The sequence below is a fragment of the Vicia villosa genome, unplaced genomic scaffold (assembly GCF_029867415.1).
Source record: "Vicia villosa cultivar HV-30 ecotype Madison, WI unplaced genomic scaffold, Vvil1.0 ctg.000481F_1_1, whole genome shotgun sequence".
Classification (NCBI taxonomy): Eukaryota; Viridiplantae; Streptophyta; class Magnoliopsida; order Fabales; family Fabaceae; genus Vicia; species Vicia villosa.
Window position 1 is genome coordinate 194,592 of NW_026705234.1, and position 72,089 is coordinate 266,680.

Consider the following 72,089-nt stretch of genomic DNA (forward strand, 5'->3'; position numbering starts at 1 on the left):
GAGTATGCTACAAGCAACCTTTGGGATACCTTTCGTCAGGATTTTCTGGTTAAGGCTACAGACACTCAGAGAAGGATCATGTCTGAAGCTCCTGGTATTCGTGGTTTTCGGTTGGAAGTTGGTGAAAGCAGCTATCACCATCTCATCAGGAACAGAAGTGTTCTTGAGAAGAAGATACCTGCAGATGAGTTGGAAGAAGAAAATCTCTGCAGAGACATCGTGGTGTGGAAACCATGGTTTCCTGTGCTGACTGGAGATTTTCAGTGGCTGTTTAACTGGTTCAGAATGAACCCGTCTAAAAAAGCACCTCACATGGTCTTTCCAGTAGTGGTTTATCCTGCTGAAGTTGCTGGTCCTACTCCTCCAACAAACCTTGCAGCTATTCTTCAAGCGTTGGAAGATGGAACTTCTGAGCTGCCTGAACCAGAATATGCTAAGGCTACTTCTGAGTCAGACTCAGATGAGGAAATGGAAGATGCACAAGCTGGAGATCTCCCAGAAGATCACCCTGTTGAGATTGCTGTCTCTTTTGGCAGAAATTCAGGTGCCTCTTCTTCTGGTGAAACCTCAGCTCTGATGGAGACCTTGGAAGCCCTTCATCAGAATCAAGCTATGCTGGCTTCTCGTTTGGACGCGCAAGAAGTAGCCAATGCTGAGTTTCGCTCCTTCATGGCAAGGCAAGCTACAAGCACCGACGGGATTCATGATGTTCTGGCGCGGATTTTGCGTAGGCTAGGATCTTAGTCCTTTGGTCTTTGTAGTTTTCTTTCCTTGTTGCATCTGTTTTCCTGCATTCCTCTCTTGTAATCCTTTTTGATTATAAATGAAAAGTTTCCTTGTTTTACATTTCATGGATTTTTATTTGTCGTCTTACTCATCTGAATCTTTTGAAATATTCTTTTTGATGTTATGACAAAAAGGGGGAGAAATATGTGATAAATGATTTGATTTAATCAGTTGCTTTTTCTAACAAGAACTGCAAGTTCTATATGGTTTAAGTGTTTTGCAGGATGTAGAGATGCTCCGATGATGCTCTGGTACATTCAACAATGTTCTGATACAAATCTAGCATGAAGTGATGTTGGTAGAAATTCAAGCTCTGAAGCTATCCGAGGGAAGCAGAAATCAGAAGCTGTGAATGTTCTAAAGATCCAGAAAACTCAAGTTCTGAAGCTGTCCTAAATGGAAGCAGAAATCAGAAGCAGTGAATGTTCTGAAGATCAAAGAAATTCAAGTTCTGAAGCTGTCCTAAATGGAAGCAGAAATCAGAAGCTGTGAATGTTCTGAAGATCAAAGAAATTCAAGTTCTGAAGTTGTCCTAGATGGAAGCAGGAATCAGAAGCTGTGAGTGTTCTAGGGATCTAAAGAAATTCTAGTTCTGAAGCTGTCCAATGGAAGCAGAAGTCAGAAGCTATGAATTCTCTGAAGACAGAAGCTTATGTGATCGTCTCTACCGAAATAATCAGGGAAGTCTTTTATTAAAGTTCTTCGAGTATTTATTTCAGGGGGAGATTGTTAATCTCAGGGGGAGACATATTCATATGCTTATGCTATAGCTGTGTAATTTGTCTTTTGCCGTCTGCTCTTTCTGATCGCAAATTCATATCATTTATATATGTTTTTGTCATCATCAAAAAGGGGGAGATTGTTAGAACAAGATTTGTTCTGATCAATTATCTTAGTTTTGATGATAACAATAATATGAATTTTGCTTAAGATAATATGGTACTCTAATCCAATGCAATTTCCTTTTCAGGAAATATATAAAGAGAACGCATAATTCAGCGCTCAGAAGCTTTGTCTCAAGGGTTCAGCATGCAACATCAGAACATGGTCTGGCAAGACATCAGAAGATGGTCGAAGCAGAATCAGAACATGGGTCTATGGAAGCATCAGAAGAACATGAGATCAGAAGCACTGAAGTTCTGATGGTATCACGCTCAGAAGCACTTCAAGGTCAGAAGATCAGAAGATGCTTTGCACCAAGCTGTTTGACTCTGATGATATTCAAACGTTGTATTCACAAACATCAGATCAGAAGGAAGTACAAGTGGCAAGCTACGCTGACTGACAAAAGGAACGTTAAAAGCTATTATAGGCAACGTCAGTAGACACAGCGTGAACAAGGCTCGAGGTAGTTGACAAAAGCGTATAACATTAAATGCGATGCTGTACGGAACACGCAAAGCATTAAATGCACTCAACGGTCATCTTCTCCAACGCCTATAAATATGAAGTTCTGATGAGAAGCAAGGTTAACGATTCTGAACAAAACAACTCCTATTAACTTGCTGAAACTCTGTTCTACTCAAAACTCAGAATCTTCATCTTCATCAAAGCTCACTACATTGCTGTTGTAATATATTAGTGAGATTAAGCTTAAACGTTAAGAGAAATATCACAGTTTGTGATTATAGCTTTTAAGAAGCAATTGTAATACTCTTAGAATTGATTACATTAAGTTGTAAGGAACTAGAGTGATCGTGTGGATCAGAATACTCTAGGAAGTCTTAGAGGTTATCTAAGCAGGTTGTAACTAGAGTGATCGTGTGGATCAGTATACTCTAGAAAGTCTTAGAGGGTATCTAAGCAGTTGTTCCTGGAGTGATCAGTGTGTGATCAGAAGACTCTGGAAGACTTAGTTGCTGACTAAGTGGAGAACCATTGTAATCCGTGCGATTAGTGGATTAAATCCTCAGTTGAGGTAAATCATCTCTGCGGGGGTGGACTGGAGTAGTTTAGTTAACAACGAACCAGGATAAAAATAACTGTGCAATTTATTTTTATCTGTCAAGTTTTTAAAGCTACACTTATTCAAACCCCCCCTTTCTAAGTGTTTTTCTATCCTTCACTTTTACCAATATCAACTATGAATTCTTGTTTGTTATAAGAATGAGTCACCTAAAATTTTTCTTCCATAGTCAAAGTTGGTAACCAATGACCACTCATAGCTACCTCAGTATCTAGTCTTTTTCTTGGAATCAACATAACTTTGTGTGGCCACTTTTCAAGTTTCAAAGCAGAATTACTACACCTATTCATCAGATATTTCCTAATCCATTCACACATTGTCAATATAGATTTATCTCTAGCAATTAGAATTGTGGCATTAAAAGACTCAGCAATTTTGTTCATGAGTACATCACACCTAGGATAAAAACTAAATGCATGCTTACACCAAAATTTTAGAGGAACTCCCATTAGCCAAGACCAAGCCTTTGGATCTACTGCCTTCAATTCATTCATCTTCTGCATCCATGATTCATGGTATGTTGCCTTGGATTCTCCCATCATTATATCTCTTATGAGTGATCTACCACCAAACTTCTTCGTAAAATTTGCATACAGGTGCCTCGAGCATAGCCTGTGCTCAATTCTGTCAAACATTTCTTCAAATACTGCAACCAAACCCTAATACAATGATAAAAGTTAGATAAATTTTCACTCAAAGCACAAAGGCAACCACAAGTGAAGAAAAAGTTTTTAGTGAGAGAAGGAGAAGAATTAGACAGATAAATTCCAAACAAATATGAAAACATTGGAATGTGGCATGATTTCAAGTGGGGGAGACATCCCTTTATGTAGTAGTTGGAATCACCAGAAAAGGAAACGATCCATGGTTTGCATTGAATGTTTAATCGATTAGATGCTTCAAATATAAAAGATTATAATGCCCAAAAAGGAAGGCTTGTATATGGATTCGTTACATATCTTCTTGTCTAATATATACTGCAATCACCTTATGTAGACGAGAATCCACTGACTCACCGTTTAGTTTCACTAACCCTTTCAATTTTCCTTTTACAATTTTGTTTGCCAGTGCGTCTATCAAAGTTGATTTCCCAACACAACCACTTACCAAAATTCTCCTCACAAATAAAATTTCACACAAAAGCACTAAGGCAACTTAAAGTGAAGAAAGAAAATTTCTAGAGAGAGAAGGAGAGATCTTAGAGAGATAAATTCCAAACAAATATATAAATGTTGGAAAGTGGCGTGATTTCAAGTGAGGGAGGCCTCCCTTGATATAGTAGTTGGAATCACCAGGAATGAAAAGAATCCATGGGAATCATTAACTATTTAATTTATTGATCTTATAAATTAAATGTAATGATATGAGTGTTATGATTCTCAAAATGGAAGGTTGTGATTTATGTCAGTTGCCAAATCATTTAGGTGCTGTAAAAATGTCTTGGGGCGTAAGTTTGATCTATTCTAATTGATTAGGCTAATCAATTAATTTAGACAAAATTTCCCTTCTAGTAATTTCTAGAGCTCCTAAGTTATTTGACACGAGTTTCAATATATTTTTAAAAGTTTTTCTTTTAAGAATAATGGTTCTAGTGTGTGTGTGAGAGAGTTGTCTTAGTAATTTTAAGCTACTATTTTATTTTTATAGCACTCAGTTCACTCAGACAGACTGACAAGACTTAGCAAGCTTTCACATCTTTAATTTTGAAAAGACTTTTGGGACTTATGTTGTGTTATTAATTGACTTTGAGTTTTCTATGTTTATTGACATTTGAATTTGATTAATTCATGTTTGTTGAAATTTTACTTTGAGTACTTAATATTTGTTGATAGTTGACTTTGAGTACTTCATGTTTGTTAACAGTTGACTTTGAGTACTTCATATTTTGTAATTGTGTTGTTGTCATCAAAACCTGACTGTTACCTACAAGCACATAGACCCACAACTACAACTTTCAAATAGTTGGTTGGCTTGCTGAGATATCTATGCAATTCCAGGAGAGATATTTGTTATGCAGCTGAAATGGTTAGGAGGTTTATAAGTAAACCAAAGTGCTCATATTACCAAGCTGATGTCAGGATATTAAGGTATGTGAAAGGGACTTTGAAGCATGGCATTTTGTGTCCATCTGGAGTGTCAGATGTTGCTGAGCTGATTTGCTACTCAGACTCAGACTCGTGTGGATATAGAGTTGACAAAAAAGAACTACAAATTACATGTTTAAGTATCTAGGTGCTCCTATTTCTTGGTGTTCCAAGAAGCAACCAGTGTTTGCATTATGAACCTGGGAAGTTGAATACAAAGCTAGTATTTTGTCAGCTTATCAAGATGTTGGCTAATGAATTTACTGCAGAAATTGAAGTTCAAGGAGTAAACCAGTCAAGCTAATGACTGACAACAAGTCAACAATCAACCTTACCAAGAACCCAGTGCTGCATGGAAGAAGCGAGCATATAGATACTAAGTATCATTATCTGCAAAACCAAGTTCAAAATGGAGTACTAGAAGTTGATCACTATAGTACACAAAAGCAACTTGCAGATGTGTTGACCAAAGCAATCAAGACTAAACACTTCATCAACTTGAGAGATGAAATCTGTGTTGTAGGTTTTTAACTTGAATATGAATTAAGAGATGGTGTTAGTTGTAAGGGAAAAGATATTTATACATCTTTTTCTAACATTTACACCATAATAGTATATAAAAAGTCTACAAACTATATTTTTTAAATAATTTATCCAACTTTGATTCTTGTGCAACAACATTTTGTTTTATAATTACATATGGTGTATGCTACGGTGTAACCAAATTCGGTGTCAAAATAGCAATGCTGTAGTTGTAATTCAAATTCAACGTGTTAAGCTGCATTTAGTGTGCATTTGAGTTTAACTTGCATTTACGATTAATTTGGTTGACATTTGTATTTATGATTTTAGTATATAAACTGAAGTAGTTTTCCGTTTTCACTGTAACCACTTTTAGAGTTTGAGAAAGTTAGTTTGAAGGTTTGTTTCTCTCTCTCTCTATTCTTTCATCTTCTTCATCTTGTGCTATGGAGGTGTGAACTCCGACACACAGTGCAAGAGAACTCTGGGAGAAGGCATAAGGAGTACCAAAACCAGAATCAAACCAATTAGAACAAAGAAAAGCAGCTAGCTAAAAACAACCCCGCCCAAGCTCAAAACGAAACTACAAAATAAAATTAACCATAAAAACCATCATTAGACAAGGTTAGAACTATCCAATACAAAGAAATCTGAATGAACACCAAAACCATAGAGGAAACCAACATTAACACTTCCAATGGAATTCGAAATCGCTCACCCCATATTGGTTTAGAAACATGGTAGGATTTTCCAGCCAAGTCGAGAAGACACAAGAGTTTTCCACTAACCCCAAAATACCATTTCCAAGCCAAGAAGATGCTCATGTCTTCCATGTCTTTTGGTGTTACCAAAGATTAAAAAAAAAACTATATCATTTCGATATTTCCAAATCAACCAAATCATGGCATGCTAAACCACCCTCAACCTCCCTCTAGTCCTAAATACTCCTGCCGAAATCAAGACATCATTAGATAGATAACTTATCAATGAAAAAGTCTTATATACTTGTATTAATCCGATCTTTATTTAAAGGTATTAAAGTTGAGACTGAGCTTACAGAAAAAGTAGCATTTGTACATGGTGTATAAAGGTTGCAAAACCCAAGCAATTCATATACAAAGAAACATTTTCAGTTCAAGTACTTGCAAAAATAATATCACTTTCACCCATTGCTATTTGACAGCAGTGGGTCATCAGTTAAAAGGTCTTATATACTTGAAGTAATCCGATCAATATTTAAAGGTATTACTATTAACAATAGTTCATGTGAATGTGAGTCGGCTATAAAAATGTCCACAATAGAAATAAACAGTTAAAATATGAATCTTACTAAACTTTATTTAAATAAATATATTCAGAATATTAAATAGATAAACTTCATCATGCTTTTATTCACTGATGAAAGGTTATCTTAACCTTGAGGCCATGTTTCATGAGAACTACAATTGAAAGGTTAAGAGTGATACAATTATTCTCAACAACATGGACACAATAGTTCCACAAAATAGAAGCAGTAACCATCTTAATTTGAATAAAAGCCAAGTCTCTTCCCAAACAAGTTCTAGGTCCGGCATTAAAACTAAAGAACTTGTAAGAAGGCACGTAACTAATGCCTCCTCGGTCTGAAATCCACCTCTTTGGCTTGAATTCCAAACAATCTTTTCCCCATACATCTTCCGACCTTCCCATCGCGTATAAAGAAAACAATATCATTGTATTTGGATCAACATGATGACCGCTTGGGAGTATATCAGATTTAATTGCTTCCTTTCTCTCATTAGGTACTGGTGGAAAAAGCCTTAACGCCTCACATATAGCAGCATGGAGATAAACAAACTTTGCTGTGAATGACTTTCACTTGATAAGCTTCAAAGCTCTTTTGGTTGAAAACATTGTTTTAAATTGTGGTTGCGGCTGCGGAAGCGGTTGCGGCCACTACGGTTGTGGATATTGCGGCTACTGCGATGCAGATTGCGGTCGTTGCGGTGTGAATTTAATATTTAGAGCTTAAAATATTATTTATTATTATTTAGTTTATATTTCATACATATCTCATTAATAGTTTGCCATCACTTTGAAAATCCCTAATCCGTTCAAAACATACCTTAAATCTAGGATAAAAATAGAAAGGAAGATGGATTAAGTGATTTTTGCTAGCAATGTATAATCTATGGCGGGCTGATGCGGCCGTTGCGATGTTACGATGCGGTCGTTGCGCCGTTATGATGTGTTTTTAATGTGATTTATGATCACACCGCAACTGCGGCCTGATGCGAATGCGTACACTACCGCAACTGCAATATTGCGGCCGCATCAGGTGATGCGGTCCGCAATTTAAAACCATGACTTGAAAAGATACTGGAGAAGATTCCTACTGTATTTCCATTCATGTGAATCAGTAGTGAAAATACCTAAACCAATAAGACTCACTCTCTTCCAGGATATAGGAGACTTCCTAGAAATTTTATGTGAACTAGACCACAAATAGGACCTATAAATAGCTTCAACATCCTTGATAATTTTCTTTGGGATAGGTATACACTTCATCCAGTAAAAGGCAATGACGAAAATAACACTTTTTATAAGCTGAGCTTTACCAGCAAAGCTAAGGAGTCTAGAACTCAAATGCTTAGTTCTAGAGACAATTTTATCAATCAGCATCATACATTCATTAAGACTCAACTTTTAGCTAGAGAGGGGAATGCCTAAGTATCTAAAAGGCGAAACCCTTATAGAGAAACTAGTCAACATTTTTATTACCTGCTGATGTTCAGTCTTCACATTGCCAAAGAAAATTTTGCATTTGTTTTGATTCACTTCAAGACCAATATATTTAGAGAACTTAGAAAAAGTATTCACCACCAACTCTATGGATATAGGATCACCCCTGGAAAATATGATTAAGTCACCGACAAAGCTTAAGTTGATCACCTTCAACTTTTCACATTTAGAATATAAGTTAAAATTGTGATTGTATTGTAGAGTTTGCATCAACCTATGTAAGTACTTCGTTACAATGACAAATAACAAGGGGAAAGTGGATCCCCTTGTATCAAGCTTCTCTTGGCCTTGGTAATTTTGGTATGCTCCTAATTGATCTTATATATGTACGACACTATAGTGACTGATAACATGATCCACCTGATAAACTGTTGAGGAAAACTCAATTTTCTGAGGATAGCTTCAAGGGCATACCATTCAAGCGTATCATAGGCCTTTTGAAGGTCCATTTGCAGTATACATTTGGGAGGCCCATTTTTTGTATTATAACCTTTGATCAGCTCATATGCAAGGAGAATATGGTCATGGATGTGAAGCCCTGGAATAAAAGCAGCCTGGATGACATCTATTATACTTATAAGCATATAATCTTTGATATTTTCTTATAGATAATTGAGCAACAAGACATTGGTCTGAACTCTTTCACCATTGTTGCATTTGTAACTTTGGGATTGACAGTGACTATGGTGTAATTAACAACTTGATACAATTTCCCCTTCTAAAAAAACTCTCTCACTGCACTGATTATGTCCTATTGAATAATTCCTAAGATGCATATCACTGATGTTGTTCATGGCAGTTTTAATCTCTTTGGAATTTATAGGAGCAGTCAGGAAGTTACTAAGTTACTCTGTCCCTTAGTGATTTGGTTTCCTTGCCTCATAGCCACAATGTTGATCCCTTTAAGCTTTTCAATTTTCAAGCCCACAATCTTCTCATAGAAATTCAGGATTTCATCTTCAAACTCCTCTTGCTTAGTGAGAGTAGTCCCATTCTCTCTAGCCATGGATACAATGTTGATTTTTTTTTTTTGTTTGATTTTGAGAGAAGCATAAAAGTATCTATTGTTTCCATCCCTTAGTTTAAGCCAATCCACTTTAGCTCTTTGCTTCAAAAGTTGTTCCTCAATATTGCTTAACCTCATAACTTCAACAGAATATTCTTTGGTTTTCTCAATAAGATTTGTGTTCATTCTGTCCAGATTCAACTCTTCTTGGGCTTTTATCAAGGTCTCTCTGGCTTTGTCAAGTTGGGATTTTATGCCTTTGAAAGGCTTACTTATCTCCTTGATCACATTTTGCAATCTATGCAGCTTCCTCCACACTGCAAACATGGTTGTCTCCAATTTTGGTTCATAGCCTCTAGGAAACCATTAGTATTTGTCACAATGTTTTGAAACATGAAATATCTTCTTCTAGGCATATTCAAGGTCGGGTCTTCTTAACAAAGTAAAGCATGGTCTGAGACACATGCTTCCATGATTTTGAGCCCCATGTTTAAGTTATTTGTATGCTAAGAAAGGTTACCTAAAACTCTGTCAATCCTGGAATAAATAAGGTCTTTGAAGTGTTTGTTGAACTAGGTAAAATGGTTTCTAACACCGTCTTTTTCCATCAAATATGTTTTCTCCATCATTTTACAAGGTTTATGAACTCTCCTTCCTTAATAGGTTTCCCTCCTAATCTGTCTTGGGCTTGGAAAACATTGTTGAAATCTTTCCAATATCCTTCCAAAGTTTCCTCATTTTATCCAAAGTATTCATAGCATAGACAGTTGTACACCAAAAAAAGAAATCTCCATTTGGATGGTAAAGCTTCTTGCACCCTAATTTCCCCCCTAAATTTTTCATTCATTCATTTACATTGTTGCATCATAGCCATGTCTTTGAGATGTGATGGTGGGTGTTTTACTCTTAATTATGCTCTTGTGGGAGGATGGTCAGTATTATTGGTAGAAGGGGTGTATTTGTGGTTATTGGTTGTGTTTCCTCAATGATGAAAGGTGTGATTTTGTTATTATCACAAGTGGATGTTGGGATGGTTGTATCAAGAGGTTGTGCAAGAGGTGTTGAAGTAGTAGAATTTGACTTGTTATGCAAGTCACTAAAATATTCCCAATTATGAGGGACAACTGGTGAATGATCATGATGTGGGAGAATATGTTCGTGAAATTTTACATTTCTTGAAATGAATATTTCAATTGAGTTGAGGTATAATAGAACAAATCCTTTGAAAACCAAGGGCATAACCTAGAAATAATGACTTTCTTGCTTTGCAAGAAAGTTTAGTTTGGTAGTTTTGTAGGGTTGAACTTTGAAGCATAACAAAGAGAGCCAAATACTTTGATTTGGTTCATGTCAGGTAGGGAATTGTGGGGAATATCGTAAGATGCTTTTTTATTTAGCAAAGTAGTGTTGATCCCATTGATGATGATGTAGGTAGCATATGAAACTGCATATGACCAAAAATGTTGAAGAAATTTTGAATTATAAAGCAAAGCTCTACCTACATTAAGGAGGTGGTGGTGTTTTCTCTCAACTCTTCCATTTTATTGATGAGACTATACCCAAGATCTTTGGTGTATCATGCCTTTGGAACATAGAAATTTGGGATCAAAAATTATGGGCCATTATTTATTCTTACTAATTTGGGACAGGTTTTGAACTGGTTTTCAATGTGGGTGACAAAGTTTTGGATATCTGCTGAACTCATCAAGGAAAGTCCAGAAGTATCTATGGCCATGAATTGAATTAACTACTAAAGGTCCCCAAATCATTTGATGCACCTCAAATATTAATTCAATTGGTTTGAACTTCACCAATCATTTGGAGGTTGGTCTAATGCATTATATAGTGCAAGCAACCGTCCCTTGTAATTAATTATAGTCGCATTCCATGGTCACATGATTTATGGGTTATTTATAGAAAATCATGACAGATACTAGTGGTTGGGTTATCCTTTAATGTGTACTATTATTAATGATGTTGTTGAAGTATTGCATCAACCAAGTTATTCGGAATCTAATATTGGAATCTAGTAATTTACTCATTTGAGCCAAAACTAGGTTGTAGAAAATGACAACAAACTACCATAATCAATGCTATATAATAGATTTTAATCATTATACACCAATATTATATTACACCCATATTAATGCATAACTTTATTTCTTCAGTCATTAGCACAGCACACATGGTTCTAACCAAATACCCTAATACTATAATAATATTTTTAAGCATGAACTAGTACAAACACACTTTGTTCCGACAAAATAACACAATACTATGATAATATCTTTAAACATAAACTACCACATCACACATGGTTTTAGCCAAATAACACAATACTATAATAATATTTTAAAACTTATCCAACCAATCAAACTATATCTTTCTGGATGATGATTTCAATTGATCTTCATCGTACTGAAATCTAATCTCACAAACCCATGACAGTCATCATGAATCCAATTAAATGTTTCTTTGAAAGAATTATTCTGTAGAGGGTAACTTTCAATTGAATCAGCCCAAACATTGGTATCAGATAAATCTTTCATCTTAGAGCATCTTCGGAACCAGACCTTCCAAATTTAATCTTAGAGCTTGTCCAGCAAATTTAACAAGACTTTTAGTTAGTCTGGCTCCTTCGATGCCTTCTTCATCTTCCATGCGAATACAGCAGCAACTATATGCTTCATCAGTGCTATAGTATGTCCTCTCCATCGTTTCAAGTTTCAAGAAAGCTTTCTTTTTCAATCTTTTCAGCATCATGGTCCTGTCTTTGCCATTGTACCTGTGGGCACCGATCTGTTGGGTGCTAACAACAACTCCCAAGGAATTTTCGTGTGTTTTGAAAAGCTGCTGCACTAGATCAACAGCTAAAAGACTCGCACTACAACCCATTCCAGAAAGATTGAAAACTTTCACATCTTCTCTCATTTTGTATCTGTTTATGATTCTACCTTTGATTGAAGGAATTGGTGAAAACAATCGTGTTATATATATAGAGAGAGAGAGACACGCAGGGGCACTTGAAAAAATCACAAATACTCGTCCCCTTAAAAAAAACTTTCCAAGTCATGAAATATCTCCTGAAGATCTTATGTCTTCTTTCTTTCTCTATTCCATTTTAAAACTTTCCAAATCATGTTACGTATTAGCCTACTACGGCTGTTTCAAACCAAGTGAAGAAGCAAAACTGAATACTAATATATTTGCGAGAAGGGTTAAATATGTTTTTAGTCCCTATAAATATGCGACCCTGCATTTTTAGTCCCTATAAAATTTTTCTTTAATGAATGGTCCTTATAAAATTATTATGCACCTAGTTTCAGTCCCTACTGTCAAATCAATGTGTATTTTAGAATGATTGTTTTACAGACATGTTCATAACGTTTTAAAAAGTTCCTGGAAAAAAAAGAAATTCAAAATTTAATTTCTAAGTTGAGATTTTCATTACTTTTATCATTATTTTTTGAAATTTGAAAAATTCATATTTAATTCTTCTCGTTTTAAAAAATTCTAAAACTTGATAAATAAATATTTTACAGTATTCTAAACATATATAAAAAAATTTATTAAAAAATTTAAAAATTAAAGGGTAATTAAACAGTTTTTAAAATTTTAGAAAATAGTAGAGACTGAAATTGCATGCATTAAAATTTTATAAGGACCATTCATTGAAGGAAAATTTTATAAGGACTAAAAATGCAGGGTCGCATATTTATAGGGACTAAAAACGTATTTAACCCTTGCGAGAATTATCTTTACCAAGCCAAACCTTGGACTTGAGGAATTAAGGTTTCTCACAAAAACCATGGTTATTAGGTCAGGAATTGGTGAAAACACTTACATTACCAAAAGCAAAACTTTTGCGTCTTCACTTGGTTTGAAACAGTCGTAGGCTAATACGGAACATGATTGGTTTCTACGCTTAAGAATCAACTTGACAAGTTTTAAAATGGAATAGAGTGAAGAAAAAGACATAAGATCTTCAGGAGATATTCCATGAGTTGTAAAGTTTTTTTAAGGGGAAGAGTATTTGTGATTTTTTCAAGTGCCCCTGCGTGTCTCTCTCTATATATATAACACGAATTGGATCCTCGGCAAATGTTTTAAATTTAATTTTCTTATTTCATAACTTTAAAAATTAATAATAATAATAACAATAATAATAATAATAATAATAATAATAATAATAATAATAATAAAATTGGAATTATTATTCAAACAATTGACATAATTTTATATCTTAGTTTTATATTTATTAATTATTAGAAGTTTAAATTGTATTTTAGTATTTGTTAAATTTATTTTTGCATGTTCTCAAAATATATCTATTTTTATTTTTAATTTATTTAAAATCATTTAAATGTCAATTCCTTTAAGTTTTTATGTTAACAATTTCTATATATATATATATATATACTAGCAGCCAATACACTAGCGTGGCCATTGGGTTATTGATTCATTGGAATGGATTGGAAATTCTAGTTTAAGAAAATAAAATCAATTGCAATAGTTATTCTTAAATTCAATGTTGATAACGCGCAGGTAATCCAGAGTGAAGGTTGTGTACCTTCAGTAGTTCGAATCTGGTGTTGGCCGTTCTGATACGTAACACTCCGGAGATGAATGCATGTTGCTTTATTGTTGATTTTATTTCTGTTGCTGAATTTTAAGTTGAATTTTATTAAATACATTGTTGTTTTGGAGTCGTTTATGTTGAACAACGACGTTATGTTTTCGAGTTGAAATTTATGAATCCGCTGCGTGGTAATTTAAAAGTTATTTTATTTTGAAGATTAAAAGTTGTTGTTATTGGTTCATCTAAGTTTTAATGTGTTATGTATCTGTAACGTATGCGATTATTATACGTTGACGTTTTAAGTTAAAAAATGTGGCATCATATTTGTGTTGTGACTCTGATTTTAATATTATTCGCGGGTAGAAATGGGGTGTTATAATACGTGCGTCTAAAGAGCCATCAGTTCATATTGGTGGAGCCTTTCTAAAAGGACCTACTGACAGGTCCATGCTCACAGGGTAAGCTAACCATGTCGCATTCCAAATATGGCAAGGCGAGGTATATATGTTATATTTTTTATTGAAAATTATTTGTTATGGCTCGATTGACTATCTGAAAGTTTATTGATTCTTTTTTTAACTTTGTTTCTTACAGGAGCGTCCAATGCTAAAGGTCACATCCCATGGCTCGAAGTTGGAGAACTTACCAGAGGGGCCGATGCCTGGGCAGGTTACGCGTATTGTTAATGAGTTTAGCCTGTTGGAGTTCTCCGAGTGCTCACTTGCCATGCTCGACGCCTCCCTCCTGTCAGCTTTTGTTGAGCGATGGCACCCTGAGACATCGTCCTTTCATATTCTATTTGGGGAGATGACTATCACATATGATGATGTTTCCTCGTTGTTTCATCTTCTCGTCGCTGGTACATTCTTCACAAGTCCTCATATTAACCAAGTGTTGGCGTTGACATAGGTTGTATAGGATCTGGAGGTTGATGAGGATGTGGTGCTTGATGATTTTGTATTTAATAGAGGCTTGCACCTTTGCATGTCTTGGCAGGAGGAGCACATTCAGGCCCAGAGATACGAGGTTGCCGCAAGAGCGCATATGCTACTTCTAATGGCATGTACTCTCTTTGCAGACAAGTCAGATGTTTATATAGATGCTCGCAACCTTTAGCTGTTCAGTAGCCTAGACATTCCAAATCGGGCTTGGGGAGTGGCGGTGTTGGCTATGCTCTACACGACACTTAGAGTTGCTTTTCAGCATGCGACCAAGCAGCTAGCTGATTATTTGAGCCAATTACAAGTATACTAATATTTCTTTTTTTATTTTTACTTTGTAATTTGAGTCTATTAGTTATTTGTTGGATGTGGTATTAATCATTTTTTATTTATTTAGTGTTGGATATATGAGCATTTCCCCACATCTGTGATACGAGACAGCAATGAGTCTCATCGAGTACTCCACTAACAAGGAGATGGAAAGCTAATCAGGCGGTTCATAGTGGTGTTATAAAGTGCATTAGGAGGCTTGATGCTCAGACAATGGATGATGTCGTCTGGACACCACAGTTCGAGGATTGTTACTTTGAGTGGTATCACAGTATATCACACTCTCGCCTCATACCACTAACTGCATGGTCTTCTGATGTTCCAGGGCCTTCTGGTGCTAGGGTATAGGCTGGAGACATGTCACCACCACCACCTCCACCTCCCGTAGGGGACCAGGATATCAGCCTCTAGTTGATTGACGTTCTTGCAGATAACCTCACGGATTTGGTAAACCCGAATGGTGAGGTTTTTATATGATTATCTAGGATAGCCGACATAGCCCGTGGGAGACCTATATATGTGTATTATATTTTTCCTGTGTATATGTATATTTTTTGATAGAGACTTCTTATCACTGTACTTATTTATTGCATAATATATTTTGGGAATTACATGATTCAAAGATGAACACGACATAAAACAGTGCAACAAACATAAATTAAAAAACACTAAACATGAAAACCTATGTATTACCAGATCGATGGTTCTGGATGTTTCAACATCTTTATTATGTCGTCGACGAATCTTATTATATGCGCATCCAACTCGATTGAACCTTTAGTTATCCTACGGCGAAATGATTTCCACATCGTCTTAACATCTTCGTCGGTCTTCAACTCAATCAAGTTGCATTTCACTCTTCCATTACTATCAATACAATCTTCACGAAACTCGATCTTTCTCACTCTTATGTTATCAATATCAGACAGTAATTCATTTAACTTGTATGTCAAATTGGCGAGAGATGTGGCGCCCTCTGGAAGCTTGAATTCAACATGAGGGTTGTTTCCGTTGATATACACTTCCACCTTAATCAGAAATTGAGGAAGAGACATTTTTTTAGATGTATTTTTCTATAACATATGCCCCTAATTATTCAAATAGCAATTCATTCTAGACCACACAAATTTGTCAGTGCAATCAAAACTCTCCAAATATGTCGTCAAAATCCTGATCGTTGGAAAATTATGAATGAGTACACTATCGAAAATTCCATTATACCACTAAATTTCCAGTACAAAATGGTAAATTTAAAATTTTTGATAAAAATTTAACCATACCAAAAATTTCAAATGCACTACCGAACATTTATATAAACTACCAAAAATTTAGTCTGTATCAAAAATTTGGTTTTCAATAAAGAATATTTCGTTCGAAAAATTGTTTCTATTCTATCGATGACATTTTTGAAATAATGAAAAATGGAGGGAGTCAGGTAAAATTTTGGGGTGGCATTTAAAATTCTCCCATATTACATATTACATGGACAGAGGTCCAATAATAGCAAAGAGCAGTATATATTTGCTATTGAGCTATTATTAAAATCCAGTATTACAAGCTACTAAAATAAATGCTATCAAATGCCTAGAACCATATCCTAATTTATAATGCAAGTTTCCTATAATTTTAAATTACAAATGAATAGGAATTTCCTTATGCCCCTAAAATTTCAAACGTTTATGAAAATAAAGTACAACTCATTAATTAGGTTATTAGTGTATTTAAATTTTAAGTAAACAAAATTCAAAAGTTAGAACTCAAAACACTTTTAAAATTACATCCATGTGAATATAAATTTTGTGGTAGTATTTTTAATCAACAGGAAACGTGACACTTGATAAGTCCTTATTTTTTCTTGCCTTCTAAGGCAAATAGCTAAAGGAGTCAATTTATTAGAGACAGCATTGGGTGATATAAAAAACAAATTAGATGACCAAAAGAAAATGGCTCCATGTGACTTCAGACAGCATTGGGTGATAAAAACAAATTAGATGACCAAAAGAAAATGGCTCCATGTGACTTCAGTTTTTCCTAAAGTGTTTATGACTATGATGTCTATGTCACTTACTTCCATCTATTGTGCATGTTAGACAAATATGTTTCACATAAACATCAAATATAGGATCTAATATAGGTTAAAATTGATATTGATAGAGAGAAGTGGGTGTTGAATTTACGTTTGCCATAAAAATTTTATATTTCTTTAGTAAGACAGACTTTGAAAATATGTTGAAATATGGAGTAATGGAGGATGTTGAACATTTATTTTGGACTGATATGCTTTGATTATGTAGTGACTTGTAAGGGATAAAAAGCAAATTTGAAAATTCTAAATATCAAAATTTCTCATTTTGTTTTGGTTAGTTTAAAAAAAATGTACTTATTTAGCAGTAGTCTCTTATAACATGAAAAATATATATATATATATATATATATATATATATATATATATATATATATATATATATATATATATATATATATATATATATATATATATATATATATATATATACACATTTGTTACAAAGTTGAATTTCTAAGAAATACAGTAATAAAAAAATAATAAAACAAAACCAAAATTTTGACATCATTTATAAAAATACATAAATCAGTAGTATATTTTTTCTTATATAAAAATAATATTGTTTATAAATATAATTTGAATTAATCATAGTTTGTTTTCCCGTATTTTGACATTATTTATAAAAATAGTTCAATCAACAATACATTTTTTTTCTCATATACCAATAAAAATTTAATTCAATAACATTTTTAAAGCACATAACATTGTCAAATCAAATGACAAAATATCAATATAATTTAAAGCACGTAACTTTTTTTTCTTATTAACGTTAATTTGTCTTAATATTGAGAATTAAAAAAATAGACACATTTGTACACAATAAAAATATAATAATATGATATGTACATTGAGTATACATAATACTTATCCAATCAACTTTATGTAAATGATGAAGTTTTCTCAAAGTTGAGGAAAAGACTTTAAGAAAAACCATGTAACATGTAAAACAAAATAAATATACGCTTCTTTATGCAAGTTTTGCCCAGGGCTGATTTTGGGCCCGTGCAACAGGCCCGTCGCACAGGGCCTCTGAAATATGGGGCCTCATTTTTTTTATGAATAAAAAACATTTAAGTATTGTATATATATCTGTCGTATGAAATATATAACAAACTTTGTTCTGTGCGTAGCGGAAATGAGCTGAAATTTTTAACAATGGGATGGGATGGTGGTTCGATCCCTGGTAATATTTTTTCAGACTTCGGAGATGTATCTCCGAAAAAATTCCAAAAATTGGGATTTTGATGCATCTCCGAAAAAACCTCCCAAAATTAAAAATTTTGGGATATTAATTAATTCACATATCATAAATTTAATATAATATAATATAATTTATGAGTTATGAATAATAATAATTATATATTTTGCTATAATTTAACAGTTATGATTAATAATAATTATATATTTCTATTTTAATTCATATTTTAAAATTTATCATTTAGTTTTACTAAATTGATATTAAATTTATATAAATCCATTAATGATATATTATTGGCTAAGACATGTACTAAAAGCAAAAAACATGTCTTTTTAATATTAAAGAGTTTTGCTTTATTATATCCTTAAATAGTATATTCGTATAAGTTAGATGATGCTATTTATTGCAATTGATTCATATTAATATCAATTAACTAAATTCTAATATTATTTAGAATATAATTATTTGAGTTAAGATTGTGGAGTTAAGAAATATTTTGTTAAAAACAAAATTTTTGGAATTATATAATATACTGATATTGATATGTTCCTTTTTAATTTGCTTGAAATATATTTTAATGTGGGGGCATATAATAATATATTATATTAGAAGAATTTAATTTGATGTGTGCATATAAGTATGAATAAAATGATTTGAGATATTTTATTTTAATATAAGATATTATTATTTTATTGGTAACAAATTAAGTAATTATCGAAAATACGCATATAATATGAATGAGAGAAATACGTGAAATAGAAATTTGATTATTTAAAACTAATTTTACCTTATTTATTTAATGAAAAAAAAGATTTTTATTTAGTTTAAAAATATTTTGTTTAACGAAATTAAAAAAAGATTTTACCTTATTTAAAAATATTTAACGAAAATACCAATAATATAATTTTTCATTTAGTTTAAAAAAACGTAAAAAATATTTTGTCTAAATTTTATTTAATGTAAATTTTATATTTAATTTTATATAATTCAAATTTTACTTATGAAATTAGAATGTTTTTAATTTATATAAGTTAGTAAAATAACTTTTAACTTTAAAATTGTTTAGGAAATTTTGATTCACCATGATTTTATTGATTCACCTTATTTTATTGATTCATCTTGATTTTATACCCAATTAATTGTATTGATTCACCTTGATTTCAATTTTTAAATAATTATTGTATTTTTTCGGAAGTGTATATCTGAAACATTCCAAGACCAAAAATTGGAATATTTCGGATACGCATCTCCGAAGACACCCCTCAAGGGGTGTTTTCAGAAGTGCATCTCCGAAAACACCTTTTTTTCGTGTTTTCGGAAGTGCATCTCCGAAAACACCTTTTTTTCTTGTTTTCGGAAGTACATTTCCGAAATCACATTTTTTCTCATAAAATAAATGATTTCGGAAATGCATTTCTGAAACAGCGGGCATTTTGGGAATTTCGTCAGAGGTGATCAAGAAAGTAGGGAGGTGGGTAAAGAAATTTCCTTAAATCATATCTAACACTGTATCAACAACATCCAATTATATTATTTTCCAGGTATAATAAATATAATAGCATCAACCTATCAATCCATAATTCCCCTATCATTTTTTTTTAAAATTTGTTTTAGAATTATCATCAAAACAATTATGATGAAATATAATATACTATTATATATTGTTTAATCTATTAGTTTTTTATAGATTGATATATTGTTAAATTTCAATTTTTAAATAATATTTTAAAATTTGAAATACAATGTAAATTCTAATGAAATATTAAAACTCATAAGGCAATGTAAATTTTAAGGTGTCATAATTTTAAAAATAGTTTTAAAATAATTTTTTTTAAATATTTATTTTATCAATATGAATTGACACAAGATTATAATTAATCTAATGATTGTAAGATATGAAAGGGATGAAACATATTCTCATATTTTATAATTTTAATTTTTTGTCATTTATAAATTAAAATACTTTTCTATTAATATTGTGATAACCATTCAATGAACTAGTTCTCTTAACAAACAAACTTCACAAGTTCACATGAAAAATACAAAAATATTTTTAATAAATTAAATTTTATTTAAAATATTTATACAATTTTTTCCGGAATATTAATATTATTTATCATTTTAATAAAATAAGACTTTTTTTATTTATTTACATTATTATGGCCAATTTTTAAAATTAGAACAGAGCCTCCAAATAGTTTGAGACAGCCCTGGTTTTGTCTTCCATATCCAATAAGAGAGGACAAAAACACTATCCAATTAGTTTATGTATTAAAGTGGAAGAGGATCCTGTAAACAATATATCATCCATATAGACTAAGGTATACATGATAATGCCATGATGTGAGTATACGAATAAAGAATGATCCCACTTATTATGCAAGAGACCGGATTTGAGAAGAGCATAGGTCAATTTTTCATATCAGGCACGCTCGGCTTTCTTGAGGCCATAGAAGACTTTGTGAAGTTTGCATACAAGTTTTACATCATAATGCTTGAAGCAAAGTGGTTAATGTCGGGTGAGAATATTGACACAAAGAGATCTAGAAGGGGGTTGAATTGCCCCTTTCACTTTAAAACTATTTCAAAAACATTTTAGGTCCCATATACGAAATCAAAGATTTTAAGAAGTGCGGAAGAAAATCACAAAAACAAGAGAGCTTGAAAGCATCTGAATGAATTGAACCAACTGAAATAATATGTGATGTTACTAAGTATTTGATTGTTTCTAATGAAATTCAATCACAAGACAACCAAGGCCGCTTTAAACAGAGAGATTAAAAACTCTTTACATAGATGATCTATCAAGACATAATTGACTTTATAATAATTCAGTAAGATTAATACACCACAGGCCTAAGCTTATACGTTAAATGTCTATAAGCAAAGTGTAACTTATATGTCATACACTCAATGCAATAATGCACTAATGCAATAGCAAATATTATGAATGCTATAAAACTAAATGGAGATAAGGGAAAAAGAAAAGATACACAGAGTATATAGTGGTTCAGTGTTCGCCCTACCTTTGCCTACTCCACTTCAATGGTGTTAGCAACCAATGGAAAATAATCACGGTCTTCCACTATGATGATAAGTTTGATACAATTATTTTGGTTACAACGAACTATCAAACGATAATTTTCTCTGTTAAAGAAGACACTCAAACTAATTTCATTTGTTGAAGCAAACACTCTAAAACACAAGGTGTTAGTCAAGGGATTACATGAATGTGAATGAATAATAATAACACACACTGACACACATGGTTCTCTCAATTTTTTGGATAAATATAGGGCCGACCCTGGGTCAGGGCAACCATACCTACAGCCCAGGGTCTCAAAAAATATGGGCCTCAAAAATTTAGATTATGGGTTTTAGTAATTTGATTATATATATATATATATATATATATATATATATATATATATATATATATATATATATATATATATATATATTATTTGTTCAATGTTAGTAAGGTATTGCAGTATTGTCCTAGCGAAAACACTTTGGCGCTAACCAATTTGTAGGTTATAAGCTCGATACTTGAAGAAGGCAAGTATTATTTTAATTTTTTATTACAAAAGAAAATTAACAAAATAAAGATATTAAGCCAACGAGAAGTGAACCCTTGCCATATGGAAATTCAAAGCACAGCCCACTCGGCCACTGATTTTAATTGCAAAATAATTAATGGTGTAACTGGTTCATGATGGTGCAGGGACGTGCAGTGAGACTCGTCGTAGTGTTAGTTATTGATGTTGCGGGATCGTATTTTTTACTTGACATCTGCTGTGGTTTTTTTGTCATTCTGTGACTGCCTTTGTAGCAGGTTTTGCTTCAGCCTGGGGGGTGGGTTCAAAATTGGGAGATTAAAAAATTAAGTTGTGGTCATGTGTTGGTTGTGTCATGAGGCTGGCTAATGTCTTAGATTTTCTTGTAACATTGATTGGTGTCTCTGCGGTGCTGTGGGAGTGTGGATATTACTACTGTTCTGGTGTAATTTTTCTCTCAGCATATCTTATGCTGCTCTTTTAATAGATTTGTTTTTGGCCTTTCAAAAAAAATTAATGGTGTAACTATCCACTAACATCATTCTTTTATTCTTTTATATTAATGTTACTACAATACAATTTCAAGTGAAAAATAATTAATGGTGTAACTATCCACTAACATCATTCTTTTAAATCCACTTTTTTAACACAAATTCTATCATAAAAATTTATTAAAAAAAAACATTTTTTTAATATTATTTACATTTTGAATGAAATATCTCTTTTTAAATTCTTTGCACTCTATTTTTTTAGGGATTAATTTTTAAAATTAGAATCGAGCTTCTAAAATGTATAAGACGGTCATGTCTTTAATGTAAAGTTTAAATAATTTTGTTTTCATAAAACATTTAAAAACTTATTATATGACCAAAATTCAAGATTAATTTTTAAATTTTTTATTAGGGGTCTATTTTTGTTTTCATAATTAAACATTTAAAAACTTATTATATGAACAAAATTCAAGTTTTATTTTTGATTTTGTATTAGGGGCCTATTTTTATTACTAGCCCCGGGCCTCTAAAAAGTAAGGACCGGCCCTGGGTAAATAGATATTGGTTCTTGATTCTTATCATAAGCTTAAATAATCATGAAAAACACAACAAGATTAATCAACTCACTCTCTCTAATTTATTCAACAGACTAACAAATTGCACAAGAACAAGATGTAACAAAAATAGAAAATGAATTTGACATGAATTCACATTCAGGAAGTTATTCTTGAGAAGAAGATAAAGATTAAAGGTGCTAAGAGTATACACACTTAAGAAGAGAAGACAAACTGTGATTTTGTCTCAACAATAAGTTTCACCATTTTATCACAACTATTTAAATCTAAGATGGAAAATGGGTTTTGTGAAGTCATGATTCGAGTCAAGAGGAAGTCGTTATTCAAATCACAAGATATCACAATTCAAATCAAGTTAAGTTACTGATTCTAATCAAGAAGAGTATAGCCCAAATATGACTTCACTGAGACACATTATTCGACTCATGGTTAGCACTTGATACAAGTCACAAGAGTTTTTTATTCGAATAAAGTTTAATTTATGATTTGAATCAAGCACTCTAGTTGCAAATCCCATTTTTTTCACAAGTTTATGATTTGAATCACATTTTGAACATGATTGTCAGGCCCACCAAACAAGTCGATAAGGGGAAAGGTTGGGAAATTGCCAGCCCCAAACCTATTGTTCATGCATTGAACCCCGATGGAGGTATAATAAAGGTGGGTAAATTTCTTCTATTGCGGTAAGATCGGACACTGGGAGAAACTTTACCCAAAGTATTTGGAAAATAAGAAGAATGGAGTAGAGACTTCAACTTCAGGTATTTTTGTTATAGATATAAATTTGTCTACTTCTTCATCGTGGGTATTGGATATTGTATGTGGTTCTCACATTGGTACTAATGTGAAGGGGCTAAAAAGGAGTATAGAATTAGAAAAAAGGTCAAGTTTATCTACGAGTTGGCAATGGAGTAAAGGTTGTTGCTTTAACTGTATGTACTTATGTATTGACTTTTACTAGTGGTTTAATAATTCAGTTAAAGAACCATTATTATGTACCTGGAATTATCATGAATATTATTTTTGTTTCTTGTTTGGACAAGTTTGATTTTTCATTCATAATAAAGAACAATTGTTGCTTTATTTATTTGAATGATGTATTTTATGCTGGCGCACAAATGAACAATTAAATGTATGTCCTTGATCTTGAAATGTCATTTTATAACACTAATACTAAAAGGATAAAACATAACGAGTTAAATCCAACTTACCTTTGGCGTTGTCTCTTAAGCCACATAAATGAGAAACACATTTCCAAACTCCATAAAGATGTACTATTGGACTCTTTTGATTATGAATCATATAAGATGTGCAAATATTGTTTAAATGGAAAAATGATAAAGTCTCCATTCACAAGAAAAGGTGAAAGGGCTATTAATCTTTTGGTTCTCATACATACTGATGTATGTTGTACATTTAACACACCATTCAGAGGAGTTTTTTAGTACTTCATCACATTTACAAATGATTATAGTAGGTATGGTTATGTGTATCTAATGAAACATAAATCTAAATCTCTTGAAAATTTACAAGAGTTCAAAAATGAAAAACCAACTAGCCAAGAATATCAAAAACCTTCGACTAGATTGAGGTGGTGAATATTTAAGCTTATAGTTTGATGACCATTTGAAAGAGTGTGGAATTCTATATCAACTAACTCTTCCTATAACATCATAATGGAATGGTGTATCTGAGAGATGAAACAGAACCTTGTTAAACACGGTTGGATCCAAGATGAGTCACTATGATCTTCAAACTACTTTTGTGGGCATGTTTTATCAACAGCAGCTTACACACCTAGTTGTGTTCCATCTAAAAAGGTTGAGAAGACACCATAAGAGATATGGAATGGTAAGAAACCACATATGTCTTACATGAACATTTATGGTTGCGAAGTTTATGTGAAAAGACAAATTTTAAATAAGCGTAAGCTCAGTCTGACAAATGCGTATTTGTGGGGTATCCTAAAGAAACGAGAGGGTATTACTTCTACAATCCTTTTTAGGGCAAATTTTTTGTCGCTCGAATTGGAGTTTTGTTATAAAATGACTTTATTTCCAAAGGACTGTGGGAGGAAATTTAAGCTTGAGGAAATTCAAGAATCATAAATCATTGACACACTTATGTAGGAACTATAATACTAAACACAAGCAGTTGTTGAAGAGAAACTTGCTCAAGTAGAACAAGACCAACATAGGTCAAGCATGATATGTCACCAACCTGGTAGATATGGATATCTCATAACTGGTCAAGATGGTGTATAGCTCATGGATCAAGATGAGATTGTGACCTACAAAAGGCTATTACTTGTCATGGGTTAGAGAACTGGCTAAAAGCCATGAAATTTGAAATAGATTCCATGTACAAAAACCAAATTTGGAATTTGGTAGAACCTATTGTAGGAGTTAATCTTATAGGATGCAAGTGGGTCTTCAAACGGAAGACTAACATAGATGGTTAGGTACATACCTATAAGGTAAGACTGGTTGCTAAGGGCTATAAGAAAATTCATGGGGCATTGTGATGAAACCTTTTCACTCGTTTCACTGCTTAAATATTTTTTGGATTTTACGTGCTATTGCTACATATCATGATTATGAAATATGGAAGATGGATGTAAAGACTGCTTTCCTTGATGGGAGTATTCATGGTGATGTGTAAATAACACAACCTAAAGGATTTAACATACCAAAAGAAGCCCAAAAGATATGCAAGTTACAGTTATCAAACAATGGGTTGAAGCAAGCTTCCAGAAGTTGAAATCTTTGTCTTGATGATACAGTAAAACAATATAGATTCATCAAAAATGAAGATGAGCCTTATGTCTGCAAGAAGGTTAGTAGGAACAAGATATCTCTTATGAAGCAAATATAGGAAAAACATATATGGGTTGATTATATTGTTGCCTCAAATGTAGTAAAGGAAGTTATATGGATCAAGAAGTTCATTATTGAACTTGGCATAGTCACTTTCATTATGGATTCCATTGATATCAAATGTGATAACAATGGTGCTATCGCACAAGCTAAGGAGCCTAGATCTCACCAATGATCCATACATATACTTAGGTGATATCACCTCATTCTAGAGATAATAGATAGAGGAGATGTGAAGATATATAGAGTAACAACATTTGACAATGTTGTTGACCCACATACAAAGTCTCCTGCATAGCAATATCATGACAACCATACTAGATCTATGGGTATTAGGTGCATGCCTGGTTGGCTCTAGTGCTAGTGGGAAATTATTTTTCTAAGCCCTAGACGCCAATAGTTTTACTAGAATTTGATACTCGTATTGAATTTCTAAATTAAAAGGCTTTTCTTTATTAAGTTTGCTTTTCAAAATAATAATGTCCCTAGAATGGATAGTCTATTTAACGAAACATTAAATGTGACATAATCATGAGATCCTAGTAAACACAACGAATTTATTCTTAAAGTATTTATAGTCGAGTTTATTGTAAAGTGGGATGATAAATCATTGAGACTATTATATGGATAGACTGATGATCACATCTTATAGATCATGGATAAAAAGTTATAAAATCTTTGCACATGTATGAATATTAGGAGTAATATTTATACTATATTGATCCTCTATGTGAATACTACATAAAATTTTATGCAAAGTGTCAAAAGTTATTCTTAGGGTGATAGTGGTATATACTATCCTTCAATCTGAAACCACCATGGACCCTAGATGTGGGATCGAGTACTTTACAAATAATCAAACATCGTTTGTAACAGGATGGCCACAAAATTTTGTTCTTGAGGGGACAAATATATTTTGATACAAAAGGTTTAAGACAAATAACAAATTTAGGGAGCAGATGTCATACACGATGTTAGGGACATTGTACACCAGAAAACTAATTATACTACCAAATTATAACATCTTAACCTATACAAAATGATGAAGCATAAAATAAATAAAGAACATATGAAATTGGTAAACCATTTTGGTGAAACCACGTCTACTCTAGAGGGCACTCTACCCAAGAATGGAAATTCACTACTTTGAATTAGTACAATTAGTATTTTATGAACACCAACCCCATGTTGTACATTGCCTCTTCCTAATCCTAGTGACTTTTATTTAGGACTCTCCATAAGAATGTAATTCCTCTCACTTTCTCTTAGACACTAATCCCAAGTGATCAACTTAGTCATTAACACAACTATTGTTGAATTTACAACTCCACTAAGACAAACCAACACCTATGCCAAGTTACTAAAGCATTTGTGTGGTGTACACAAACTCTTGGTTCTTAAGATTATATAATTATTTTCGTGGAACAAAGTCTTATAACTCAACTAACAAATCAAACTCGATGCCTTAAGATATGAAAGGAGACACTAGAGTGGTGCACAAAGAAAGACTCAAAAGATAAACACTAACACAGGGAATCTTAAAAATATGAACACCTCAAACGTGAGGTTTGTGTCTTCTTAAATAGCATTGCAATTCTGGGCTTTTCTCGTTTTGATTTTTGATTTAATTTCTTCTAGAAACTAGCAGATATTGTTGGATTTAATTTTCTCCATACAAATATCCAACAAAATATATGATTTATTATCTTCCAAATTCAAATTTAAATCTTCATTTAAATTTGATTTAATCTTCAGTAACTGTCAAATAAATCACACAAACATTGTTAAACAACCTACAAAAATTTTGTTTTACATGTTTGAAAAATCCTTCTATTCACTTCAAAATTGACAAGGGCAACTTTTTCATTCTTCCTCGGAGGTCACCAACATGTCATACCTATTCTCTAGCACATCCTGGTTGACATCTTCATTACCATATTTGATGACATATTTGAGTATTTGGTTACACCACAACAGTTGGGTGCAACTACTTCCAACATGTATACCTTGGATATCAAATGTATGGCCCTTCATTTTATTTACTTGAAGATAGGGAAAGTAGGTAACATCTCTTACCATGTTCATCTCATCATTAGACTGAATTTAATGAATAACATGATTCTCTATCTTGTCATCAACATACATATGATATTTCTTAAGATTCTCATTGTTGTTCACAATGGCATCCGCCAACAGTTGAACATCTTCTTCACATGTCAAAACTTCTTTTGAAAGTTTCCCTTCTAGTAAAAAAAACTTCCACTTCAGCAATCTTTCCTCATAATGGAAAGACACATTGTACAAGGAAGGAATATAAACATTTATGGAAATATTATTCCCATCACCCATTTTCCTTTACTTCTTGTCAAACCTTTTCCAAAGAAAACATCTTTAGTAACACCTTCATGGACTAGTACCTATCGTATACTTCATTATTCATAGGGATAGAACCCTCATCAGCACTGACAGAATCATCAATGTTGTCACTCATATTAATCAGTACATGCTCCTTTTCTTAAGCGGCCTTATCATGGGGCTTGGTTAAATTCTCCGTGATTTCCTTCATTATGTTGGCAAAAGTTAGGCCTTCAATTTCCACATACTCACCCTTCTTAATGACACAATCGTTGTCAGTGGCATAATTACTGACATTCTGATTGACTTCAACATTCAAGCACTTAATGATAGAGATATTTTTCACATCCATATGAAAAAATTTGAACTTCAGAATACATGACAGTTTAGGTATCAATATGATGGCTCCAAGATGGGCAATGGGCTCAAAAGCCTCAGTATCAAAAAAGGTTTCATCCTCTTCATCATGTAGCATAGTGTTGCTTGATTTGATAGTAACAATTTGCTCCACATCGGGATCAATGAGATCAAAATCTTCATCATAATGGGGAGTCATATCATCTATAAGTTGTGTGCCTTTAAGAAACAATCTATATACCTTGCTATTAATAGAACACACACCAGAAGTAAGCTTTCATCCTTACTTCTCACATATTTACACATTGGCTTGCTTGGTCAAGAACGTCATTCTCCTACAGTTTGTCGCGTTAGGCAACGGATAAGAGTCTACCGGGCATGCTCAATTAAGGTCATAATAATCGACACATATTCTCCACTTTCCAGAAGCTCCCTTAACTATCATGATGTTAGAGATATATTTTGCGTATTCTATCTCAAAAATGAAGTTGGCTCCTATCCGTCCTTCAACCTTTCTAGTTTTAGCCTTGAACTTCCCTAGAGACTTCGTTCTTTTTTATTGTGTATGTCAATTTATCTGGTTGGGTGGTCGGAGCGGATTCGGCTAATATGCCTTCTTTTATAGTCGATCGATGGATCTACTGGATCTACGGGGTTTCCTTTCTCCCTTTATTAGTTCTTTGGTTTTAGAGTTGACTTAATTTTTGTAAAACAAATAATAGGATCAGTATGTATAAATGTATAAGAACAACAGGTATAATAAAGAGTCCCACTGGAATGATAGAACATGTTATGTTGGAAAAATTCAGCATTTCGAATAACATGTCACATGGGATGTTACGGCATCATGCTTGAGCTGAAGAGAAGATTTTAATTAAATCTATGTGATTTAATTAATACAGAAGAATGCAGAATATTCAGGGATATTGTGCAAATCAAATAAAGGCATGATATAATATGACAGGTCTGAAGAATCAATATGAAGATTTGAAGAATCATTCAGAAGAATCAAATCAGAATATTGAAGAGATATCTTCGAAGGAAACCTTAGGACGAAGATGTCATACACGAAGATGTCCTAAGGTTTCCTTCTGGATCTCCTCAATTATAGTCGTCGAAGTCGGTAGTTAGATCGGGGAAGTCGGGGGAATATATTCCATAGTTAGGTTGGGAATGAAATGAGTTTTAGATGAAATTTCCTTGTGATTTAACTTTGGATCAAATGGGATTTGATTGTGGATTTTTGCGGGAATTCAATGGTGTTTACCATAGACGACGTCATTATTCTATTGTGAAACCATAATTGGTATTAATTAATTAATTATGTAGGACTTCTGAAACGGTAATATTGATCTCTGATACGGTATCGTGGGGTGAAGCTACAAGATTAACACTGCAACACCTAAGTCAGTTACATATTCCAAAATGAGTGAAGTAAAAGGTGGAGATCAAAAAGTGAAACTTGAATCTGATGTGTTATTGGATGATTTCAATTGGAGTATCAATGGTTAGACTCTCGCATTAGGCCTTTGACCAACTTAGAACACCGTCTTTACTCAAATTTGAATAAACTATTTTGATGCATCCATCCAAAAGACCAAGTTTCACACTTTGGGTCATGCACTAATAGTGTGATGTACGTAAGGGGTGTAATGGAAAAACCTCAATAGATATGGGCTTAAAGGAATGTATTGAAAAATCTCAATAGTAATAGGTGTGAGGTGGTGTATTAAAAAAATCCTAATAATGCTAAACGTGAGAGATGTATTAAAAAATTCAAATTTCACATTAGTTAAAGATAAAACATACAAAAAAAATTATAAAATGGCACCCCTCATCTTACAAACCGATTATATATGAATGAGTTAGACTAAACTCTAATTCTAACCATGAATACTAGAGCTGTCAAAATGGGCCGAAGCCCATGGGCCGGCCCATTAGGCCCGAAAATAATTAGGGCTTAGGCCTTATTTTTCGAGCCCGTTTACATGCGGGCCTTTTTAAGCCAGACCCTAAAAAGCCCTAAAAAATATGGGCCATGGGTAGCCCGCCAGCCCGAAAAAAATTAATTTTTTTAATATAACTAGAAATTATCCTTTCCTAATTCATAAAGGTATGCTATAAACAATTTGTGTAGTATGTATTTTAATTTATTTTTAGTATTATAAAGGTATAAATATCAAATAAAAGTTGATGGTTTGACTTAATTTCAAACTAAAAGGTTTCATCCTAATTTAATTATGTAGATAGTATAGAAAAGACACCATGATATATTCTAATTAAAAATAAGGTTGAAATGAGATTTAAAAAGTTATGATGTAATTTTTTATGGTAGGATAGAGTTAGTACAAATCATATATATAACAATTTGCTATAAAATAATATCCCATCAATTTAACTATAATTGTTATAAAATTTTATAACAGCTTGTTGTTATGATTGTTATAAAATTATAATTGTCATGAATATTTATATCTTAAAAATTTTTGGAACAAGTTATTTAATTTTGTGTGCAAAATTAAATATAATTTCTGATGTATTTTGAATAGTTGAAATTAAGTTAATATGTTGTTTTGCATTTTAATTGTAACTTATATAGATTATTTAGAAATTGTTATTTTGGATATGAAAATTGAAGTGTATATATATATATATATATATATATATATATATATATATATATATATATATATATATATATATATATATATATATATATAAGTATTATTGCATGCAATTGTATGATTATTAGAAAAATAAGGAGAAAATTTTATTTTTTTAGAAATAGGCCCGTTTAGGGCCGAGGCCCATTTAGGGCCGGGTAGCCCGCAGCCCAGACAGGGTTGGGCCTGGGTAGTAAAAATGGAGCCCATTTAAAAATGGGCTTTTTGCGCCCGGCCCTGAAAAGCCCGAGGCCCGCATGGGCCGGCCCGTTTAGGGCCGGGTAGCCCATTTTGACAGCTCTAATGAATACGTATGGTTGATGTTAATTGATTATATAGTAACTCATCCATAAAGTAAGAAAGAAAACCTAACAAGTTAGGGGTGTTCGCGGACCGGTTTGGTTCAGTTTTGAAAAAATTTGATACTCAAATCGATTTAAATTATATGGATTGGTTTGAATTGAATTTGAAAATATTTTTGATAAACCTCAAACCAAACCAAACAGAAAAACAACGGGTTAGTTTGGATTAGATTGATCGGGTAGATTAAAAAATGCAAAAATATTTATAAAAAAATAACTTATTTAAGGAAAATAATTTTTTATAATAAAATATAAAAAATATAGTATTAAAAGTGTTCAATTATAAATACTATACTAGTAATCTTTCCATAATAGATTCAAAAATATATAACAAGATCTAACATGAATACTTTTGAATTTATAATTAATCACTTGAGTTAGTATGATAATGAATGTGTTTTGTAGCTCGGTTAACACAAATACACTAAAAAAAGTTAATGACAAATTAAAAAAAAACTTGTCCACATATCATTTCTCTTTTTTCTTATTGAAGTTGAATGCTAGATAGTAATTTTTATGGCAACTAATTATGGTTGGTTATGGTAGACAAATTTGCGGGTAAAAAATTGAAAATTCGATGTCTGAACCAATTGTCATTGAATTTCATTAATTTTGTTCGGTTCTTACCCCAAACGGAAAAAATATCTGATCCAAATACTATGATTTGGTTTGGGTTCCGATTTGATTCGGATTTGCCTGAAACAATAAACACCTCTATAATAAATCCTAAAATATTTTTTAAAAAATATAAATTATATATGTGATATTTTATTTTAAATATTACAGCCATATTTAAGCATTTTAACATAGATGTTTCTACACATTTGTTAAAATTATTATGTTTAAATAGTAATGAATAAATCAATTATAAATTCATTACCAATTCATTAATCCATCGAATTACTAAATAGTTAAATTCAATCTATTTTTAAAGTGAGGGACAGTAGTAACCACACATGTGGTTACTACTGTCCCACACATTTAAAGTGGGACCTATTTTTATGTGGGACCTATTTTTAAAGTGAGGGACTCACACATGTTTTAACCAATGAGAAAGTGAGTGTTTGAAAGAGTGTTGAAAAGAGAGTGTTGCTAGCACTCCTCTTCAATAAATAGATTTTTTAATGGGTGGATGTGAAATTTTTGTTGTTCTTCCTTCCTATTCTTCAAATAAAACTTGAGTATGTTTTGTAACACGTGAGTACGTCGTAAGAGCATCTCCAATGGTGTAACTCATTTTTGGGTTCTTTGTGGGTCCCACTAGCCACATCATCTTAAAATAATTTTTATAATTTTTATTTTAATTGTATAATTCTAAAAAGTTATTATTGGGCCCACAACTTTACCTTATAAACTAATTTGATTGGGTACCACAATTTTTTCATAGTTGCATTGCAATGCAATGGTACTATGATGTGGCATGTCTAGGTGGAGAACTTAAAAGAAAATACCACCATTGAAGATGCTCTAAGTTATTAGTTGTTCATCTAAAATAATCGCTTAAACTTGAGTATGTTTCCAGTAAGATCTAATGATGTATCATTATTTGTTGGCTGTTCATCTGCATCTAGCTGCAATATATTTTATCTAACAAGGATACTATATATCACAGTACATTTTGATATGAACGGGGAAAGCATGATATTTAAGTGACCTCATTTGAAAGCATAAATTTTAAATGTTCAATACTTGCAACTGTTTGTACTTACTAAATGAGATGACAAACAATGATACAACAAGTAGATCGTGTACGACACGAAAACATCTGCATACAAATTGTTTAGATTAAAAAGTAGATACTAAGGTAGGTATTACTTAATGATACAACAAACAATGTCTCCCAACAATACTCATGATTCTCGAGAACACAGGCAGATAGAACTAGTTGGGCACGTAGTCGCCTACCTGTATTTCTTTTCTTCTAAATTCTTAAACCAAAATCACTTCAAAACCTCTTGATACATGTTTATCCCACCTACTAAATTAAATTCAAATGATATTATCGTGGTGGTAATCTAGAAAAATACAAGTTATGCCCAAAACAAACATCCAGCAAGATAACTTTTCATTCATTTGTCACTACTAATAACTATTACAAAACCTTACCCATCCAAGTAGGGAATGTTAAAAAGACAACATATATATTCGGTAGAAACATGATCAAGAGATAAATAGATACGACTATATGAAAAGCCTCAATCAACCCTCTCTCACCACATATTCTACATCTTCTCCCACAAATAACCACCCAAAATGTTGGTTACACAAAGCTGTCAAAAAAGGAACTCCTAATATGTTAGTAATCGCCATTTCCAACAACACCTGCTAACACTACACAACCTCTATTCAAGTGGTAATAATACCACACACACCCACATCTCCTAGGCGATTCGCGTAGTAAACCACAAGAAATTATGTTGGCTTGAAAACACTAGGAGGGAAAAAGAAAATAAAATTAAAAACTTGAGGAAAAAAAATAAATTCTATAGGTGTATGTTCTCACACCTAATACCTAGACAGTATATAATGCTATCAAAAGTTGAAAATCAGTCCCATGCACTGGTCACCCCAGGACCCGCGCTATTTCCTGCATACCCGCCACCATATCCACCACCATACCCACCAGAAGCCCCATATCCACCACTGCTATTTCCTGCACCATGGTAATCAGAACCACCCCTACTAAATGAACCTTCTCTTCGAAAGTCACGACCACCAAATCGGCCTCCTGATCGACGATTCTTTCCTCCGCCATAGGATGATCGTGCAGCAAACCGCGAAAGCCAGGCAGGTACTTCTTGATTTGCTTCTTGCATCAAATCTCCTAGAGACCTTGCGAGAGATGTATTGTTTTCGTTAAAGAATGCAGTAGCAAGACCTTTTTTTCCTGCTCTCCCTGTCCTTCCAATACGGTGTACATAATCATCAATATCATTGGGAAGGTCAAAGTTAACTACGTGGGCAACATGAGGAATATCAAGACCACGTGCAGCCACATCAGTGGCAACCAATATGGGGGTCTTGCCACTTTTAAAAGACTTTAATGCATATTCTCTTTCCTGCAGGCATCGCAAAATATAAGGAACATACACACAGACAATACATAACTAGGAAACCATAAAACGTAAAAAGCTCTAAAAAATAATAACTAGTTCACAAAAATAATTCTAACAAACATTAAGACAACATACATGGCAATTGCAAGCTTCAGCTCCAAAAAAGAAAAAACTAGCTTTAAAAGACAAACATACTACCCCATTTTTACTGTAAATCTTTTTGGCACTTATACATATATAAAGAAATATAATTAATTTTGTATTAAAAAGAGAAACTGCAAGTTATTTTACAAAACTATCTTTCATTGATGTTACTGGAGAGAGAAAATAAAATAATTGAAAGAAAAGAGTGATGGTATATAGGAAAAATAGCCTTAATACTTCATTGGTAATATAAAACGACTTATAATTTGATACATTTTTCTTCAAAGTGACATAGAAACGGAGGGAGTAATAACTAATAGCATAGACCATTGTTGGTCTACATTAGAGTAGAGAAAATTTCCAATGATTAAACATCTCTTCAGTAGTCATAAATCAGTGCTCCATATAAATCATGAATTTTTTTATTAATTTTCAAGGTACCGACGTGTTCCCTTTTAGTTGCTACTTTGTAGAAAAAAAATTACTATTTACATGTCGTTATGTTGTTGATTGTTTTATCAATAATACCCTTAATTATTTACTAGAGAGATGGGTAGAATGAAAAAATGAAGGTTTCTTAAAAAGTTAATAAAAGGTTAAGGATATTATAGAAAAAAGACATAATTTCATCAAACATAATAACTCTGTTGATTGCCTTGGTATGGGTAAATAACCTTTAAAAGACAACTATTAAAAAAGATCGGAAGGAGTATAACATTTTTTACAATTTCTAGGGGTGCTCAATGCAAACCATACAATTTAAAATAAAAAAATAAAAATAAAAAGAATCCAAGGAATAACATGTTCTGACCAATTCCTAGAAAAGCTTCATGTGAACCCAACAATTTTAAAATAAATTCAAGTAAAAAATACTTGAGGGAATCAGGTTCATTGGAATTTTCATAAAGGTATGCAAATGGAATATTTCTTCCATGCCCCATATTAATATGCTGACCCCATATAATGTCAACTTATGCTTTAAGATTTTGTAAATTAAACATTTCATCCATTTTTATTTAGTTTTCACTATGAAAGTTATGTTTGATAGCTTGATTGGTTCATCCATACATCTTTAAAAAATTCTTAATGCAGTGGGTAGACAAACACAAGTATATAGGAGAGTCGGCTAATGGCATCCCTGCTTTACACTTATCAACTCTAAACCAGAAAGGTTACCTTGTACCCATTAATTTTCCACTGCTTTCTTAGAGCATCTCGCACTTTTACAGAACAAAATTGAAAATACATGGGTACACAACTCTGTCGATCAACAATTTTAAAGCATTCGTAGTCTACTCATTGCTATATAGGAAAAATAAAGGTAGAATAGACTAACCTGTTGTGTCCTGTCACCATGAATAGTAGTTGCTGGAAAATTATTAAGACACAACCAGTGTTCCAGAGCATCAGCTCCCTTCTTTGTCTCGACAAAAACTAAAGTCAAAGCTTGCTGCAAATTCCAAAATAATGCATGCAATAGTCTTAGATATTTAGAAAAAGTCAATTCTCAAAAAGGACACACGCGTGCGTCGCACACATTCACACACAAACACAAAATAAGAAAACACAACTGCCGAGCTAAAAATCATCCATACTAGCAAAAATATATGTGCAACTGCCAGCAGTCAGCATCACCCGACAGCTGAGACTGACAGACCAAGAGTAGAAATATCATGAAAATTAACACAACAGATTGACCTAAAATGCCAAAACAAAAATCTGACTGCACAAAATAATTGTGCTAGGTTGTATGCATCATGTGCTTCAAAAAAAGTCGATATGCATCACCAAGAACAACCCATCGAGAGTAAATCAATAGAGTTTTGAGATAATTCTAATCACCAGGTTTACTTTAAAAGCTTCTATCCGTTTGGTGGAACACTGATGAAAGCTACATTTTGTATAAGAATAAAGCTGTTACCATAACATTTAATTGCCTAAAAATCCACATCATTGGTTTCATAGTCATGGTCAGCATTTCAGTTAATTAATGCACATGCATCAGAGTTCAGCAGCAGATTGAGGAAAAAAACAATAGTATAAACCAGTGTAAATGTGTACTTCTTTACAGCTAATTTTCAAAAACTGAGATGCACTTTAAGAAAAACTGAGAATACCTTTCCTTGTACACCATTTGCTCTCTGTGCATGAAGAAGGTCCATGAGATGGCTTCTCTTGTCAGACTCTTGAACATACTCAACTCTTTGGTCAATTAAATCGGTACTTGATCCCACCCTTCCAACAGCCAGAAAAATATAATTTGAAAGGAAATCGGAGGCTAGTCTCTGCATGTCAACAGCAAATTACCACAAAAGTCAAAGAAGTAACAAGGAGCTATATGTCAAACAAATAATAACCTTCTGAATTATTTACTATACCACCAACAAATTTATTGCCTTAAATCAAATTAGACATTTCCATTATTTAATTCTAACAGCACTACACCGTACTAAAGAGGGACGGAAGGAGTAGTTGAGGGAAAATTAACGCCAGATGTGAATATGCAATGCACAAACCCGTAAGTAAAATGATCTCAAACAGCCCTTAATAATAAGGGGGGCATCTTTCTAACATAGATGAATGTTCTCTTCATTAAAATTAAATTTCAACACAATAAAATATAAACAAATGTATAGGAGATAAAAAAAAAAAGGGGGGGGACAAAATCTAACAGGTCCCAATGTGGTAGAAAAGCTGGGGAAAATTAACCAACAAGTTACACATATACATATACGAAAGGAAGTTTTGCTTGTTTCTTTTTCATAAAATATAAAAAATCAAACCTGTATCTCTTTTGGAAAAGTGGCACTGAACAGCATAGTCTGTCTCGCCCCTGCTGGAGGCATGTCCATTTGTTCCACAATCTTCCTTATCTGTGGCTCAAAACCCATATCCAGCATCCGATCTGCCTCATCTAAGGCAAGATACCTAATCATCGACAGTGAAACTCTAGCTCTTTCCAACAAATCTACCAACCTTCCAGGAGTCGCGACAAGAATGTCCACCCCTCTCTCAAGCTCTCGTAGCTGGAATATTACATTTTGTTATAATCAATACAAAAATATGAACATTTTGTAAAGACGTTAAAAAAGAAAAATATAATTGGCCATTCAAGAACAATATTTAAGTGTCTGGTGCAAATTGGATCATTTCAACAACAAAAGGAAGAACAAAATCAATAAGAGAATAGCAGAAAGAGCAATATTTAGTTTACACAGTTTCAAAATCTCTCATGTTTATTTAGAAAATCGTGAGGTTGATTGTTTTCAAATTTATGAATAGATATAGTCATTCAAACCATATATCAGAACCTCCGACATACAAAACAAAAATATTGAATGTGAATTATAGACAGTATAATTTAAAGTTTTGCATCAAAAGCTTCAGAATCAACATAAACCCAGGTAACAATAACTAAGCATTATACCACTAGGTTGGGTTAGCAATGTGGATCAATCACTACACAAAGATGATAATTTAAGCATGATCTATCAAGATTAGCATCACATTACATGGTTATCTTGAATAATAAATTCTGAGAAGCAATGATGCAGATTCAAGAATACACAAAAATAAAACGTAGGACAAAAACCTGCTGGTTTATTGGAGCTCCACCGTAAGCAACAACCACCCTAACCCCTGTCTGGTAGGAAAATTTCCTAGCCTCTTCGTGTATCTAAAATCAAACGACAAAATTTTCAATATATAATTTTTTTCACGGCAGGCAAAGCTACACCAGTTTAAAATGAATATCATAATACAAAGTTAACTACACAAAAATCTCATTCACCTGCATCGATAGCTCTCTAGTTGGAGAGAGAACAAGGGCAAGTGGACACACAGTCCGCACCCCACGAGGCGGCCTCTGCGCAGGTTGTCCGGTCATAATTCCACTGATAATTGGAAAACAAAAAGCTGCAGTCTTTCCGGAACCAGTCTGCGCACAAGCCATCAAATCCCTTCCCGCAAGAGATATCGGTATTGCATGCCGCTGAACCGGCGTAGGCCTCACATATTTGCACCGTCTTATATTCTCATTAAGCGCATCCCCCAAGTCAATCTCAGCAAAAGTATTCACCGGCGGAGGAACATTACCACCGCTGGTCTCCACCGGAATATCCTCATAAGCATCAAAATTTATCCCGGTATTCTCCTGCTCCTCTTGAGTAACAGGCTCCTCAGAATCATCCTGATCTGCAAAAGGATTAGCCTCCCGCCTATCCCAACCACCACCACCAGTCCTGTTCCCAAAACCGCCAGGACGACCACGGTAATCGTTCCTCGGCGGCGGCGCCCAACGCGATCCGGAATTTTCATTACCAGACGGAGCATTAAAATTCCCCGAGGAAGCTGAAGCAGGTAGCGGCGGCGGCGCGTTAGCTCCACGGTTCCTCAGATGAGGAGGAACATAAACAGGCCGAGAAGGTGGTTGAGAGGTTGCATTGTTACCGGAAGTTGGAAGTGGTGCATTTTCGGCCGCGGAATTTGCAGCCAAATCAGCCCATGAAGATCGCATAGTATCAAACCCTGAAATTCAACAAATCGAAACAAAACATTTGGATCTCTAATCTGTAAAAGTAAAAACCTAAGCATAAAAAAGAAAAGAAAAAGTGTGGAATGAAGAGAGAAGAAGATAGAACCTGTGTTGAGAAAAGAGTAAAACCCTGAAACGAAGAAGAGAGAGAGAGTTGTTGAGAAAAGATCGAGAAACCCTAAACGCCACAAAGACGAGAGACAGCAAAAGAAACGCCTTCAAAATTGGGATGAATGGATACAAAAATATCTAATGCGTATTCTCTTTCTCTATTTTATTTTATTATAATTTTATTTTGTTTTTTTATTTTCTATTTTTCTTTTTGAGATTTTTTAGGAGACTAAAAAGTTCATAAATAACTCCTCCATTCTCTACGCTTCAACGTTAAGATTCTGTTTCTTTAATATTTGCGGCCCCGAAAATCTCTTTTAGCCATTCCTACTTTTTGAGATCAAATTAAACCCGGATTTTATATTCCCTAGATTACGTTGTTCAAATATCTTATCTTTTATAAACTAGATTTTAGTATTACAAATATGCTATTAATTATTTAAAAGTAGTGTTTATATATGAAAAAAATAATGGTTAATATTATAGTTTAAAATAAAAATAATATTTGATTTAAATTATTTTTGTATTAAAATGATACATTTTGAAATAGAAGGAAGCTAGTAGTTATCAAATCTTTTTGAGTTAAAGCATCACGTTTCAAATTAAAGTATGATAAGTTTTAAATAGTTAAAAAAGAGTATCACGTTTGATATTATGAAAAGGTATCACGTTTAAAATGATTTGGAGAAATACCAAACATTACTTTAAGTAAGGGTGACTCAACTTGAAGAATCCAAGATTAGTATATAAAAAAACCTAACCTGATAACTAATATTTGTATATAAAAAAATTGCTTAAATTATTTTTAGATTTCATTTTGATTTTTTAAGTTTTTTTATTCATTTTAATTTCTTTATAAAATCCTAAATGATAAGTAATTTAATTCTTTAATTTTTTTTAATCTAGGGTTGGCCAAATACATATAGAGGTCTAAAGGCAAATTTTAAAATAAAATGTTTTATGATAAAAGGAATTTTGTTATATATTATTTTTGTAATGATGTACAAATATATATAAGAGTGCAAGAATCTGTATACTAATTGCCTATAATTGTCTAGTCTATAATTGCCTATAATAGAAATCCTATTTTAAATACAATTATGATACAATATACTTTGTCTAGTCTATAATTGTCTATACTTGAATGTCTTGATATTTGCTTTGACCTTCTTTAATGTGAATAATATGTGTGTATCCTTAACACCGCCCTCAAGTTGGAGGTGGGATTGAGATCTCAAGAACACCCAACTTGTCGAGTAGTCGTTTATAAGTATCGCCTCCAAGAGGTTTGGTAAATATGTCAGCTAGTTGGTCAAAAGATCGGAGATAAGAAGGGCTGATAAGACCTGATTTAATTTTCTCACGAACGAAATGACAATCAATTTCAATGTGTTTTGTGCGTTCATGAAAAACTGGGTTTTCGGCGATGTGAATAGCCGTTTGACTATCACAATGAACGGTGATCGGTTGAGGATGATCAATGCCAAGATCTGAGAGAAGATATTTTAACCATTGTAACTCGGAAGATAAAGTTGCAAAGGAACGATATTCTGCTTCAGCAGAGGAACGAGAAATTGTTGGTTGCTTCTTGGTTTTCCATGATATAGGATTAGAGCCCAACATGGTAAAATAGTCGGTAGTGGAGCGACAAGTAGTAGGACAACCAGCCCAATCAGAGTCGGCATATCCAACTAAATTGAGGGAGCTAGAAGCCGAAAGAAATAAGCCTTTGCTGACACTCCCTTTAAGATATCGGAGAACTCGTGTGGCCGCATCGAGATGAGTTGTACATGGAGATTGCATGAATTGACTGAGAGTGTTAACAACGTATTGGATGTCGGGTCGTGTCACTGTTAAATATAATAGACGACCAATAAGGCGACGATAGATTGTCGGATCAGGAAGAGGGCTTCCTTCATTGGGCCGTAGACGGAGGTGTTGCTCCATAGGAAAATCTGATGGTCGGCAACCAGTCATACCAGAGTCGAATAAAATGTCAAGTGTATATTTCCTTTGACATAATAATATTCCCTTTTTAGAACGGGATACTTCGATACTTAAGAAGTATGAAAGATTTCCAAGATCTTTGATGGAAAAGGCCTGGGCGAGAAATTTCTTGATGTCGGAGATAGCGTCTTCGTTATTTCCAGTGATGATGATGTCATCTACATAAACGAGTACAAATATATTCGTGTGATTACTTTTGAAAGTGAATAGACTATAATCAGAGATGGATTGATGAAAACCCTTTTGAATGAGGGTGGTGGAGAATTTTGAGAACCATTGACGGGATGCCTGTCTGAGACCATAGATGGATTTGTTTAATTTGCAAACACATGATTTCCCTTTATGAGAGAAGCCGGGTGGTAATTTCATGTAAACTTCTTCATTAAGGTCGCCTTGGAGGAAAGATTTGTTAACATCAAGCTGATGTAACGGCCAGTTTTTAATGGCAGCAATGGAGAGAAGGAGTCGAACCGTGACAAGTTTGGCAACTGGTGCGAATGTTTCATGGTAGTCAATACCATGTACTTGATTGTAGCCTTTGGCGACTAAACGAGCCTTATATCGCTCAACGGTACCATTAGAGTGATATTTAATTTTATATACCCACTTGCAACCTATGGAGGTTTTGCCATTCGGGAGAGGAGATAAAACCCAAGTGTTGTTGGATTCAAGGGCGTGGATTTCTTTAGTCATAGTGTCACGCCATTCAGCTGATTTGATAGCTTGAGAATAAGATGTTGGTTATTTATTTTCAATGATATTAACAAGAAGAGCTCGATGAGAAGTGCTCAAATTGGATAAAGAGAAATAATTCTTTAATGGGAAGGCACTCTATGATGTGACATTATTAATGTCACATACGTGGTCCGTGAGGCGAACGGAAGGAGTATGAAGACGTTGAGGATAACGACGTTCTGCAGGATTGATCGTTGTAGGCGAATGTTGTTGGGGAGTTTCTACAGGAATGGATGGAATATTGGATGGAATATTCAATGAGTTATCATCCTGAGGGGTGGGAATGGGCATAATTGTGTCATCATGATGACTAATGCCGGGAGAGATACTTGATGCAGGTGATAAGTTGGAAGAGGAATCATCAAATTCACAATCAAGGATTTGAGTGTTGATGCTTATGTCGTTAGCGATGGAAAGAGTTTGAAGGTCGTGATATGGAAACATGGTTTCAAAAAATTGAACATCGCGAGAGACATATATTTTGCGAGTGTGCATGTCGTAGATGCGGTATCCTTTTTGATTAAAAGGGTAACCGACAAAAATACCAGGTTTGGCTCGTTCATCGAATTTGTGTTGAATGTTCATATTTTTGGCAAAACAGAGACATCTGAACACACGTAGTGATGAGTATGAAGGAGGAGAACCGAGTAAAATTTGATGAGGAGATTTATATTTCAGGATGAGAGTAGGAAGTTTGTTTATGAGATAAGCGGCAGTGAGCACGCATTCACCCCAAAAGGAAAGGGGTAATTTCGCTTGGAAACGTAATGCTCTTGCGACGTCGAGAAGATGATGATGCTTGCGCTCCACAACGCCATTTTGTTGAGGGGTTGCAACGCAGCTGCGTTGATGAATAATGCCATGATCATGAAACCATGTTTGGATTTGTTTGGACAAAAACTCTAAACCATTGTCAGAACGAATAGCTTGAAATTGGGAAAGAAAGATGCCCCCATCGCCGGAATTAATTTTATTAATTTTAGTGTTGAATTGGCGATTGATTTGATTAAAAAAATGAATTAGCGTAGTAAATGTTTCAGATTTATGTTACATGAGATATAACCAAGTACATCGTGAATAATCATCGACAATTGTTAAAAAATATCGTGATCCATTGTGTGATGGAGTAGAGAATGGACCCCAAATATCGACATGAATTAACTCAAAACAATGAGATGAATATGATGTTCTTGAAGAAAAAGGTAAACGTGATTGTTTTGCACGCGGACAAACGTCACAAACAAAACTTTTATTCGCATTAATATTTGGAGAGTTCTTAACAATAAATTGAAAGCGGGAAATAGATGGGTGACCGAGGCGTAAATGCCATAGGTCAGCCTTATTACATTGCTTAGAACTAAAAAAAGAACTTGATGGATGGTCAAGGAAATAGAGATCCTTGTCATCTTTATTTAATGGTGGTTTTTCATTCAGATAGTAGAGTCCATTCCGAGCACTACCCCGACCAATCGTCTTCTTCGTTGCTCGGTCCTGAAATATGCAACCAGAGGATGAGAAAATAATATCACAATGTATTGATTTTGTTAATTGTGAAAGAGATAATATATTATATTTGAAAGATGGAATGTGATAAACATTCGTGAGTGTAAGTGACGGCGAGCAATGAATATTGCCGATGTGTTTCACGGACGCGTAAGAGTCGTCGGGTAATTGAACAAGTATATTTTTATGAACAGGTGAATATGAAGAAAAATGAGAAAGAGATGTGCATATGTGATTTGAAGCGCCAGAATCAATAATCCAAGAAAAAGGAACACAAGTAAAAGCGGTACCTGCTAAATTCACAGATGATCCTATAGTGTCCTCTTTGGCTAAGAGAGATAGGAGTTTTTGGTATTGTGCGCTTGAGAGTTGAGTAGCGGAAGTAGATGAGAATGGTTCAGATTTCTTTGGTGGCTTATTAGGAAAGCCATGAATCTGATAGCAAGTAGCAATAGTGTGACCATACTTATTGCAATTCTCACAGTACGGATGCTGCTGTTTGCCTTGAGTGCGATATTGCACTTTAGAAGCTTGAAGCGCTGCTGATTCCTCAGCAGGGAGGGGTCGACAATTAATCTCTTGTTGTTTCTCTTCCTGGCGTACGATGTTATAAATACGCTGAATTGAAGGAAAAGGATCCATGAGGAGAATTTGACTGCGGACGGCCGAGAATCGGTCATGGACGCCCTGAAGAAATTCCATGGCCCGGTCCTGATTTTGTTGATCAATAATACTCTTGGCATTACCGCAGATGCACGGATTGATAGGTGCAATGGAATGGAGTTCATCCCAGTGAGATTTCAACTGAGTAAAATACAGAGATACAAACATGCCCTCTTGTTTTAGGGCAGAGATAGATTGTTTCAATTGATAGATTTTCGGAGCGTTGGACTGAGAGAAACGATCCTTGAGATTGGTCCAGATTTGTGCCGCCGTTTCAGCATAGAGAATGCAAGGGCGAATCTCTGTTAAAACCGAGTTGAGAATCTAGCTTGCAACCATATCGTTGCAGCGGCGCCACTTAGGGATATCATCGGCCTTCTTTGGACAGGTTAGGGTTCCATCGACAAACCCGAATTTGTTTTTGGCACTAAGTGCCATTGTTACGGCTCGGCTCCATGAACCATAGTTGTCGACCGTGAGCAGAGGTGTAACAAGGACAGTTGCAGGGTTGTCGGAATGATGGATGACGCGTGGATCGGTGGGTTGATCATGGGTCGGCGGGTTTTATGAAGGTGGTGGAACATCAGACATGATGATGCGAGTGAGTGAGTGAGTCGATGAAGAAGGATTGAAACAGGATGATAAACACAAACTAAGGGAGATTAACTAGAGAAAAACTGATACCATATGATAAAAGGAATTTTGTTATATATTATTCTTGTAATGATGTACAAATATATATAAGAGTACAAGGATCTGTATACTAATTGCCTATAATTGTCTAGTCTATAATTGCCTATAATAGAAATTCTATTTTAAATACAATTATGATACAATATACGTTGTCTAGTCTACAATTGTCTATACTTGAATGTCTTGATATTTGCTTTGACCTTCTTTAATGTGAATAATATGTGCGTATCCTTAACATGTTTTGAAACAATTAAATTTATATTTATATTTAAATTTTATTTTTTTAAGATACAAAATTATTTTTGAAAATTTAAGTACTTATAAAATTATATAACTTTATAAATATAAAAAATAAAAATAAAAATCTTCATTTTCTATGCTAAATGTTAAATGGGTCGAAAAAAATTATGATAATAACTTGTTTTTAACCATAGTATTTTACATTGTAAACTAATAAATTATTAAAATACCAAGTTGTTTAAAGAATTAAGAAGAGAAAGAAATTGCCTCTCATTTAAATTCAAAATGGGCAACCAATTATGCATATAGAAAAGGGTGTGAAATGTACACTATTTTTGATAGAAAGCATGACATATACCTAAAGGGCAATAAACAATGAGAATGTCTTAATTCACCCTTGATGCTCTTAGACATTTGGCGCTATGCTCCCTGTTTTAAGAGATATATATCAGGAAATACTTTTTTTTCCAAAATATAATTTTTTTCAGAGGAGCATCTACGGAAGTATTGTAAACTGGTAAATGTTGGGAAAAACTTTAACATAATTCAGTGCAGAGAATGTTCCAAAGGGATACATTTGGAACCAATAAATATGGGATCTTTCTGTGGATATAGCTACGGAAACAAGTTTGATATAAAATGGTTGGTCCATATTCACCTAGGTTTTCAATAAATTTGAGGTTTCTTATGTTGTCTTTCACATAAACACAAGAATGTCTCAATTGTATGATATCAACATTCGTTGGTATGTCGCAAGTGTCTCCTTCTCCGACAGCAAAACATCAGGGCAGACGATGAAATTCACCGAGTACACCTTGCTCGACGATATCATTGACGAAATCCATTATCGCCTACCTTACGGAGACAAACGAAAGGTTGTGAAGCTCGAGTATTGTTCACCTTCAGTTGACAAAGAAGGGAACATCATTTACAACAACTTTGAACTCAAGAACCGAGAGGATATTTTGGCAATGTGGTGAACTTATTTCGGTTTCGAAGATAAAATCCCGCTCGAGTTGGTAGCAACAGTACGAAGAACGGTCGAGCAAATCTTAGAGATGTGCAAACGTCCATCGAACTATTGAAATGTACTTCCTCCGGCCTTATTTATAAGCAAAGATTCCTTTTTTAGGTTCATTGAGTAATGAATGTATATAGTCTATATAATAGACCAGATACATTCATTATTCAATGAACCTAAAAAAAGAATCTTTGCTTATAAATAAGGCCAGAGGGAGTAATATTTAATTTTCAGTTGAAATCATAAATATAATGCCGATTTTATTTTATGAATGTTGATTTTATCGTTGCAATATTGATTTTCTGACATTTTGTTTCTAGTTTTCTTCCGTAACAAACCAGTGTTAAGTAAAAAAAATGCGTCCGGAGATACATCTCCAAAATACAGGGGTATTTTTGAAAAATACACATGGTGTCTAAAAACCCTAAAGAGGTGGAGTAAGAAATTCTCCAAATAATTGAGGGCCAAGGCGGGAGTTTTGGTGGCCTGCACCTTGGGTGAGGCCTATTTTGATCCTATACATTATAATTATTACATATTTTGGTTGTTTAAGTTACACATTTCAGTCACTTTATTACTTTTAGTAATATTAAATATTTATTTTGGATAAATATTTGTAACTTATAAATCAAAGTGAATAACATTTAAAAATTGATAGACTAAAATGTGTACCAGTGATGTGGGAGTTTTATAGAGAAATGATATTTATGCATTTAAATTGATATTCTTACATTTAAATTCAGAACAATTTAAGGTGTTATTTGTTATTTTTGTTGTATTGATGTTTTTGTAAAATATGCGTAAATGTAAGATATCAAAAATGTAAATGAGAGATAAATGCAATGGTATATATTTTTAACTATTAAGTGTTCAAATAACACAACTCATTGTATATCATCATTTTATAAAAAAATCATATAATAACACCCTTTTTATAGAAGCGTGTCATGTTCGAGACTCAATTTTGGAAAAATTACAAGGAGACTCTAGAGGTTGATCATAATAACATAAGTGTTGTATTTCATTTTAATAAATGTAAGCATACCTTGATTGTGGTGAAGACTGGACAGTGGTGAGTAAAGTTATTAGAGATAGAGGTAAGAAAAAATGTATGTTGAATCCTCTTCTGTTGTTAATTGTGAAAATGGTTTTGAGGCCTTAGGGGTGTTGCATAATTCATAAGGGCCCTTTGATAAGGGACCATGTTAGTCTCTTGAAATGTAAGAGGGCTGAATAAAGCAGGTAAACTTAGGGAGATTAGCTCTCGTCTCTTAAAGTTAAAACCTAATATTATTGTGTTGATGGAGACTAGAGTTAAGCAATCAAAAGCCTGTTTGGTTAGAGATAAGCTTAAGCTCAATGATAGATATATGGAAAATTATCAATATAATGATAATTGAAGGATATGGATTGAGTGGGACCATGCAAAGGTGGACATAAAGCACATACACGGTGCTGATCAATTTATCCATTTTGGTGTCTATGACAATTTGGGAGTATTTAAACATTGGTTGACAACCATATATGCACATAACCAATTGGATAGTAAAAGACTGCTTTGGAAAGATATGGGGATTTTCCATACGAATCAGCAAGGTCCTTGGTGTATCATTGGTGATTTCAACAATGTTGCAAAGGCTCAAGATAGGATAGGTGGAAAGATAGTGAGTGACTGAGGTTGAATATGTGGATATGCAAAATATGATGACAAATACAGGGCTAAGTAAAATGGATGGTATTGGATATTTCTCCACATGTTCAAACAAACATATAGTGGGGACCATTTACTCTAGAATTGACAGGGTGTTGGGGAATATTGAATGGTTCCAAAACAATATTGATTCAACACTGAATGTCTTCCCCCCTAGTGTCTCTGATCATGCTCAACTTTGTGTGGCAGATCTGAACACTAAGAGAAACTACAAAGGTAAATTTAAATTTTATAATTGTATGGCTGATTTAGTTGGTTATGAAGATGTGGTAAGCAATAACTGGAGACAACCTTCAGAGGCAGCCCTATGTACGTACTTTGGCACAAGTTGAAAAGGCTGCAACCAGTGTTAAGATATTCAGCAAGTCCATTTCAAATGTGAAGCAACAGGTGGTGCATGCTAGAAATGATCTTGAGGCAGCCCAACATGATCTAATGAGTAATAGTATGGATAGCCAGAGAATTGCTATGGTAAAGAAGCTCACTGAGGATGTCATAAAATGGAATGAGTAAGAGGAAAATATGCTTATGCAAAGATCCTAAATAGATTGGCTCAAGTTGGGTGATGGGAACAATTCATATTACCATGCAACCTTAAAAACCAAACAAAATTCTAAGAGTATGGGGATTCTACATAGGTCTCATGGGACTATTCTCACAGACCAGAGGGAGATTTAGAAGGAAGTTATGGAGTTATGTGGCAATCTTATGGGCAAGGCAGCTGACAAACTAAAGCACATGGACGTTGAAGTATTGAGAAGTGGCAGGCAACTTAGCTTAGAACAGAGCTTTCCTGGTGGGCTGACGTAAGTGTTGTTTGCACCAAATTGAGTTACTCATCTCTTGTGTTATCTTTATTCCTTTTCTGCTTCATCATCTTGTATAAGGTAAGACTTTATTCATTGTTTTCATACTGGTTTATCACGTTAGACCAGTTGTCACAACATCATGCCTGACATCTGTCTCATCAGGAACAAAATTTAATAGATGATCTGGAAAAAGCCCCATCTTCCCTAAGTGTCAATTCTCTGATCCCTCAAACCAATTGTAACGTCAGATTAGGCAACAAAGCTCGTTAATCCCTAAGTCACAATTCCTAATCATACTATCTCTAGTCAATTAGAGAATTCAATAGTTAAAAGTAGGCCTGATAAACAACCCTAGGGTCAGTAGCCACTATTATCAAGATCACTTTGAATGTCATAACAAACAAAAGGCAATGCGCATAATCAATAATTGAATAATAACAAAGATTCAAAACAATTACATTAATATCATCTGATCATATGTCTCAATCAAGTAATAAAGGCTCATCATCAAATAAAACCTAACCTAAGAGGAATCTAGATACTCATGTTGAAATTAATCAATACCAATAGTGTGGATTCAAAGAACATGAAGAATCCTTGAAGAAAAAGCTCTCCAATGGCTTCAATGGTCTCCAAAAGCTCAAATATCGCTCTTAAACGTCACTTTCAGGTCTTGGTAGTCAAATGATGACAAAACTACTAGCAAGTGGACTAGTGTTATTGTCAAAATAATAAAAATTAAATTCGTCTATACATAGATTGCGAACTTAAAAAAAATATTTATGCGATGTAAATTTAACAGTAAACCAGGGGGTGTTTAAGGTTGTTTTGGTAAAAAATGCAAGAAATGAGTTGTAAAGCAATAATGAGAAAAGCGGTCAGGTCGTCTAATTAGAATTTCCTATTTCTATTTGATTGATGAAACATGCGCTGACTACAAACACGACAAATTAACTCTACCACTATACTCAATCCCTTGGCGCATAGCTCACTAATCTAGGCGTCAACTCTCCAATCCCACATACCAATTGTCCTGTCATATTAGGCAACAAAATATGTTAGTCCCTTAGTCACAATTCCATACTATCCTTAGTCAATTAGAGAATCAAACATTTAAAGTAGTTCGGAAAGATAGCCCTAGGGTTAGTAGTTACTATATATCATCATCGATTTGAATGTCGTAACAATCAAAAAGCAATGCGCACAATCAATAACTGAATAATAACAATAAGTCAGAACAATAACATTAACATCATCTGATTGTCCCGTCATATTAGGCAACAAAATATGTTAGTCCCTTAGTCACAATTCCATACTATCCTTAGTCAATTAGAGAATCAAACATTTAAAGTAGTTCAGAAAGATAGCCCTAGGGTTAGTAGTCACTATATATCAACATCGATTTGAATGTCGTAACAATCAAAAAGCAATGCGCACAATCAATAACTGAATAATAACAATAAGTCAGAACTATAACATTAACATCATCTGATCATATGTCCCAATCAAATAAAAACAGGTTTGTCATCAAATCTAGCTACTCATGTTGACTTAATTCAGTGTAGATGAGAAGAACATAAAAAATCACTAAAAAGGTCCTCTCCAATGGATCTCTTAAAAATTAATCTATAAAACAGTTTTTAAAACTTCTTTGCCAAATACATATTTTTCAAAAATTTTTTTAAAACAGTTTTTTAAAATAAATTTATAAAACACTTTTTAACAACTAAAAATCAAAAGTGATTCAAACCAGCCCTTAGTGTTTTCAAATTAGATTCACCGTTGAAATTCTCAGCAAATACACATCAATCATGTAGATGAAAATTTGGCTCCATTTTCTTTAAAGAGGTAAAACGAACATAGTAGTGCTCTTAAGAACTGTAATGATTAATTACACGGATGATGCTATTCAGAATGTGTGTTGCTCAATATCATATACACATGAGAATTTTTGACACCTAGTTGGGAATACTATATTTATAGATATGTGGCCAAAGAATGTCAGTCAATTCAAGTTACATGTGAAAGTCAGATTCATACTTCAATGTTCTAAGCATTACCATAACTTTTTATTGCTTTGTGATTCATCCTGCTCATGATTCGGGAAGCATCATTAAATCTACCTGCTCTTTCATAAATGTTGGCAACAACAAAATGCAACTCCTTCTTGTTGATACTGGGATTGGAATCTAGCTTCTCAAACAATGATTCCACCATCTTGAAATCCATACTCGAGCCATATAAATCAAGCATTTGAAAATGAACTTCGTCCGGAAAAACACACCCTTCTTCATACATCTGTTTATATAAAGCATCAGCTCTCTCAAACTTTCGCAGCTTTCCAAAAGCATTCAGCACAAGAGCAATAACATTAGAATCTGGAAAATGTCCAACCTCTCTCATCTTCTCAAACACTTCAACCACATGTGCATACTTTCTCTCCCTTGAGAAAATATCAATGATGCACCCAAATACAGATATATCTTTCACCTCTCCCGCATCAAAAGCCTGTCGGAAAACCCACATAGCCTCGTCAACTTTACCGGCTTTGGCAAGTATTGTGATTGCTGTCTCCCTGGAAACATTATCCTCTTGCTTGAGCTCATGAAGTAGCCTTTTGGCATGCGCAACTAATCCAGCTTTCTGATACGCAACAATCATTGTCTGATATAGTACCTCATCAATTTTAACTCCAGAAGTCCTTAACTTATGAAACAGCATGGCTGCCCTGTCCAATTTTCCTGCCTTTTCCCATATAGATATTATGGTTGAATAAGTGATGGCATTTGGTTGAATACCTCTACTCTGCATTTCTTGAATGAGATTCGTCGCTTTCTCATCTTCAAGAGATTTACCATAGATACTAATCATCGTGTTGTATGTAACAACATTCTGTGGTATACCTTTCCTTTGCATTAAACTAAAAAGATGAACAGCTTCCCCGAATAGCTCAGCCTCTCCATAAACCCTCAAGATAGTATTGTAACTAACCACATTCGGTTCAATTCCCATTTTCTTCATACCCCAGAAGAAGCAATCAGCCTCCCTAATCATTTGAAGCTGACCATAAACATCAATCATAATGTTACACGTAGTAAGATCAATCGGACATTTAACTTCATTCATTTCCGCGAACAAAGAAAGCGCCTCGACAAACTTCTGATTATCAACATAAATCGCAAGAAGCGTCGAGTAACTAGTAGTATTCGGGTTAACACCATTATCCCTCATCTCTTGAATAAGAAGACGAGCTTCCTTTAAGAGCTTCGCCTTACCAAACACACTAATCATAGTATTATAAGCTATAAGATCAAGGACAATATTAGCAGAAGCTTTCAACGTATTGAAAATCGAAATGGCTTTTGAATAATCACCCAGTTTCCGCGAAAGCTCAATCAAATTACTATACAAAACAAGGTCACCAGGAACTTTGTCACGCTCCATCTGTTGTAACCAAAAGAAAGATGAATCAAACAAACCTTGTTTACTGAAACACGTAATGAGTGTGGAGTAAGTGTATTTATCAGGGGAAAGACCCTTTTGACGCATTTCATCGAACAGTCCGTGTGCAAACTGCCATTGTTTAGCGCGAAGCACGTTACGTAGGACGACGTTGTAAGCGGAGAGTGAAGGTGAGTATTGAGCTATCTCGTTCATCCAGTCGAGAATTGCGATAGAGCGTTGCCAATCGGGTTCACGGGAGAGGATGGAAACCATGAAACGAATTGAGAGTTGTTTGTTATTGTAAGGGGACATGAGTGCGTAGAGTTGTTCGATGTTGTGGGTTTGTCTGATTGAGGTTGAGAGTTCGTACATGTCGACGCTGCGGTCTAGATAAGGGGGTTCGTATTGTTGTTTTTGTTGTTGCTGGGTTCTGGTACGACGGTGGTGTTTGTTGGTGTTGGGAAATGGGGAACGAGGTGTTCGGGTCCAGACATGTTTGGGTGTGGCTGAGACGGATACGTTAGAGATGGTGGTTGTGGGGATTGGGGTTGAGAGGGTAAAGATGGTGGTTTTGACAGAGGAACAAGGGAATGAACATGAAGATGAAGAAGAAGAAGAACTAAGAAGAGTTGAACATGTTGCGTAAGATGAGATTGAGCACATGGTTAGTAATTTTGAATTGTAACGAAATTAATCTTCAGTTTAGTTTGTGGAATGTTGTTTGTACCATTCACGACTCACGAGTGATTTTTTTCCCGATTCCTCTCCTCGCCAGCGGAGTGTGAAAAGGAGGAAGCACGCCGTCTGAAATTTTTATATTTTTTTTACAAATCAATTTTTAAATTATTAACTTTTGTTTATTTGTCTCACTCCATGTTTTTATCTAGACTTACTTACTATGGTTAAATGAAGTAAAATAATTTGGGTAACTTTAGTCTCTCTCAGTTTATTTATTTATTTTTTTAATTTGATAATAAAAGTTAATGACACGACATTTTACTCAATAACGTGTCAATGTCACATATGTAATAATTAATTCTTTTTATTATCATACAATATAATAAAGCAAAATGAAAATTTTGGCAAGTTTGTCAAGTGTCATATTTTTAGAGTTCTTTCTATTTTATATTTTCTATTAATAGTAAACTTTTTATAATTATCTTTTAAATATTTAGTTTATTTATTTATTTATTTCTAACTAATATTTTTGATTAATAATAATTAAATTGGGCTTTAAAAACAAACAAACAAACCGTTCAGTTTTTTTGTTATTAATTAAATCTTAAGCAATTATTAAATTATTTTACATCCATTAATTATCACATTAATTGATAAGGAATCTTTAACAATTGTTATGGTCATTTTTTCGTTTTTTTCCAACGAGCAGCCATGTCTTTTGGGTTTTCAATCTCACATAAATTAAGGTTTGAATCATTATAATATTTTTTGGCTATTGAATTCTACCCACATTCATATCCTTATCCTTTTGTATTCTCACTATTCATAATATAAACCCTAAACCCTTGCCTCCAATATCAATCAGTTTTATCTTTTCAAACTTTTCTCTCTAAACATGATATATGTTGTCTTTTTCTTCATAAACTAATAATTTAGGTTCCTGTATAACAAATCATACTACAACATGTATCTTCATTCAAAATATAAACTTATAATAACAACAATTTCAAACCATAAACTCACAATTGTACAATTTTTTTCCAGGAGAATTTGCGCAACATCATCTCCGAATTTGCGCAACATGCCATCATAACCGCTCACATCCGCCTCGGTCATCTGCCCTGCAGCCCCAAACCACTGTGATTTCTCCGTTGACACTTGCAGACTCACCTTCCTTTGACCCAAGAGAAATTTTTATTGTAAGAAGAAGAAGAATGGTACATGAGAGAGAAATAAGAGTTTGTTTGGTTTTTTCTTTCTATTTTTTATTTATTCGTTTTATTACTTTATTATTTAGTGATTGTCGTGTGTTATGCTTAATTGGTGATGTAATTGATGAGACTTAGAACCATTTGAAAAAATTATTTGATTTTTTGTGTGCGTGACTAGGGTTTTTATTTTTGAGATCGCTGCTGCTCTTGCATTTCCTCCAATCTCAAATCGAAGTCATGGATCACTCCAATGTCTGGAATTCTCACCCCAAAGACCTGGTTATCGCACCTGCTGTGTATGTGGAAACTCTCATGGATTGATCAGGAAGTACAGACTCATGTGTTGCAGGCAATGCTTCCATAGCAATGCCAATGAAATCGGTTTCATTAAGTATCGTTGAAGAGTTGTTTCCATTTGCAGTGTTGCAGTATTGCTGATGTATCAGCATTCACATGTTCCACTGTTTTATATTTTACATTGTCATGTTAATCATGCCAGGATGATTTTAATTTTTGAAGAACTTATTTTATGGTTTTTAGTTAATTATGTTTGTTATCAAACTTGAATTCTGAGAATATTATATTTACTTTACAACTTTGTTGTGGAAAAATAATAATAATATTAACTACAAAATGCAACACTCCCTTATTATGGCCATTTTTTTTAGAGAAACTTTTTAATTTTGTTTTATACATTACTATTTTTATTATTATTATTAGATAATTAATTTATTTAATAATTAGAGTTTATTTTTCATGGCCTCTTGGACCCATTCCAATGCTATACATACCTCTCATGTCCTACCTATCTCTTTTAGTTGTGCTGAATTTAGTTAACTTAAAATTTAGTTAAATTAGGTTATTATCCAACGTACAAAACAATAAAAAGAAGACTTAGGTTCCTGAATATTTCAGTATCTCATATCTTTTTTTTCAAAAATTAATAACAAAAAATCAAACTATTGTCACTATTAATTGTGACGTGTTTAGAACTACACCAAAAAAAATGGTATCAAACAATTGAAATGCTTTATGTACTAATAAATATCTAAATGTCTTAAATCGTTTGTTCCTAGAATTTCTTGATTTTGATTATGTTTTATAATTAATAATTGCTTAAAATAAACCTTAATATATCTTTAATATAATCAAACACAATACTATGTATCCTTTTAAGCGCCTAAATGCAATCAGATCCCACCTAAACATTTTTAATTAATATTTACAATATTTAAAAAGAGCAATCGAATAAGTTGCTCTGTATTTCCTATTTTATCTCAACCACATTATTTCTTCCTCTTAAAGAGTTATTATGCATTTCTTTTTATATCAATCATTTATTTAATTTCCTTTCCAATAAATACAATTTAATTAAGAATTATTAGATTGTGATTTTTTTTATCTTCAAGTGCAACATTTGTTTGTAATTTACAACCCAATAAGTTGTTATGTATTCCTTTTTAATCTCAATCACATTATTTCTTTCTCTTAAATATTTATTTGAATAAGTAGAACTATAAAATTATCAATATACTTATTTATTTTATTATACTTATTATATTTTTAAATAATTTTTAATAAAAATAATAGATATTTTATTTTAAAATACAATATAAATTCATAAAAATACAATATGTATTCATAATTTATTTATCCGTGTATCGCACGGGTAAAACTACTAGTTGTTGTTTAAATTGATAATTTATTTTATTTATATTTATAAATAAATAAATAACCAAAACTAAATTAGTTTAATTTTAATTTTTTTTTTTGAATAATTTTTTTAGTTAAAAGGCTATTTTTGGCAAATTTAAATTAAGTATGATTTATTGGTAGTAAATTTTTGAGTTATTAACACATGACTAAACATGAAAAAATATACACATGTTTGCCACCTGAGTTATTAACAAATTTATATTTTTCACATCATTATTTAACCAGTGATCATGGTAAACTCTATTTGTCCATTCATATAAAAAAGATTTGTTTACACAGTTTACCATTCGTCCTCGCACTACAAAAAAATGAGTTAATTATGGTTGTTTTATTAAGGCGGTTTTGATAATAGTCGCTATTAACCGTAAAATATGGTGGTTTCGTGAGATGCCACTATTACCTGTACATACGTTTTCTTAAAATATGACAGTTAAAATCACACTTTCAAAATAAAAAGACAAAACACTTTCTTAAAACTCGTGAGTACGAAAAGAAATGTTGATCTTTGTCCCCAGGGAAGTTGGTCCTTGAGGTGTGAAAATCAAGCATTGGTGTTATCCCCCGTGAATTAGCTAAGTCTTGATACAAGTGCCTCCGGCTAAGTACATATTTTCTTCTTAAAATGTGTTCCTTTCAAACAGGTTTTCTTCTCGGAATGAATCCCCTTGATTTTGAAGATTGATTTGAGAGTGCTCTCTCTCCCTAGTGAAATTTATGCCTCCATAGAAGAAGTTGTTAACGATTGGCTGAGTAATTGGTTATACCCCGGTGTTGTCATCCCCATTGTTGTCCCCTATGTTTTATTTATGTGTCTGTTTCATTAGCATATGCATAATATTCATTCATCCATTCATACATGCACATTTTTGCATTCGTCTCTCATGAGAAACCTTTTATACTCATTCCCCAAGTGATGTCTTTACTCCCTCAATTAAAGTGCCAACTTTAGGAAGAAAGATCCATATCCTTGTGTTTTCCCGCTAAGTTTGTTTCTCATGGAAAGATTTTGTTTTAGCTTCTCTGTCCATCTCAGGATAGGATGAATCCCCAGTTGAGCTTATTCCTCATTGGGAAGTGTCTTGCTTAGATGTCTCTCTCCAGCTTCGTCTTGGATTGAACTTTGTCTCCAGTAGATATGATTATTTGGGTCTTTGAATCTTGGATTGGAAGTGCACTTATTTTGCACCGTTGAAGACTTTGTCACCTCAACAAGAACCCATTGGTGGTTCCCCTGAAAGTTGGATTTATTTCCCGGCAGTTGTTATTGCAGGAACTTTCATACAACAGGTGGTGGTTTCTTTATTTGAGAAACTTGTATGTCTCAAAATTCCTTATTGAAAAAAGATGGCAGTCTCTACGAAGCAATTTATTCATTTCTAGTGAAGAAGCTTATGAATGGTTAGTCTCTTCAATAATAGAGACAATTCATGATGAAACATGTTCTTTCCCAATGGATGGTTAGTTTTCTCAAGATGATGAAGACAGTTTGTTGTGAAGCCCGATGTTTATCCCTTATGAATGGTTAGTTTCTTCAAGATGATAGAGATAGTTCATAATGAAGTTTGTTCTTTTCTAATGAATGGTTAGCCTTCTCAAGATGATGAAGACAGTTTGTTGTGAAGCCTGATGTTTATCCCTTGTGAATGGTTAGTCTCTTACATGATAGAGACAGTTCATAATGAAGTCTTCTCTTTTCTAATGAATGGTTAGTCTTCTCTAGATGATGAAGACAATTCATTGTGAGACTTGGTACTTATCCCCAGTAAATCTGGTCCATTTCTTCTACTTTATATTAAGGATGTTGTTTGTTTGTTCCCCGTAAAAGTTGGAGTCTTGCATTCAGATAATATCATACATGTGGTCTCTTAGGGTCCAAATTGTGCTATTATTTTATATTTAAGTCCCTCCTACCATGCTGGGACGAAGATTCCAATCCCCCCTCCTTGGATAGAAGAAACTTAAATAGGGGCAACTGTTGTACCCTAATTTTTGACCCTAAGATCCCACCTCATTTGCATTGAATCTCAAAGAGTGTGATCATCATTATCATCGTTCATAATCATTCATGCATCATTTACTAACCAAAATATACAAAAAATTGGTGTTTACTTGTTACTTATTTCATAAGATAGGTGATTGATGAAGAAGCTCAGGAAAATTAGGGTTTTGAAGCTCATAAGGTGGCTCAATCCTTCTCATATGCTCAAGTGATTTCTGTCATCAAAATCCAAGCCCAAGTGTGGTTCGAATCAAGATCAAACTTTCAAATTCATCTGATACACAATTAGGAGTTTTGACCTAATTCTCTAAAAAGTTGACTTTTGATCAAGACAAGGTCTTATGGCTCAAAACATGATTTAAGGATCTCAAATGCCTCATCATAATCCATTCATATCCTTCATTTTGCTAGAAGAGCTCGATTCAATTGATACTTTGAAAAATGCAATTCCATTGGAAAAATTCAATCGTCCAAGATCAACTTTTACTTTTGATCAAGACAAGGTCTTATGGCTCAAAACATGATTTAAGGATCTCAAATGCCTCATCATAATCCATTCATATCCTTCATTTTGCTAGAATAGCTCGATTCAATTGATACTTTGAAGAATGCAATTCCATTGGAAAAAGTCAACCGTCCAAGATCAACTTTTACTTTTGGGAAATTTGGTAAACCATGGACTTTTGAAGATCAAAATCATGAATATGTGAGTATTGAAGTCGTTTGATCCAGATTAATCAATAAAATCAACCAATGATTCAAAAGTCAAAGTTAGAGTTTTGACTTTTTCATGAAGGAATTACATGTTTAATGCTCAACTTTGAAAACTCGTAACTTCTTCAATAAGCAACCATTTTTTGTGCTCCAAAGGCTGAATTGAAGAGGAAGTTATGATCTATAACGTTGTCCTTGTGAAGGAACCTCCAAAAAGTGAAAGGATTTTAAGTTATGGAGCCATGAAGTTGTTAACTTTTTCAAAACACTTAGAAAAATTTCACAAGGCAGATCTATAACTTTGAGGCCAATTTCCATCAAGATCCTTTGAGAATTTGAGAAAACTACAAACACCAAAGTTGTAGAGAATGTTTAGGGTTTTTCAAAAAGTACAAGAACTCCTCCATAACATTCTTGAGCAAGGAGAATCGAAGAGATGAAGTTAGGCATCCATGCTTGAATTATAGGTTCATTTTGTGATCAACCAAGCTGCCAACTCACCCAAATCTGCAAGATCTTTGTGTTACAGGTCCAATTACTTGTAAATATCCCTCTAATCAGAAGATTACAAAAACTTTTGAGCCATTGTCCAAGTGTTTTAATCAATATCCATTGAATCATTCTATTTCAAGCATAAAGGTCACACTTCCATTTTTATAAAGAAGCTTTAATCACCAAAACTTTGTCTTGAGCCTCTACAATGTTTGTTCTGTACACAAAGGCAACACAAACCCAACAAGCAACACCCTAATGTGCATAAAATCTTCCATAAAGTCTTGATTAAAGCTTGCCAAGTTCTTGGAACCATGAACTTCAAAATTTGTTCACAAAGAAGTAAACCAACACCATGTGAATTTGGTATTGCCATTTGGTCAGATTTTCCCCCCACAAACCAAAAATATTCCCTATAAATAGAAGACCTTGCCTCTTGAATCAAACACAAAAAAAATCTCAAAGTCACTCCCCCACTTGAAAGCTCCAAAATTTCAACTTGCATAAACTCGTGATTTTTGAGTTTCAAGCAATCTTTGTATCAAATAACCATCCAAACACTTCCCATACACCTTAAAGAAGCTTTCCAAATACTCATATCCCATTTGTAATCACTCTAAACCTAGTTTCCATTTTCACATCAAGCTCCTGCAACTTGATTCGGGTAAGAGAATTCAGACTACTTCAAGGTGATCTAAGCATTCAGTTAGCATCACTAAGGTCTAAGGAAGCTTTCCAGATCATCAAAGCTCATCTGGAAGTGCTCTAATCCACCCTTCAATCTCCATCTATATAGGTAAGTTGTTCAAACTCAAACTCTAGCATTTGTGTACCATTTTTAACAAAACTCGATTCTATTATGTTTTTTATAATGTGAGGATCAAAAGACCTCAACTGGTTGCCATTTATACTTGTTATATGTCATTTAATTTGATTTTGAAGTTTTAGGGTTCTTATGGTTTTCTGAGAAATTATTGAGTTACAATAAAAATAAATCTGTGATGGATACATATTTGGATTAGTAGTGAAAAATCACACAACTTTCATGTTCACATTTTGAAAATGGTTGAGTTTTAAGCATGATACAATTTCTAGAAAATCCGTGTTCTTGAGGTTGAAGATGAAGTTGAAACTGATTTCAAAAACTTGGTTTATAATATATTTGTTTGTTTGCGTTTTGGTTGTTGGATGTATCACCATCCCAGTCTATAAAACGTGCGCTCTAAGAATCTCTCTATGCCTAAGGGTGTGTTTGGTTCGAGGTAGATGGAGTGGGGAAAAAATTCCTAATTAAATATGTTTGGTTCAAATTTAAGGAGGGGAAGGGGGGAGGAGAGGGGAGCAAAATCCCTCCAAACCACACTTTTTGCTTCCCTCCGAATTGGGGGGATTTGGAGGGGAGGGGAGGGAATATCAATTTTAATACGTAAAAAAATATCATATTTACTAAAATATCCTCAGTTTAATTTTAATATTTCAAAATTATTTATTTTCTTTCGTCTTAATGCTTCTCTTCTATGTGATTTTTCTCAATTGTTTTCATCAACTTATTATAGCTATTATCCACCTTCAAATTATTTTCAAATTTTTCTACTTAATACAAATCATAATCATTACATTATTTTTATAATTTTTTTAATATTTATTTTCATTTTTTCTTATAATTTTGTTATTTATCCTATTATATTTTTTTATATCAAGTTTAAAATCATTCACTTTATATTATTTTTTGTTTATTCATTTTATTAAAAACTTTAAATTATTAGTTTTAATAATAACTTATTTTATGCATTTGTTTTGTTAGATGATTCATCACTATTTAAAAATTGTTATTAACATATAGTTTCATTTGTGTCAGAGAGGTGTAATTTTAATCAAGTGTACTCAGTTTATTAACGTTATGGTAAATTATAACGTTTTGGTCCCTCAATATTAAAAAAATTATTACCAAAAAAATATTTATGAATTTTTCATATTTGAATATTATATCACTTATATAAGATCAAAAGGGTAAAAATGTAATTTATTAATAAAACACCCCTCCCTTTCTGAACCAAAGATATTTTTAATTAAAACCCCTTCCTTCCCCTCCCCTCTCTTATTTTGAACCAAACACTTATCTGATTAAAAAAAAATCTCTCACCTCCCTTCCCCTCCCATCCCCTTCCCTCCATTAAAACTTCTCCCCTCTCCTCCCCTCATTTGAACCAAACAGACTCTAAAGCCGCGGGTTCGACCCCCCCTTTTGCAACTTTTTTTCATTTTTATGATTTATGTCTTGTTTCATATTTTTATAATTGTGAGCATTTGGTTATCACCACTGGCGCGTGGCCCAGTGGTTAGCCTTTTCATCTGTGAAGGCAAGACACGAGTTCAAGACTCATGGGTGCCAAAACTTAATTTTTACCACTTGTTTATTTTATTTTATTTTCACAAACTTTGATATTCATTTTAATATAGTAAATCAACTCGTCTTCACTTGATTTTTTGTATAATTTTCACTTATATGGCATATTTTGTGAATATATTTTAAAACTAAAAAAAAAATTTATTTAATCCTTTTTAATTAAAATAAAAATGATGCTTTTATGCTTTTTAAGAGGCCTTTTAATCAAATATTTTCCAATGATTTATTCATCAAATATTTTGATTAAACTTGTGTGATTATTTTAGGGTTAACCTTATCTTCCTTTGAAGTCCATAACATGATCCCCTTAATTTTCTACCTAGGATTTATTTTGTTTCTAAAATGATTAGACATAAAACCTAAATCTTTGATCCTTTGACCTTTTCCATTGATTCAATGGGAATATGTAGCAACCTTAATTTACGATCGCCACCCACTACTTGTTTTATGGGCAAGTGGGAAACCCTTAAAAATATGAGATTTATGAGTAAGTAGATAAATTAGACAAGGGAAGTGTGTTATGCACCCTTTGCCTTCCTTTTATTCAAGGGGACCCATTTGGCCTTTAGGTTATTTTTAATAAAAATATTTTCTTTATACTATGAGGAAAATTATAATATTAAAAAAGAGTTAAAATCAAGGGTTGGCCTCATATAATATCAGTTTTAGTCATTGGTAAAAAAATAGCAAAAATTCCAAGGGTTGGAAAAATAAGATTATGATTGGAAAAATTTAAATCAAAGTGTAGCAACAATAACCTCAAGTGTCATCATTGGCCAAAATAAATATTTTTAAAGAAAAGGACTTCATATGAAATCATTAGCCAAAACAAGTATTAAAAGAAAAAATATTTTGAAAAAGGAAGACCTCGCATATCATCATTGGCCAAACAATAAACAATTTTTAAAGGGGCCCGCATATTGAAATCATTGACCCCCAAAAGTTTAAAAAAGTTTTGCGTAAAAGAGAGAAAGTTTGCCAAAGGTCCTATTTATATTGTTAGAAAATATGTTAAAAACCCAAGAAAGGAAATAACCCAATAGAAAAAAAGCCCAAAGTTATTTTGGCCACCAGAGCTCGTTTGACCCAACTTTTTTAAGTCTTAAAAATTACTATAAAGTTAAAGTTAAAAATAAGAGCTTTTAAAATAAAGTTAAAGTTGTTTAGTTATAATTATTTTATAAATTTTAAAATTATTTTTAATTTAAAAGTTGTTTTGTGAAAGTTATATATATATATATATATATATATATATATATATATATATATATATATATATATATATATATATATATATATATATATATATATATATATATATATATATATATATATATATATATATATATATATATATATATATATATATATAATGCGTATTGATTAATTGTTGTATTAACATATATAATTTAATGTATATTATAAGAAATTAATAATTTTATTATTGAAAATCATTATACACTAAAATAAGATATAATATACAAAACAAATAAAAAATTAGAAAAAATTAGTATTTAAAAAAATGATGAAGTAAATAGAAGAAGAAGAAAAAAAGAATAAATAAAACATAACTCTAGATGTTATGAACCGTAGAAAAATGTTGAAAAACTTACGTCTACTCCACAAATGGCGAAAAACTTACGTTGTGTCCAGGTGAAAAAAAGATTGAAAATAACCAAAGTGCACCAAGTGAGATTCAAACCCACAAACTCCTGTTTGCAAGACTTATTCCTTACCAATTATGCTATATTAATTATTCAAAATAAAAAACTAATCAAACGTATACGAAGGAGAGCATTTGCAAGTTTTTAAAAAATACAAATAATTTTAAATTAAACTATTATATATTTTTAAGTAGATAAAATAAATTAAAAATAAATATAAAACCTAAAATATTGTTGCAAATAAACCAAAGAAATTTAAAACCCAAAATGTTATTTATTGTAAATAAACCAAAGAAATTTAAAACCCTAAAATATTAGTAAATAAGCCAATGAAATTTGAAGCCCAAAATTGTTAGTAAATAAATCAAAGAAATATTAGTAAATAGAGAATAACCAAAATAAAACCTAAAATTTAAAGGCTAAATTATGGTAAACCTATTTTTTTTAAATGTCCCCAGACCCCAGCAGAGTCGCCAACTATAACAATCTGCTTTAAAATTTACGTTTAAATGATTCGCCACTACTTGTTTTGTGGGCAAGTGGAAAATCCTTAAAAATATGAGATTTATGTGTAAGTAAATTAGGCAAGAAGATGTTAGACACCCATTGTCTAAATTAGGCCAAGAGAAGGTGTTAGACACCCATTGTCTAAATTAGGCAAAGAGAAAGTGTTAGGCACTCTTTGTCTAGTTCAAGGGGACTCATAAGGGTTGGAAAAATAAGATTATCATTGTAAAGATTTAAATCAAAGTGTAGGAACAATAGCCTCAAGTGTCATCCTTGACAAAAAATAAACATTTAAAAAAAGTGTCTCATACGAAATCATTAACCAAAACAAATATTAAAAGAAAAAACATTTTGAAAAAGGAAGGCCTTAGGTATCATCATTGGCCAAAGAATAAACATTTTTTTAAAGGGACCCTCATATTGAAATCATTGACCGTAAAAGGGAGAAGGTTTGTCGATCGTTGTTTGTTCAGTCAACGAGACAAACCTTCAAGAGGGGGAAAAAGTATCGTAAAAAAAAGCTGAAAGAAAGTTTTTCGAAAAATTATACGTGAGATCAAAGAATTCCCCCAATTACGATTGCCAAAGTTTTTATTTATAATATTAGAAATTAGGTTAAAAACCCAAGAAAGGAAATAACCCAATAGAAAAAAAGCCCAAAGTTATATTGACCATCAAGATTAAGAATCTGGACATACTTGTGTCCAAATGCAAAAAAATTAAAAATTTAAATTCAAGTGTTGTCGCCACATGGAATGACAACTTGGTCTCTTTGTTAGGTGTAGTCGCGGATGACGACAAAATGTAAAATAAATGAAAAAATAATCATTTTTATAATTAATTTGAAATATTGCTTATTTATGTAATTTTTTAAAAAAATTTAGTTATTTTAAAAAAAAAATTCAAAAAATCCATCCTTTACTAACTTAATCAAATTGCCAACTAGAGACTAGTTTCTGCCCTATACAGTCACTCTAACCTGCAAGGTATTATACTACATTAGAGCGGAAACTCCGTTGCACATGGCGCAACTTAGCGAGAGCGACGATCCAAACCACGTCGTTTCTTCTCCATACTCAACCCATGAAGCCACCTTCACCAAGAGGCGGCCATTGACTATCTCCACCGAAACCCTAACATCACCGTCGTTACCCACTCTTCCCTTCGACGTGCTCGCAGAAATTCTCTGCATGCTCCCCGTGAAACTACTCTTACAACTCCGCTGCCTATGCAAGTCCCTCAACTCCATAATCTCCGATCCCAAATTCGCAAAGAAACACCTTCGCCTATCAACCCCGCACCACAACCTCATTGTAAGCTCCACCAATTACTTAAACCAGCTCCTTCTCTTTGTGTCCCCGATCCCCTCAGTTTTTTCAACTTCTACCGTCATGCAGAGACAACTCACGTACCCTAAAATCCTAACACAAGAATACGGCGCTCCTTTGGATGTATGCTCTTGCGACGGCATCCTTTGTTTAACGCTAGATGATAGACACAGACACGCTCTTTTGTGGAACCCTTCCATTGGAAAATATAACAAGTTGCCTCGTTTGGAAACTACGCACAAGAGAAATTCTTTTTCCTTATATAGCTTTGGGTATGATCCTTTCGTAGATGATTATAAGGTTTTTGTTGTTTCTTTTAGTGACGGATGCAATTACAATGAAGTTAACGTTCATGTTATGGGTACAATGTCTTGGAAAAGGGTCGACAATTTCCCGTATTGTAGCTCGATTCGTCGATCGGGGGTATTTGTGGGTGGTACTATTAATTGGTTGGCGTATGATAAGATGAGTTATTGGCGTGCCATTGTTTCTTTTGATTTGAAGGATGAGTTGTATCAGACGCTTTCGCAGCCTGATTTGGAGAATGATCTGTGGACGTTGGGGGTGGCGAAGGATTGTCTATGCATCTTTGCGAGTAGTCAAATGTGTTTGGATGTTTGGATTATGAAGGAATATGGAAAGGAGTCTTGGATTAAATTGTGCAGTGTTCCTTACATTGAAAATCGGGGTTTGTATGCCTATACCAAGGCGCTGTATATTTCTGAGGATGACCGAGTGTTGATGGATTTTCATGAGTTGAGAAGTGTTAACTTGAAGTTGGTTGTTTATGATTCCAAAAATGATACTTTGAAGATTCCCGATATTCAAGCCATCAATCATTGGATGGACCCAGAAGTCTATGTTGAGAGTTTGATATCACCTTGTTCTTAATGTCAAGATATGCAAATGCAAATTTGAGCATGACATTCAAATCCATGTTCTGATTACATGTGACTTGTTGGATCATTGTTAGTCATTGATAGATGAAATTTGCAGGTAACAAATTATTTAATTTCATCTATATATTTGTATAATGACTCTTGCCAGAATTTGAGACAAAACTGCCGCCAATTTCATTAATTAATTACAGAGCGTACTTGACCAATTAATAAATATATTCTGTCATACATCTTTGCTGATGAATAATAGTAAAACTATTTAATACCATGATTTTTCATTTTTGGTAGTGAAGCCAAGTATTTTACAGGTGTATATTGAACTAATTGTTGTTGTTGTTGTTATTGATTTGTTGTATGCATTTTGCACAATAAACAAATATCCGGGTACAATTTGCTACATAAGTTTTGTGAAGGAAGAATGCAGATTGGTTTTAGGAATTGAGAGAGATCTAGTATAAGCTGCAGGCAATGACACAAACTTCTCAGCTCGACCTACATAAGCTCGTTTTGTCAAGTTGTCATAATCGTTGTCTTCGATTGCATCTAAGATCTTGCGATACAATATTAAAGACGACCAAACCTGCAAATCACACATAAACCAAACTATTATCACATGTTTGCATATGTCAATCTTATAAATCATCATTTAATTCAACATAGTTCTTCGACTTAATAATCAATTGATTATGATTGACTGAAAGTCTAAAATGTACGTACCGGCCAACGGCTGGCCTTGTCAAGGTGAGAAGCTCCTTCTTCTGCTGAGTTGAAGTAGAATCTTGCCCTTGCAATCTGCTGTTTCATAAACTCCTTCCATCTTTCACTCACCTTTCTTGAGAATACATCTTTGTCAGATAAGCCAAACTCACCAAGTTCATCTTGTGGAAGATACACTCTACCTCTTAATGCACTATACTCAAACAAAAAGTTGATAAATCTTTAGTAAATATCATATATAACATCAAATAATTCAAAAGAAAAAGTGAACATCAATTAAGTGAAGCACTTACTCCTCCCCTACATCTCTAAGAATGTTTGTGAGTTGATTTCCAATACCAAGATATAATGCTGATTTATATACACTTTGAGCAGGAATGACAGACTCCGGCGCAATTCCCATTACCGGAACACTCATCAACCCAACAGTTCCCGCCACATAGTAGCAGTAGAGATATAATTCTTCGAAATTTTTGTATCGGGTTTTTCTCGTATCCATTCTCATACCTTCTATCATGTCCCTAAAAGGCTGTAATCAAGGAAAAGTCCTATCTCATTAGTTGAATTAACGACATAAACTAGAGATGGAAAAATAAAATAAAAATTCTCTAAAACATATTTCGTCTTCGTGGCTAATTCAACTTTTTCTTGTAGTATCTGATTATGAAATTATGAGAGTTGATCGTTAACGAGTTTTAGTTGTCACCTTAATATCCAAGGGAAACTTGGAAATTGTATCGGTAAGAGTAGCATCAAGCATATCATAGGGTTGTCCATTGAAAATGTCATTCAATCTATCTTCCCATCTATCAAGAACAGCAGAGCTCATATAATCAGCATTAGGACCATCCACCAACTCATCTGTCCTCCTGCACCAAACTGCAAACAAAGGTTTCAATAAAAAACAAGTTTCAAAATTGAAATCATCATATATATATTTGTTTGTTTGCAACTTTGTTTCTATCTTGTTTCTCAAATTCTTACCGTATATAGCCCATATAGCCTTCTGTCTTTCTTCAGTCATAAGTAAAGTTCCTAGATAGAACGTCTTAGCATATTCAGCACAGATGTTTCTACACATTTCATACGCATTCTTGAGAAAACTAGGCTCAAACTGTGGCTTGAAGTTACTAGAACATGGAGTATCAAAATCGGCTATCCGAGACTGTTTTTCAACAACTTCTTGTACATGTAAATCAGCAACAGAAACTCTTTGTTTTGACAGTTGGGGAAAAAGCGCGGTTCTACTATGTTTTGGAACCATGGTTAATTCTGATGTTATAACATCATATCTTCTACCACACGGTTTCCTATTATTCCTAATGGTAGAAGGCTTTACTGCCACTGAAAATGGTATACTCATGGCACTACTTAATTCAACTTTGAAATAAGCAGATACAAAATAAGTGGCCTAGCTGGTTCAGAATTACTTTTAAGGTATTTGCTGTCAAGTGAAAGATAAGAAAGCTATATATAACTATATTTCATAAATGTGACAGTATTAATATTTTACACACAAGGTAGCATTTCTATAACACAGTTTAGGCCACATGACATAGTTTGGCTTGAGCAAAGACGAAGTTTACAATTACAAAGATGCTTGTTTTTGTTTTTTTTTTATATTGTCACCAAAGTTTCAGTTGTAGATTGTGTCTTCTTGTTGAGTTTCTTGTAAAGAATCAAAGTCATTTTGATTCCTTTCCTTAACCACACTACAATTACGTATGTTTGGTGGGGTTCATAATCCTTGTCTTGTGTTTTATTGCTTGTCTTTTAGTATAATTCACCGTCCATGTTCATTCGCTTAAACAATTAATGATTGTGGGATCTAGTTAACTTATTTCATATTCACTTTTATAAGAGTTATTTTAGAAACACATAGTTTTTTTCTTTAAATTGTAATTAATAGTTGTTTTTTTTTTATAAAAGATTTCATTTAATGGGCCTCATGTAGAGTATAGTTTTTTTTATGACTATAGTTTTTTTTTTATGACTATTTCTTAATGCATATTTAGGAACTTTTGGCGAAATTCTCAAAATAATTTCTAAATTCGGATATGTATATTTGAACTCACCAAATTCTAGTTTTTAATCGCATACATTCGGAGATACATATCTGAAAGAATCAAACTGCAGATTTCAGAGGTACGTATCCAAATTAAAGACGAACTCCCATACCAGAAGCAAGAACATTAAAAATAAAGCAACTTAACATAAATAGTCAAAATTATATAGATAGTGGAACAAAAATTAAACATTACATTTAGTTATAAACGGGTAGCTTAGGATGTTGCAATATTTTGATAATATCTTCTCCCGATCGTTGAAGCTTCGCGTCAACCTTAGTCGGACCCTTAGTATAATATCGGTGAAAAGTACTCCACATAACCTTCAAATCATCATCCGTCTTCAGTGCAAACTGGATGAACTTTATCTTTCCTTTAGTGTTAAGTGAGGGTGAACGATACTCGGGTTTGACCACCTTTCGTTTTTTTTGGATATTGCAGGAGAGAATTTAGTATGGTAATCAGCACGACGAGAGGCGTGCCCTCGGAGAACCTAAATTGACGTGGCGACATCTCACCACTGAAGTAGACAAAAGTAAGGTGAGGATATGTTTGACTCATCTCTGCTTGTGGTGTTTGATATTGAAGAAATGATTTTGAGTCCCTATTTATATAAGATATGAAGCATTTGGATCAAAGAATTCTTATCCTGCCACCAGAGCATGTTTCAGAAATACACCTCCAAATTCACTTTTATTTTTTACGAATTTAGGGGGATTTCAGATATGTATATCAGAAATAACCCTTTTTGTTAAAAAAAAGTTATTTCGGATATGTATATTTGAAATAACCTATGTTACTTTTTTTTAAGAATGAAGATTTGTTCGGATATGTATATCTGAAATATGCATAAACAGAAGGAGAATCATTAGTTTAGAAACATCAAAAAATAAAAACGGTAAAAATAAACAGCAGTAACATGTAGAATAGATATATTATATATGTATTGAATCGTATGAAGTATACATTGTGCATAATAATACACTTAAAAAAAATGATTCGATTACATTCTAAAATGCACCGAACAAATTGTCACTACATAAATCTAAAATTGGTTCTTTCTTTGACTTCTCCCTATTTGATTTTCTCTCAAGCTTCGACAATTTGGTGAACTTTGTCATCCTTTCCAAAAAGTGATCTGACCAAGTTTCGGCCTCTTTTGTGGAATGTGTCGTCCACTCCAGTGATGTAGTCAGAATAAATCACCCCGAAGTGAAGGTGTTTTTTTATCCAAAACTCATCATCAACGCAAGGAAATAAGTGATGATTTGAGGAAAGTTTACCTTAAATTGCAGCTTTTTATGCTATATTTGACATGATAAAACACTTGAAACTTGGTTTGGAGACGAAAAGTTGTTTGAGAATGGTTGAACTTTTATGCAAGGTTTTGGTTATGGGGGAAAAGAAGAGAATGAAATAATGGTAGGGGTGATCATGCACCAACTGATATAACAATATTGTTTTCGAAAATACATATTTAAAAATAACACTGAATGTTTAAATCCAACGTTCAAATAATAATAAGGGTTGTTTCGGAGATGCACTTCTGAAATCCATTGAAAAATGATTTTGGATGCGTTCGGATATGCATTTCTGAAGGGCATTTTGCGATTATCAAGGGTTTATTTCACTCCTACAAGATTGCATTAAGAGGTTCTTGTTTTTTATAAAAAAATCATTTAGATGGGCCTCATGTCTTCGATGGGGACTTGGATACAAAGGGAATCAAGATTTAACTTGTCCCCCGCCAAATCACACCTGACACCCTCCTGTATTTCAATAATGACAAAATTATCCTTACTATTATTTATCCTTAAAAAATAGAAAATACGAAAAAAATTACTATGGACATCCAGTAAAAAAAAGTTTTTGGTATCAAATTCGAAAATTTTGATATCCAAATATGAGTTTTATCGGTAATTGTGTGTAAATTATAAAATTTACAGAGGCGATTCAACAAAATTTTTGAAAATTCTGGTGTTACTCAGAAATACCAAAGAAAATACTGAAAATTTCTGGTTAATAACAAAATTTCCCGGCAATTTTGTAATTTCTGGTATATAGGAAATTTTGTTTATACTTGAACTTTTCGGTAAGTCTTCAAAAAATGTTATACTTGTGTGGGGCAGAACCGAAAGCTTCTTCTACGGATTTCTTTACAGATTTTATGGAGTTCTTCACCACTGATGTTGTATGTTTTCTATGTAACATATGTAATTTTTAAAGGTTTTGCCATCTCTATGATATTGATAGTTTGCTCTTTTTTAATTGATAGATATTTAAGTCTTGATCTGGAGTTTTAGCATGGGCACAAACAGCTGGTAAACGACATGATATTAATGTTGTCATTGTTCGTTCCGAATCTGCTAATGGAAGGCATGGGAAGAAAGATAAACTGATTATGGGTTGTGAGAGAGGAGGAAATTACAAAAGAAAAAATGTGCCTGAAAGCAATAACTCCTTCGAAGGCATTTATAGTATGGAAGTTAAATGTCCCTTTAGGCTGAGATCTGATCCAAGTGGTATTGGTTGAAAGATGATTGTTAGGTGCAGGATGGACAATGATAAACTATCTGAGAATTTGGAAGGTCATGGCATATTGGGCAGTCTAAAAGATCATGAAATAGAGTTTGTGAATGACATAACGAAGTACAATATGGTTCCAAGGAACATAAATGCTTCTTTGAAAGACAAAGATCCAGAAAACCTTACGAGTGTTACCCATGTGTATAAAAATCATGTCCGCCTCGCCAAGATGGCGGGTTGGCGGGCGGAGAGCTTGCCCGCCTATTTTTATTTATATATTTTTTTTTCATTTTTTTAATAGATTAATAGGTTTTTTTACCTTTTAATTAAATTTTTCACTTATTTTTTAAAACAATTTTTTATAAAAGCAACTTTTTAACAAATTTTATTAAAAAAATATTACATATATTTACAAATAAATATATACAATAAACCATCAAGAATTAAAATTACTAAAATTAACTAAAAAAAGGAAATTTTAGAGGAAGTACGGGCTTTGGCGGGCGGGCTATGGCGGGCGGCGGGTTTTGGCGGGCGGCGGACCTAAAATACCAGCCCAACCCGCCATTTTTTGGCGGGTGCGTGGGCCGGCCTAGCAGGCCACGACCCGTTTTGCCATCCCTATAGTCAATGCACCACAACCATTCACATATATTATTTTATAAATAATTAAAATACAAGTTAAAATGCAATAAATATTTAAGGGCTACGATTTACTGACTGTGTAAAATTGCTTTACACTGTTAGTGTATTTCCATTAAATCCTTAAAAATAATGGTATTGACATTTATACGAGATTAGCTTTGATATTGTCACTGTTGCTGATATATGAACTTTTACACATCTTCCAACCCTTTTTCAAATTGCTAATTACATCAATTGTGTAGAAACTAAATAAACAATTATTATTAAAACATCATCATCAAATAACAATCAATCTTAAAAATAAAAATAGAGTTACAAATAATTTTTTTAAAAG

The 72,089-nt window shown here is 33.2% G+C and overlaps 5 protein-coding genes and 1 pseudogene across 5 annotated transcripts; 2 read left to right on the forward strand and 4 right to left on the reverse strand.

Annotated features, from left to right (window-relative positions):
* Positions 1 to 15,684: 15,684 nt before the first annotated feature.
* On the reverse strand, positions 15,685 to 16,050 carry LOC131628809 (uncharacterized). The gene has a single exon (XM_058899623.1). The coding sequence runs from the start codon at positions 16,048 to 16,050 to the stop codon at positions 15,685 to 15,687; it is 366 nt and encodes a 121-aa protein (XP_058755606.1).
* Positions 16,051 to 33,563: 17,513 nt separating this feature from the next.
* Positions 33,564 to 39,514, reverse strand: LOC131628800 (DEAD-box ATP-dependent RNA helicase 37-like). Its single transcript, XM_058899618.1, has 7 exons — positions 39,356 to 39,514; positions 38,506 to 39,242; positions 38,308 to 38,391; positions 37,499 to 37,741; positions 36,833 to 37,000; positions 36,052 to 36,165; positions 33,564 to 34,574 (listed from the first exon to the last, which is right to left on the reverse strand). The coding sequence occupies exons 2-7, from the start codon at positions 39,229 to 39,231 to the stop codon at positions 34,062 to 34,064; spliced, it is 1,848 nt and encodes a 615-aa protein (XP_058755601.1). The 5' UTR covers positions 39,232 to 39,242; positions 39,356 to 39,514; the 3' UTR covers positions 33,564 to 34,061.
* Positions 39,515 to 50,516: 11,002 nt separating this feature from the next.
* On the reverse strand, positions 50,517 to 52,976 carry LOC131628821 (pentatricopeptide repeat-containing protein At5g39980, chloroplastic-like). The gene has a single exon (XM_058899637.1). The coding sequence runs from the start codon at positions 52,847 to 52,849 to the stop codon at positions 50,792 to 50,794; it is 2,058 nt and encodes a 685-aa protein (XP_058755620.1). The 5' UTR covers positions 52,850 to 52,976; the 3' UTR covers positions 50,517 to 50,791.
* A 1,336-nt stretch (positions 52,977 to 54,312) lies between these two features.
* On the forward strand, positions 54,313 to 54,658 carry LOC131628822 (small ribosomal subunit protein uS14z/uS14y/uS14x-like; annotated as a pseudogene).
* A 9,735-nt stretch (positions 54,659 to 64,393) lies between these two features.
* LOC131628823 (F-box/kelch-repeat protein At3g23880-like) lies at positions 64,394 to 65,957 on the forward strand. Its single transcript, XM_058899638.1, has one exon. It carries the CDS (start codon positions 64,597 to 64,599, stop codon positions 65,791 to 65,793), a length of 1,197 nt encoding a protein of 398 aa, XP_058755621.1. The 5' UTR covers positions 64,394 to 64,596; the 3' UTR covers positions 65,794 to 65,957.
* A 116-nt stretch (positions 65,958 to 66,073) lies between these two features.
* LOC131628824 (phytoene synthase 2, chloroplastic-like) lies at positions 66,074 to 67,969 on the reverse strand. The gene is made up of 5 exons (XM_058899639.1): positions 67,503 to 67,969; positions 67,225 to 67,397; positions 66,812 to 67,047; positions 66,519 to 66,711; positions 66,074 to 66,381 (listed from the first exon to the last, which is right to left on the reverse strand). The coding sequence occupies exons 1-5, from the start codon at positions 67,879 to 67,881 to the stop codon at positions 66,196 to 66,198; spliced, it is 1,167 nt and encodes a 388-aa protein (XP_058755622.1). The 5' UTR covers positions 67,882 to 67,969; the 3' UTR covers positions 66,074 to 66,195.
* Between the last annotated feature and the right edge of the window lie 4,120 nt (positions 67,970 to 72,089).

Bases quoted from the DNA above. Each gene is read 5' to 3' on its own strand.
- LOC131628809 (XM_058899623.1), bottom strand. From the start codon at position 16,050: ATGTCTCTTCCTCAATTTCTGATTAAGGTGGAAGTGTATATCAACGGA.
- LOC131628800 (XM_058899618.1), bottom strand. From the start codon at position 39,231: ATGCGATCTTCATGGGCTGATTTGGCTGCAAATTCCGCGGCCGAAAAT. The intron at 37,742-38,307 runs GTTTTTGTCCTA...GTAATATTCCAG, and splicing joins GAGCTCCAATAAACCAGCAG to CTACGAGAGCTTGAGAGAGG. The intron at 36,166-36,832 runs GTATTCTCAGTT...TGGAATTTGCAG, and splicing joins CAAATGGTGTACAAGGAAAG to CAAGCTTTGACTTTAGTTTT.
- LOC131628821 (XM_058899637.1), bottom strand. From the start codon at position 52,849: ATGTGCTCAATCTCATCTTACGCAACATGTTCAACTCTTCTTAGTTCT.
- LOC131628823 (XM_058899638.1), top strand. From the start codon at position 64,597: ATGGCGCAACTTAGCGAGAGCGACGATCCAAACCACGTCGTTTCTTCT.
- LOC131628824 (XM_058899639.1), bottom strand. From the start codon at position 67,881: ATGAGTATACCATTTTCAGTGGCAGTAAAGCCTTCTACCATTAGGAAT. The intron at 66,712-66,811 runs GTAAGTGCTTCA...GTTTGAGTATAG, and splicing joins CTTAGAGATGTAGGGGAGGA to TGCATTAAGAGGTAGAGTGT. The intron at 66,382-66,518 runs GTACGTACATTT...TGTGATTTGCAG, and splicing joins ACAAGGCCAGCCGTTGGCCG to GTTTGGTCGTCTTTAATATT.